At 30.3% G+C, this 71,152-nt stretch overlaps 10 protein-coding genes across 13 annotated transcripts in view; 6 read left to right on the top strand and 4 right to left on the bottom strand.

The window, feature by feature from the left end:
* The first annotated feature begins 4,696 nt into the window (after positions 1–4,696).
* On the top strand, positions 4,697–14,446 carry ppk12 (pickpocket 12). Its single transcript, XM_065513930.1, has 8 exons — positions 4,697–4,839; positions 6,240–6,440; positions 6,529–6,652; positions 6,950–7,098; positions 7,236–7,351; positions 7,427–8,104; positions 12,966–13,129; positions 14,441–14,446. The coding sequence occupies exons 1-8, from the start codon at positions 4,697–4,699 to the stop codon at positions 14,444–14,446; spliced, it is 1,581 nt and encodes a 526-aa protein (XP_065370002.1).
* qkr58E-2 (quaking related 58E-2) lies at positions 13,334–17,711 on the bottom strand. The gene is made up of 5 exons (XM_065512246.1): positions 17,144–17,711; positions 16,965–17,083; positions 16,389–16,888; positions 16,217–16,320; positions 13,334–15,266 (listed from the first exon to the last, which is right to left on the bottom strand). Exons 1-5 carry the CDS (start codon positions 17,379–17,381, stop codon positions 15,043–15,045), a joined length of 1,185 nt encoding a protein of 394 aa, XP_065368318.1. The 5' UTR covers positions 17,382–17,711; the 3' UTR covers positions 13,334–15,042.
* A 1,732-nt stretch (positions 17,712–19,443) lies between these two features.
* qkr58E-1 (quaking related 58E-1) lies at positions 19,444–22,324 on the top strand. Its single transcript, XM_065510870.1, has 5 exons — positions 19,444–19,790; positions 19,930–20,434; positions 20,505–20,621; positions 20,689–20,873; positions 21,887–22,324. Exons 1-5 carry the CDS (start codon positions 19,541–19,543, stop codon positions 22,030–22,032), a joined length of 1,203 nt encoding a protein of 400 aa, XP_065366942.1. The 5' UTR covers positions 19,444–19,540; the 3' UTR covers positions 22,033–22,324.
* Positions 22,325–23,913: 1,589 nt separating this feature from the next.
* PolE4 (DNA polymerase epsilon subunit 4) lies at positions 23,914–24,624 on the bottom strand. The gene is made up of 3 exons (XM_065510871.1): positions 24,383–24,624; positions 24,029–24,312; positions 23,914–23,996 (listed from the first exon to the last, which is right to left on the bottom strand). The coding sequence occupies exons 1-2, from the start codon at positions 24,549–24,551 to the stop codon at positions 24,032–24,034; spliced, it is 450 nt and encodes a 149-aa protein (XP_065366943.1). The 5' UTR covers positions 24,552–24,624; the 3' UTR covers positions 23,914–23,996; positions 24,029–24,031.
* Positions 24,625–25,520: 896 nt separating this feature from the next.
* qkr54B (quaking related 54B) lies at positions 25,521–27,928 on the top strand. Of its 2 annotated transcripts, none has more exons than XM_065512432.1 (6): positions 25,521–25,648; positions 26,121–26,470; positions 26,535–26,659; positions 26,712–27,352; positions 27,457–27,713; positions 27,789–27,928. In XM_065512432.1, the coding sequence occupies exons 2-6, from the start codon at positions 26,200–26,202 to the stop codon at positions 27,863–27,865; spliced, it is 1,371 nt and encodes a 456-aa protein (XP_065368504.1). In that variant the 5' UTR covers positions 25,521–25,648; positions 26,121–26,199; the 3' UTR covers positions 27,866–27,928. The 2 variants fall into 2 exon arrangements, with proteins under 2 accessions (XP_065368504.1, XP_065368505.1); XM_065512433.1 differs by having other exon boundaries at positions 26,712–27,346.
* LOC135960998 (dual specificity protein kinase shkD-like) lies at positions 27,871–29,679 on the top strand. The gene is made up of 3 exons (XM_065512435.1): positions 27,871–28,527; positions 28,913–28,947; positions 29,019–29,679. Exons 1-3 carry the CDS (start codon positions 28,100–28,102, stop codon positions 29,147–29,149), a joined length of 594 nt encoding a protein of 197 aa, XP_065368507.1. The 5' UTR covers positions 27,871–28,099; the 3' UTR covers positions 29,150–29,679.
* Positions 29,680–34,141: 4,462 nt separating this feature from the next.
* Tes (Testin) lies at positions 34,142–37,921 on the top strand. Its single transcript, XM_065511979.1, has 3 exons — positions 34,142–34,498; positions 34,580–35,223; positions 35,294–37,921. Exons 1-3 carry the CDS (start codon positions 34,207–34,209, stop codon positions 36,878–36,880), a joined length of 2,523 nt encoding a protein of 840 aa, XP_065368051.1. The 5' UTR covers positions 34,142–34,206; the 3' UTR covers positions 36,881–37,921.
* Positions 37,922–40,493: 2,572 nt separating this feature from the next.
* LOC135959609 (uncharacterized) lies at positions 40,494–46,919 on the bottom strand. Its single transcript, XM_065510589.1, has 2 exons — positions 46,373–46,919; positions 40,494–45,080 (listed from the first exon to the last, which is right to left on the bottom strand). Exon 2 carries the CDS (start codon positions 44,075–44,077, stop codon positions 42,605–42,607), a length of 1,473 nt encoding a protein of 490 aa, XP_065366661.1. The 5' UTR covers positions 44,078–45,080; positions 46,373–46,919; the 3' UTR covers positions 40,494–42,604.
* Positions 46,920–49,974: 3,055 nt separating this feature from the next.
* Positions 49,975–50,876, bottom strand: robl (roadblock). 2 transcript variants are annotated; one of them, XM_065511584.1, is made up of 4 exons: positions 50,759–50,873; positions 50,658–50,686; positions 50,516–50,594; positions 49,975–50,340 (listed from the first exon to the last, which is right to left on the bottom strand). In XM_065511584.1, the coding sequence occupies exons 2-4, from the start codon at positions 50,658–50,660 to the stop codon at positions 50,129–50,131; spliced, it is 294 nt and encodes a 97-aa protein (XP_065367656.1). In that variant the 5' UTR covers positions 50,661–50,686; positions 50,759–50,873; the 3' UTR covers positions 49,975–50,128. The 2 variants fall into 2 exon arrangements, with proteins under 2 accessions (XP_065367656.1, XP_065367655.1); XM_065511583.1 differs by having other exon boundaries at positions 50,658–50,876.
* Positions 50,877–51,508: 632 nt separating this feature from the next.
* Positions 51,509–71,152, top strand: part of Dyb (Dystrobrevin) — a 28,773-nt gene continuing 9,129 nt past the window's right edge. For both annotated transcript variants that reach the window (XM_065511190.1, XM_065511191.1), the window contains exons 1-5: positions 51,509–51,873; positions 69,137–69,491; positions 69,554–69,639; positions 69,710–70,536; positions 70,597–71,152. The exon at positions 70,597–71,152 is cut by the window's right edge and continues 60 nt beyond it. In XM_065511190.1, the coding sequence (XP_065367262.1) occupies positions 69,154–69,491; positions 69,554–69,639; positions 69,710–70,536; positions 70,597–71,152 (1,807 nt within the window). In that variant the 5' untranslated portion in view covers positions 51,509–51,873; positions 69,137–69,153. The remainder of the gene's footprint in view (positions 51,874–69,136; positions 69,492–69,553; positions 69,640–69,709; positions 70,537–70,596) is intronic.

Here is a 71,152-nt window from a genome sequence, read left to right on the forward strand (position 1 = left end):
TATTTGTATTTATCTAAACTTATACGCCCGTACAAACAAAATGTCATTATAACTCTTATAGGTTATTTCAAAATAAAAACACCTTCAATTTAATTACCTAAACAAAAAAAAAAAACAAAAAACCTAATGACATTTAACGTTTTAATTTACAAAAACATCAAAAGTACTTACACCATAATAAATACACTTAAACTTGGATGTCAGCTAAATCACAAACAACGTTATTTTCAATTAATTAGAATCACACATTTTTATTCAAATTATACAGCAAAAATAACTTACGACTATTATGTACGAGTATAATTAGGCACACTTTACTTTTAATTTACACTGATCGAAACGTTTACATGGTTATACACTAACTACATAATTTATTTTAAGGAATGCGAACGAAAATACATATAAGCTTATTGGCCAAGTTATTAACAAATTTAGATATTTTGAATTTTTATATAAAAAATCGAATTTTGGTCAGAAATATCAGTGATCACAGATCGAGCTTCTTTTCTTGATTCAACGCTTATTGGCCAAGTTATTAGCGAATTTAGATATTTTGAGTTTTTATATAAAAAATCAATCTCCTTTTATTGATTAAACGCTTATTGGCCTAGTTATTAGCAAATTTAGATATTTTGAGTTTTTATATAAAAAATCGAATTTTGGTCAGAAATATGAGTGATCACAGATCGAGCTCCTTTTCTTGATTAAACGCTCCTTTTCGAGCTCCTTTTCTTGATTAAACGCTTATTGGCCGAGTTATTAGCGAATTTAGATATTTTGAGTTTTTATATAAAAAATCGATTTTTGGCTAGAAATATGAGTGATCACAGATCGAGCTCCTTTTCTTGATTAAACGCTTATTGACCAAGTTATTAGAGAATTTAGATATTTTGAGTTTTTATATAAAAAATCGATTTTTGTTAAGAAATATGAGTGATCACAGATCGAGCTCCTTTTCTTGATTAAACGTTTATTGGCCAAGTTATTAGCGAATTTAGATATTTTGAGTTTTTATATAAAAAATCGATTTTTGGTCAGAATCGAGCTCCTTTTCTTGATTAAACGCTTATTGGCGAAGTTATTAGCGAATTTAGATATTTTGAGTTTTTATATAAAAAATCGTTTTTTGGTCAGAAATATGAGTGATCACAGATCGAGCTCCTTTTCTTGATTAAATGCTTATTGCCCAAGTAATTAGCGAATTTAGATATTTTGAGTTTTTATATAAAAAATCGATTTTTCGTCAGATATATGAGTGATCACAGATCGAGCTCTTTTTCTTGATTAAACGCTTATTGCCCAAGTAATTAGCGAATTTAGATATTTTGAGTTTTTATATAAAAAATCGATTTTTGGCTAGAAATATGAGTGATCACAGATCGAGCTCCTTTTCTTGATTAAACGCTTATTGGCCAAGTTATTATCGATTTAAGCTTTTGTGAGTTTTTATATAAGTAATCGAATTTTGGTCTGAAATATGATTGTATTTTGCAGATGTATTTAATAAGTGGGCATACGTGGACGATTTTAGATAAATCGAAAAAAGTGGTCGTAGTCAATTTTTCATTCCGTAAAAACCTAAGTTGGGCTATGACCAACATTTAAAAAATAATTTGTCTAAATCGGTCCGGCCGTTCTCTACTGATGCAATTAAAAACGAACGACATTTGATTTTTATTTATAGAGAAGATATATCCATATTTACTTGTGTATGACTTTTTGTCTTCGTTAACCTATTCGCAGGTATGGCCAAACAAAATAATTTTTTTAACAGCTGTTTCGAATCTCCATTTTCAAATTTTTAAAAATTTTGTTAAACAAATTTCAGAATATTTTGAACATCACATTGGGATTTATTGAGATCATAATAGGGAATAAAAATATGAAAAAATTATGTCAATACCTCTTACAGTTTTTCCGTACATGCGATTTAAATTTGAGATTTTCAAGAAAAACTAATTTTTTGTGCATATTTTGGCGTATGAGCCCAATTTCCTTACTGTTATGATTTCTAAGTAAAAACTATTCAGAATATTAACGGTCTGGCGAATTTGTAATAACTTTAACATTTTTTAACCAAATTTTGTCATTTATATCTCATTACAACGATAATTACGATTCTTTTGCAAAAGTATTTATTTAGTAGTAAAATTTTTACAAAAACTTAAAAAACAATGCAGAAAGTTAACGAGTTTCACCTATTTATTTTATACAAATAGTAAAATTTTGCATATATCTGAACTTTGACCTCGATGCGCGTCCAGAAATCGTTGCCCGATTTCGCTCAAATTTTCAGCACTTAACTTTTAGGCCTAGTGTCACAATATTCCACCCGGCACTCTTCAAAATTTTAAACAAAAATTTGTTTCCATACAACTGATTGTCACTCTAATATGTATGTATATTGAAATATTTGTTAATCAGTCGTGGAGTGGATTCCATATCAAAATCTAGGTGGACAAAATTATAAAAATCGGTATCTTCAGAATTTGGAAAAACTATGTTTTTTCGGAAGCTGACAATCTGCTCTCATCCAATACAAATGGCGTTTTCAATTGGACATTTCGTTTTCTCGACAGAAGCGCCAGAAGTTCAAAAATTTTGAATCATATTTTCTTAAATTTTTTTTTAATATTTTACTGCTTTACAAAATTACATATATCTCAATTGTTTTACCATATAGAAATTCATGCTTCAAAACATAGATAAACATTGATATATGCTTTTATTAGGTGTATATCTTATATTTATGGGCCTCTCGATTTTCCTGTTATAGTCCTTTAAACTTGGGTCTCAAATATACTGATTTTTATACCCTTCAGCTTCGTGAGAAGGGTATATATAAGTTTGTCATTCCGTTTGTAATTTCTACATTTTTCATTTCCGACCCTATAAAGTATATATATTCTGGATCCTTATAGATAGCGGAGTCGATTAAGCCATGTCCGTCTGTCTGTCTGTCTGTCTGTCTGTCTGTCTGTCTGTCTGTCTGTCTGTCTGTCTGTCTGTCTGTCTGTCTGTCTGTCTGTCTGTCTGTCTGTCTGTCTGTCTGTCTGTCTGTCTGTCTGTCTGTCTGTCTGTCTGTCTGTCTGTCTGTCTGTCTGTCTGTCTGTCTGTCTGTCTGTCTGTCTGTCTGTCTGTCTGTCCGTCTGTCTGTCTGTCTGTCTGTTGAAATCAGTTTTCTGAAGACCCCAGATATCTTCGGGATCCAAATCTTCAATAATTCGGTCAGACATGCTTTCGAGAATTTTGCTATTTAAAATCAGCAAAATCGGTCCACAAATGGCTGAGATATGAGGAAAAAACCAAGACAACCTCTATTTTTGACCTATTTTTTACCTATATCTGGATTACTAAGACATTAATATAGACATATGGATATCTAATGATAGATATTTCAAAGACATTTGCAACGACGTATATAAGACCATAGTAAGTTGGACCTACAATGGGTCAAAATCGGGAAAAAAAATTTTGAACCCGAATTTTTAAAAAAAAAAAAAAAATTGAAAAAACAAAAAAAAATTTTAAAATTTAAAAAAAAAAAAAATTTTAAAATTAAAAAAAAAAAAATTTTAAAATTTAAAAAAAAAAATTTAAAATTTAAAAAAAAAAATAATTAAATTTAAAATAACAATCGAAAATTTTTTTTTTTCAAAAAATTCAAAAAACAACTGGAAAAAAATTAAATTTTGTTACCTAAAAATATTTAAAATTTTGAAGTATAATTTGGTGAAGGGTATATAAGATTCGGCACAGCCGAATATAGCACTCTTACTTGTTTTTTCTAAGAATATTATATAGCTTGCCAAAAAAAAAAAAACCGTCGAAGCCCGTCCAATGACTATATACATCATTTAAAGAAACTTCTGGGGAATGTCTCTGTAAAAAAATTGTAGCCGCCAGCACCCGCCGAAATACTTTTTTTTTAATTTTTACGGAATGGAATTTTTAGAAATATTTTTTTTTATTATTGATTTTTATATATCTTTAACTTGAAATACAATAAATACAGATTTTTTTAAAAATTTAGTTTCAGAAACACATGAAAACGTTTTTTTAATAATGATTTTTATATATCTAGACCCTACTGTACCTTGAAAAAATGTTTATATTGATCTTTTAAAATTTTTTTTTTGGAATCGGAGACACCAATTCTATATAAAAAGAGTGCCAAATAATTTTGTCCTCCTAGATTTTGATTTGGAACCACAGTGCAATCGGAGAAAACATTTTTTACACGAGTTTATTTTTGAATCAAACCATAGATAAATACACATAGACCGCAAACTCTACTATCAAAGACCTAACTCAATTGTCAAAAACCTGGAAAACGTGTAGAGAATAGAATGTATTAGTGAAACAAACTATATGATAACAAAAACAACAACGTATGTGTGATTATTTTTAGTAATTTTTTTGTTTGATTTTTTTAGTTTCTGCTCTATGTGTATTTCTCTATGAATCAAACCAAAGGTTCATTGCTAGCACATGCTTTTTCTACAGTGTAAAATTACTTTGAGGCTTCATATAAGAAAGTATTTAATTGTGGAAATAAATGATACTTATTTCACTTCGTTAATGTAAAAGGTTTACTAAACTATAAAACCAGTTTATTTTACTTTGTCGTTCGCTTTGATAATTTTAAGTTACATTTTCATCCAAGAACAAGTTAAAGGCTACTAAAACCGCAATTATGGTAAATCAAATCCTTAGAAAACAAAAGAAAAGTGAAATTGTACAAATATATTGTACGGATAATATAAAGAAATATTTGCAAGAAACTACATTACATGGACTGAAATATTTGGCTGATAACTCTCTAACAATATGGGAAAAGTAAGTTGTAAATGTCGGAAGTCGATTGCTAAAACTAAATTTTAATTAATTTATTACGGCTTAACAAAATGTTTCAAATAAATTAAAGCCCCTGTTGTAATACATAAAATACTTCGTTGCAACTTAAATATATGTACGTAAATATTGTCAATAATTTCATTAATAATAACTTAAAACTTTACACATCATAACTAACAATTCTGTTTAACAAGAGATAATGATGTCAAACAACATCAGCGTAAAATGAATGATGATGAATCGTTTGACATGATTATCCCATATAGAAAAATATTATCAGCTACAAGGTGTCAATATCTGAATGTAATATACAGTAGCCCAATAAAGTCTACATACAGGAATTCAAATTAAATTTCTTTCGTTGAAAGCTGTATTTGTAAGTTAAACGTAGTGAAATATATTTGTTAAAAAAATAAATTCACACTAAAAAAAATTAAAACAACATCACTTAAGTCGGGTTTAGCAACATTTCCTATCACTTCCAAAATTTCACCGTTATTAAATTTCTTGATTCTGAGTCAAATAACGAAATTTTTTTTGGGTTTTTTTGGCTTTAATGTTCAAAATATTATGAAACTTAATAGTCCCGCCCACCCAAAAGTAGGCGTGACCGAGAATAAATTTTTCGTTATTTTACTCAGAATCAATAACTCTAATAATGGTGAACTTTTGGGCGTTATTTGAATTTTTTTTGCTAAAATCGACATAAGACATTTATTATTATATATCTCATAAAAAAAAACTAAAAAAACTGCTTTAGATTAAAGTAACATAATAATTTTTCCTGTATGTAGACTTTCTTGGGCTACTGTACATGTCGCACACCCAGTTCAAAAGTGACACAACTCATAGTTTGAATTTTTCAGAAATCACAAAAAATTATATACCAATTGAAACATAATGAAAGACATACATATATAACTATTTTTTCAGCAACAGTTAACAACAACGAAATTCACTTATACTTGTTTTTTTATAGATAAACAAGTGTATTGTGCATAGTTTAAGCATATAAACCCTAAAAATGAATTTTGAGTTGTGTGACTTTTGAACTGGGTGTGCGATATGTATTATACATTAAGAACTGTCCTTGAAAAATAGATTTGCTTTAGGTGGGTCTTATTTTATTCTCAAACTAAAACTAACTGATGATTAATTTGAGGAAAATACGATAACAAGACCCCTTGTCGGAAGTCGATTGAAAGTTGTAAAATTCGGTAAACGGTGGTAACCTTTTTGTGGATATGGGCAGCTCTAATGCAAAGCATACTCATACATACATAAAAATAGTATGATTTTGAATAGTGATTTTGAACGCAAATTATGTTTTACCATAATAATATTCCACCCAAAAATATATGTATTTTGTTCTTCTTTTTTAGATTATTTTTCTTTGCTTCATTTGTAGCTGCTCTCGTAATTGTTGCAAATTTAATATCGAATGTGTACTCAAAGTGGGATAGTACTCCGGTAATTATTGGTATAAGTCCACATCCGACATCTATACTTAAGGTGCCATTTCCAGCCATGACTTTGTGCAACATGAATCAAGTGCTTAATTCAAAAGTGGCCAATTATTCTGAGTAAATTTTCAAAATTTCGAAATACAATTTATCCCATAATTACATATATATACATATATGGTGTGTCTGGTTTTCTTTATCATTTTAGAGATTCTTTAGAATTTGATATTCTTCGATTTCTATGTTTCACTGAAACGGAGTACGATGATCAGTTGGCCAACAAAGACAATTTTAAAAACAACAACTTGAGAATAACCGATTTTGTTATAAAGGTTTGTAAGAAATCATACTTTACAGCCAGCTTTAATAAAATTAAAAGAATACGTACATATAAAGTCCATAATTTATAAGAAAATTAAATAAAAAATTTAATTTTTTATTTAATTATTGAATTTGAAATATCAGCGATCAGAGAACGATTGATAGCTTCAAACTTACTAGAGTTGTGTCGGTTATGAAAGAACACGTTCATTTTAATAATTGATACAACGCATAGTGGGACAGAATCAAAATTAACATGGATTATAATTTTGTTATTCATATTTAAACTTACCCTGGTAATCATTTAGCATGCCCAACCTTGTGCTCGTATGTTGATTTACTGTCAAATAAGCTCTATTGCCTACAACTGTAGCGAATTATTTCGTGAAGTAATGACAGATGAAGGACTCTGCTGTGTTTTTAATACTTTGCATCCAGACTTTTTATATAAAGGAAAGTAAGTAATAGTATACAGACATATCGTAGTTGCACCAATAAAAAACCGCAGTTATTTCGACTTATTGTTGGAGTAGCGAAAATATGTACAATCACAAAAACAATGTTAAACATTTAATTCAAAATTAATGTTCTTAGGTATGATATTATAAAGGATTTAAAGGATGACAAAATAACGAAAGCAGTTAATTGGAATCCCGAAAGTGGATACCCATCAAAACTACCAGAAAAATTTTATCCGAGACCAGCCTCTGGTATGTTTGAGTTCTATTAATATCTTATGGGATTTTCTATATGGGCTAATGATATGACTATGTTTTTTACAATAGGTACTGGTGTTTCAATGGGGGTATCGGTAATTTTAAATGCAGAATTAGATGAATATTATTGCTCTTCAACAAACGGTCCGGGAATAAAAATTTCACTCCACAACCCCATTGAGACGCCTTCGGTTAAGGAGGCTGGGCTCACTGTGCCATTAGGCTATGAAACACGTTTTCGTATTGACGCTATACGTTCAGAAGCTGTAACCGCTATACGATCCATACACCGTAATCGTCGCCAATGTGTGTTTATGAACGAAGAGCGTTTACTGTACTACAAGTACTATACGCGACGCAATTGCGAAAGCGAATGCCAGGCGGCTTACTTGTATCAGCAATGCTCTTGTATACCATTTAATTATCCACTGATCTACAATAACGCAACTATATGTACAGTGAAAGAGAGTTTCTGCATTAACAAAGCAAATAAAGAATGGACCTTTGTATTGGCAGATAATTTGTGTTTAAAACGCTGTCTACCCGGCTGCTTTGATTTGACTTTTCTTCCAGATTCCTTTTCAGGTCCACTGGCCGAACGTAATTACACCATTCAAAATAGCCTACTGCGTAGCATGCCCAAAGATGAAATGAGAAAAAACATTGCCATTGTTCATTTTTATTATCGAGAATCAGTTTTTCATGGCGATTTAAAAAATGTCTATATCGGTTTGACAGAATTCTTATGTAAGTTACAAAAAATTTAATTAATTATATATATGTACATTATATATATGTACATTAGAGTGCTCCAAGATTGTATGGACGAAAAAAACTTTATAGGTACAGGCCGTCCCCCCCTCTAGAATTGTTCTATGTATTGTAGAAACACGTTGTGTAAAATATTAGGATGATAGGATAACGTTAACTGGTGGCGCAACGACGCTGAAGTTTTGAGGTGCATTTACAAGGGGAAAATATGCAATTTTTTCAGTTTTTGTAAAAATTTTGCCATTAAATAATGACTTTTACAATTTAATTTAAAAGAATCGAAATGTGTACGTAATTGTCGTTATAATAAGATATAAAAGACAAAAATTGGTGAAAAAATGTTAAAGTTATTAAAAAATCGCCAGGCCATTAACGTGTCTCAGGCCACTAGAACAAGAAATTTATGAACAAAATTTACATATTTTGAGAAATATTAAAATAAAAGCTGATTTTTACTTAAAATATATCCATATTTACTTGTATATGAGTTTTTGTCCTCGTAGAATACCGTTAACCTATTCGCAGGTATGACCAAAAAAATTAAATTTTTTTAACGGCAGTTTCAAAACTCCAATTTTAAATTTTTAAAAATTTTGTTAAACAAATTTAAGAATTTTTTGATCATCACATGGGGATTTATTGACAACATAATAGGGAATAAAAAGTTGAAAAAAGTATGTCAATACCTATTATAGTTTTTCCGTACCTGCGATATAAATTTTGCGATTTTCGAGAAAAACTAATTTTTTGGCCATATTTTGGGGAATGACCAGAATTTCCTTACTGTAATGATTTTTAAGTAAAAGCTATTCAGAATAATATAGTCCAGGTAATTTTAAATATAGTCTGGAAGTTTTACTAAAATCGGAAAACTTTAACCCTTAAATCGAGAAGGTCAACGGTCAATTTTTTCAATATTTGAAATTTCTCATGGAAAGATAGCGAAATATTATATATTTTTAGGCCGATTTTGATGAAACTTAAGAAAAATATAAAATGAAGTCTAGTATTCACAATAACAGTACAAAAATGGAAATTAACCCTTAATAGCACTTGGGGACCAAATGACCCTCAACTTTTAAAATCACGAAAAACACATTCATTTTGACCCCAAGTACTCTTAAAGGTTAATTTCCAGTTTTGTACTGTTATTGTGAATACTAGACTTCATTTCATATTTTTTTTAAGTTTCATCAAAATCGGCCCAAAAATATATAATATTTCGCTATCTTTCCATGAGAAATTCCAAATATTGAAAAAATTGACCTTTGACCTTCACGATTTAAGGGTTAAAGTTTTCCGATTTTAGTAAAACTTTCAGACTATATTTAAAATTACCTGGACTATATTATTCTGAATAGCTTTTACTGAAAAATCATTACAGTAAGAAAATTCTGGTCATTCCCCAAAATATGGCCAAAAAATTAGTTTTTCTCGAAAATCGCAAAATTTATATCGCAGGTACGGAAAAACTATAGGAGGTATTGACATACTTTTTTCACCTTATTATTCCCTATTATGTTGTCAGTAAATCCCCATGTGATGATCAAAAAATTCTTAAATTTGTTTAACAAAATTTTTAAAAATTTGAAATTGGAGTTTTGAAACTGCCGTTAAAAAATTTAATTTTGTTGGTCATACCTGCGAATAGGTTAACGGTATCCTACGAGGACAAAAACTCATATACAAGTAAATATGGATATATTTTAAGTAAAAATAAGCTTTTATTTGAATATTTCTCAAAATATGTTAATTTTGTTCATAAATTCCTTGTTCTAGTGGCCTGAGACACGTTAATGGCCTGGCGATTTTTTAATAACTTTAACATTTTTTCACCAATTTTTGTCTTTTATATCTTATTATAACGACAATTACGTACACATTTCGATTCTTTTAAATTAAATTGTAAAAGTCATTATTTAATGGCAAAATTTTTACAAAAACTGAAAAAATTGCATATTTTACCCTTGTAAATGCACCTCAAAACTTCAGCGTCGTTGCGCCACCAGTTAACGTTATCCTATCATCCTAATATTTTACACAATGTGTTTCTACAATACATAGAACAATTCTAGATGGGGGGACGGTCAAAATTCGCAATTTTATTTTTTTGGAGCACTCTAATGTACATACATAATATATAATTATATGTACATATATTCAGCACAATTATGAATAAAAAATTCCTCGGGAGTTTTTTTCCCATTGAATTTGAATAGGAAAAATGAGAAAAGGGGAAAAACTCCCTGGGAATTTTTATTCATAATTGGGCTGATTATTTCTCTCTCTCTTTTACTCAAATTTTTCGAACAAAAAATAGTTAATTTTGTATCTTTTTTATAATAATCTACATATCGCTCATTTGCTGCAACAACGGCTTTGAATGAACATTTTACTAATTCTTCAATAAATTTTCAACAAATACATATACGAGAAAACATGAATTTTCATTTTGACGTTTACAACGAAAAAAACTGATAAAACTATATGAAAGACTAAAGAACGGCGCACATTTTGTATTACTCAGTTCAAAACACCCGGATTTTGAGTTATGACGTTGTTGCAGCAAATGAGCGATATGTATGTAAGTCATATCATTAGTAAGTAACCAAGTTCTGCCAAAAAAGTAATCGAACATTTTAGTTCTTTTTTTTTTTTGTCGTCCTTAACATTTGAACGATTGTGCGATTTCTATTGTTATTCATTAAATAGTTTAGCTGTAATCCATAGGGTAACATAGAGACGAGACGGAATTGTCAAAAACCTAAGTCTGTTGTCAAAAACCTATATCTTGCAACAACAAAATACATGCTAGACAATAGTTGTGTTCGCGTACTTGATAATTTGTAATAATTCCGTTCGTTTTCTTTTAAAAACTTGTAACGAGAGAGCAAGAGAGTGTTAAAAGTGACAGTTCGTAGATAGAGAACATGATATTTTTTACTGGACATTTTTTGTCCAGTAAAAAATATCAACATAAAAAAACGTTTAAAACATATGGTTGCAAAGTTTAGCAAAGAAAAGAAGTAAAATAGTACAAAACAAACGTTTTAAATTGATTTATAATAAAATACAACTCATTTTTACAAATTGTTGTTCGCGTACTTTTTTTTTTGTTACTTTTCAGATTGAGAGTAATTTATTTTTACTCTCTAAAATAAAGTTACTGGATATTTTTTACTGGAAAGTACGCGAACACACCTAATGTATTTTGTTGTTGTATCAGAAATATTATTTGTTGTGTTTTAGTTTGACAATTCGGAGTGTCTCGTCTCTATGTATAATTCTCTATGCTGTAATCATTGACACGGAGTTTACATTTTTTACATTTTGACTTAAGACGAACTTTTTCATGCCATTGCCTATGGAATTGAAACAATCGGGAATATCATAGAATCCAATCATTATCGGAATCGATTTTGAAAACGACAGAAATAGTACATTGGTATCGCGAAATCGTATGTTATCTGTTTTATATTCGATTTAGAATTAAATTCTTTATCGATTAAACAAAAAATTGCGTTGGATTTCATAAGTCAAATGTACTATTTTTGTCGTTTTCAAAACCGATTCCGATAATGATTGGATTCTATGACATTCCCGATTGTTTCAATTCCATAGGCAATGGCATGAAAAAGTTAAATACTTCCAAAATATTGTCCATCAATTAGATATTAAGCGGTTACATGGTTGTGCAACATTTTATGATTTCACCCACAAAGACAATATATCGTTAGATGAAACGCAAAACCACGTCACGTAACTAACATTTTATATGTTATATATTAAAAATTTATATTGATTATAAAATGTCTAATTTATATTATACTAGATGAGCGCCCCAGCTTCGCCCGGTAGCTATTTACTAATGTTAGTTCTTCAGTTTCTCCAAAAAATGTTTCTTATTAAGAAAAGTGAGAAGTGAAAAGAAGGCAATATATTAAAAATTAAAATTTTCGAATTTTTATCATTACAAACCATCTCCTGAAAATTTCGAAACGAATAAAAAAAAATCAGACAAATCGCTCCAGCTGTTCTTACGTGATGCCATTACATACATGGACCATTTCATTTTTATATACATACATACTAGTTGATCGCCCCGGCTTCGCATGGTAGCATTTACTAATGTTAGTTCTTCAAGTTTCTCCAACCCACTCACAGCCTGTTCTTATTTATTTGCAAATAAAATATCTAAATTTGTACTGCATACTTTAGGGAGCTTTTTTATTATAGTTGACTGTACTCACAAAAAGAGAATTTCCGAGTTTTACCCGGAATTTTTGAATTTTGTTTCTTTACAAACCATATCCTGAAAATTTCGAATATCGCTCCAGCCGTTCTCACGTGATGACATTACATACATGGACCATTTCATTTTTATATATATATAGATAGATATAGATGAGAGTAAAAATAGGAAAGGACATGGATGTTGCTGATATGCATCATAACCAATAACAAAAAAAAAAACAATTTCGGATTTGCATTTCTATGTATTGTACTCACCATTAATTACGAGATTGATATTTCTTTACATGTTATATCAATGAATCGAAATTTACATACATTTTCAATGTTATTATTACATACTAATTTTTTGTTGTAGTAAAATAATTAAAGATACTTTTTCTAGTAGTTAAAAAGTTTGAATTTCTAATACCTATAATCTCTAAAATATTTTATATCACTCTTATCAGTGTAAAAATTTTTATTAGTTTATCGGTTTAGATATCCAAACTTGGTTTTCACAAAAAGTCATTTCAATACGTTTACCTAATGAACTTATTTAACACATATACCTACATACATAATTGATTTATTTTGTTTTCTTCAGCTAATATCGGAGGTATCATGGGCCTATTTATGGGATTTAGTTTCATATCGGTGGCAGAAATTGTTTACTTTTCTATTTTAAGGCCAGTTTTTAAATTTGTGTTGCCGCGTAAATTCCAGAATGTATCATTGAAAAAAAATGTACAGACAAATCCTGAAACTAAGGTAAAACCAGTCGTTTATCTAAAACTAAAAATATTTTTGTTTTTAAATACACATATGTATGTATGTATGCATGTATATTTCAGGCCAATCCGAACTGGTTATCCGAGGAAATTTGCAAACATTAAATTATTAAAACAAACAACATACTTATCCAGCAGTTATTCCCTTCCCTTGCTCTCTCAGAATAATGTAAACACATAGAAGTATTGTTGATTCATAACTATTTTTTTGTTTTTTTGTTTTTTGTTTTTAACCATTAACTTTTAAATTATTAAAATTATTTATATTTTTCTTGGTTTTGTAAAATAATTAAAGAAATGGGAAAACACTTAAATAACAAACCATAAAATAAAAAAAAAAAAAAAATATGTAGGTAATAATAATAATAATCATAATCATATTTATGCATGTATATATGTATTATGTATTACATATAATGGTTTAATCATTAATCGATCAATTAATTAATGAAATAAAAATGTATAATAAAAAAACTACATTAAATGTTGTTTTTAAAAAAAATATATATATTTATGTATGTATGTATGGATGTATTTATGTATATGTATGTGTATGCATATATACATAGTATGTATACATATGTACACTATGTGTTTATGTATGCATCTTTGATAGTGTGTAAGAATTTATATGTATAGTTATATAAATATATTTTAAAGTGGCCCATTAAAGTATAAAAAAAACAAAATAAATTCATTGTACAAGTCAATGTAGCTAATATTATGGAAAGGAATCTTATTCATAGCATTTTGGCTAATGATCTTAAAGAAAGATATTGAAATATTCACTCTAAAATTTTAGGCCTGTTTCACGATGTCGAAAGAAAAATGATTCGAACAAATTTGTATGAAAACTATTCGAAAGAATTTTAAAAATTAGAAAGAAAAATAAAAATTTTCACACAAATTTTATCGATTCATTTTACTTTCGACATCGTGAAACAGGCAGTTTGATTGTATTTATACGTATGATGATAGCTTGACTGAAATAAAAATACATGTTAAAACATGTTCTTAAAAAAAGTTACATAAATGATTAAATCGGCGTAACGCTTTGAAAAATCAATTTAATCGAAATTTATAGGATAATATTATCGACATTGATTGGCAAAATATTCGAAACCATTTATAATATAACATTTGTTTTATAAACCTTTGATATATGTATTTGAAAATTGCTTAAGAATAAGGCCCTACGGATATAATAGTTTTAGAGTCTGACCGAAACTAACACATTGTCCTAAATCACCAACATTATCCTAATTCTATCTTGTTTCTTCATCTTGAACAGACTTAAATGGAATACTTTTTATGGACTTTTTGTATGGAAAATTTTTTTTGTATGGAAAATTTATGATTTATCTCTTAAAAGTTTTCAGTACTTTTAAATAAAATGTTACAAAAATATGAAAATCCGTACAAAATTAAGGTTTTCAAAAATATTAACTTTTAGACCGTGTCAGAATGCCATTTACATAGGTTTTTTGTTTTAAAAATTACTAAAACTTGGCTAAAAAGTAGAGATGAGGCCTAATTGCTTTTATACTTATTATGTACAATAATACAGTTATAAGTGCAGCGCCGTGTTGCAATAATCGTAGGTTCCTTCCAAAATTGTATATACGTTGACATGCATGTAGAACATCAAAAGTATTTATTTTTAGACCACTCTTATGTATATAGTAAGTGTATTATTTTTATGACATCGTATTTAAGTGTGTTTTGATAGATATATTTAAAAATATATAAAACACACTTTTTAGTTTTAAAAAAAATGTAAAATATGAAATATAAACATAAAAAAATAATGAAATAAACTAAATAAAATAAAATTAAACATCAACATAGAACTGAATAAACACAATCTTGAGCTGTTCTACAGCAATTCAATAATTATTTCTTAGCGAATTGATATGGCGGCAGTTGGGATGGTCGATATCGTATATTTGGATTTATACCCCCAACTACAGCAGCGGCAGCAGGACTGTTCGGTATTATACCTGGACCACGCCCACTGTAATTGGCTGCACTAACAACTGGCATTCCTGTCGGTGAAGCTCCTACAATAGTAGCTTGTGGTGGTATAGCTGAGTGCATGGGATTTGCACGTTGATTACCTGCAAGCATACCAGATATATGAAGGACTTAGTTGAAAGACTTGAATTCGTTGATTTCAAAAAAAAAATGGACTTCAAAACAATTCATAAAATATATGAATTTTATGAATGTTTGCTTAATATTTTTACGCCTAATTATAATAAATTAGATACCGAAGGTAAAAAGTAATAAAATTTTCACAAAAATTACTTTTCGAATCCGTTAATCTTATCAAGTTCTTACACTAAGCCCTTCACATATGACTTGTATTATATTTGTACTTATTAAAGTTAAATACCGATGAGTACGATTTTAAAATTTATAAACATACTACAACATATATACATAATATCGCCACTGAGACTAAATAACTACGACAGTCTTTCTATCCGACGTACAGTGATTCGTTGCTTAGACAAAAATATAAAGGAAATGAAATTAAAAAATGGATATTTTTCTGAAAGTTTACAAAATTTCTTGTTTAAAAAAAACACAATCTACCAAAATTATTTCAAAAAATATATTAAGCTATAAAAATTATAAGGCGTTTTTATGGATATACGACAGCTACAAGCTTCCTTGCTTCAATTAATGAACAAACTGCATGCCTAATAAATTACAATCATATACCAAGTTTCTAAATTTCATAGCCCTACATAACGCCTTAAATTTTTATTTAGTCGTTGTATGAGAACGAATCACTGTGCGATGTTGCCTTTTTCTTTAGTTTATAAGAATATTACATATATACTACGATATCGTTTTAATCTAATGTTCACTTGTTGATTTCCAAACAAAAAAATTTAAAAAAACTGAAAAAATAATTTGTTAAGAACGTTTTTTTTTCAGTAACAGGCACAACTTCAGATTCTGGTGCATGCAAACTGCACATTTTTAGAGTAGTTGTGTGTTTTTCATTTAACAAGATTACACGAATACTCTCAATGTTTTATAATTTCAAAAGTATTACCTGGCACGTAAGGTTTTGGTTGGTGGTACGAATTGTTATGGGATCGATAGTATACAGTCTCATCATTATGATGATAGTGTTGAGATTGTGGTTGGTATTTATTTCTAAAATATGGGAGAATCAAATGATTAATACAACAATAAAGTGTGCCCGTTTGGAATGTCTAGATTACCTATAATTCGATGAACTATTGGAACGATGATTATTGTTATTATTGCTGCCACCACCAGTAGTAGCATTATTGATGTTGTTGTTACCAACGCCAACACTTCCGGCACCTTGACCAACACCAGTTTGTTGATGTTGGTGCTGCTGCTGTTGTTGTTGACGCATTGTTATCTTTTTGGCTGCTTCCGGATCCTCCATTAATTCTCTAAATTGTTCCTGTCGTATATCATCATGTTTGTCTGGTATCAAGTAACGTCTTAATTCAGCCAGAGCATACGCTATGCGGGCATAAGCCTCTGCCGGCGGAGCTATGGTAGAAACTTCGACATGTAGTGGCAGATTTAGGTGGGCATATTTTATATCAGCCGAATTACGCAATTCTTCCTCGCGGGCACGATCCTTCATTGAAAAGCGGCCCAATATAACAATTTTACATTGCGTCTCTTCCTGTAGGCGACGCAAAGAGTTACCTTTCGGACCTAATAGTTTGCCTACATAGTTAAACTATCGCACACACACAAGGATGAAAGAGAAATAATAAATATTTATGAACTTGTATTCGTTTGAACCCACAGTATACCTTTTTATCCTTTATAGGCACATGAACTTTTTGGGATAGTTTTATAGTCCTTTGCTGATAAACGTCAGCGTACTGCTCTCTGGCAGGTATACGACCATTCAATTGGACACGTTCTAATGCTATATAGATTAAAAAGTTATAAATAAACAATTATTTGGAGCTCATTTCTAATACAACACCTTCATCAATTAGCTTCACTGCTAAAGGGAAATTATTTTCCAACTTTGCCCGTTCAACTAACAGCTCTTGCATATACTTCTGGGACGCCTCACTTAGACGTGTGGTTGAAGATTTCTCAGTGACATGTTCAAGATCATGATGGTGACCATTACTTACGTTTGCTCCTCCCCCACCACCACTACCACCGCCACCATCATTCGACTGGTCCATTCCCACACGCATTCCGTTTTCCGCCATAAGAGAGAATATGTGAGACAAAATCAAACCCCGGAAAAGCTCTATTAAATACAATTAATTTAAAGTGCTGAATGCTACTAAAATCGCTCAAAATCGTTAACTCTTTTCTTATTCTCAATATCGGTGCAAAAATGTATATAATATGTATATTTTTCCAACAACTTTAAATGAAATTAACAATATTCTGCTTGTGTAATGTCAATAATTAATAGGAAGAAAAAATACATAAAATTCACCAAGGATAATGCTTCTTCTATTTTAAATGTGTTATTCACTTTAAATCAATTATATTAGCGATGTCATTTCTCAACAGCAAAAAACGGCGAACAAACTGTCAGAATGCTCTCTTTTGCATTCAAGAATACGAAGCAACCAAGCATGTCAGATTTTGCTTCTACAATATGTCCATTTTGGCTTTAAAAGCGACGATTTTTTATATTTCTAAAAAATCTAAAGTTCATAAATTCTGGTTTCTGCAAATTGTTTGGAAAAACATGACCTCAAGGCGTGTTTTGGGTCAAATCCCAATAATTCGCCGGTGTCTAACTGCGTAAATCTATATCAAGGCGAATCTATAGAAGGTGACGACAGAAGAACAGCTGATTATTTTTTTTATTCAGTTGTTTAGACAAGTGAACTGTCAATTCACTTGTGTTTGTTGTGGCGAAAAATACAACAAACCCAAAAGCAAAAACAACCACAGGCAACTTTGACAGTTCACTTATCTTTTTACAAAAACAAAGTACCTTTTGTTTTTGTATATGTTGTATTTGTTGTAGTTCTGTCGTCACCTTCTATAAATTCGCCTTGATCTATATCATCACATTTTTTGACATACAACATACAAATATTTATCATAACAATTAATGACGTTTGTTGTCAAGAAAAAGTTGTCTGAGCAAAAGCACTAACAATTTTTCCATAGTGTGCTTTTACACAGGGCAAGTTTTCTTGCCACAGGTCTGAGTTTATAGGAGAAAGGGGCAAGAAGAAAGAAGAGGGGTACACACTTGTTTTCACATTTTCATTATGGCTTCTATTAGATTTTGACATACAAAATTGCACACAGACTTGCTGTGTGAAAATAGACATAACGAAGCAATAATACTAATAAATGGAGACTCTACCAGATAATTTTTTATCTTGACAATAATTTTGACGTTTGTCATGATACAAATTTATCAGGTATAGACAGAGGCTTATAAATTAATATTTATTCAAATATATTAATGGCGTTTGAATACATAATTGCATAGCGGCTCGGTGCAGCATGTAGTTCGAGTTGACTTCGAAGTTGTCATGAGTGCTCATTGCAGTTGCCAGATCTAACAATTTATTGTTCTTATGACGATTTTTAGGGTAAAAAATACTCCATTGCAACTCTACCCAACTCATCCACATATAAAAAGTGCACTTTTTCAGTACTATTGTCAATTGACTATCATAAAGAAAACATAGAATATGGATTATAATAAGACCCCTTTCATACTAGGCAATTTAGTTGCGCAAGTCTCTTGCTCAACAACAAAACAGCATGCAAAATTTTCTTCTACTTAAAGCTGGCAACATACGGAATGATTTGTTCGCCTGATTTGTGATTGGAAATTATCAATTACTTGTGCAACTAAATTGGCTAGTGTGAAAGGGGTCTAACATTTACAATTTAGTCAAAATGTTGTACAATATATATATATATATATATCTATTTGACGATTTTACACCAAAATAATCTGGCAGCTATTGTTCTTATATGTATAATCATTGATGGTAACTTTTTTCTTCGAAACCGTTCGTTATTGAAAACCCATAAAAAGTTTTAGCGATAAATCACTAAATATAAATAAAGGCATTTTACATAGTATCACAATTTCTGAAATGGTTGAAATCATATTCTTTTTGTAACCAATTTAAAGATTTAATACGAAATTTTTGAAATCAATAGATTATTGCATTTGGGGCAAAAATCGCTAGATTTCTTATTAATAGCTAAACTGAATTACTTTTTTCTTCACTAAACTCGTTTCAAAATCGCTATATTTGACAATAAAATAGCTAAATAGCCATCACTGCTTGTTATACACATTTTACTTCTGTAAAAAGTGAAAAGAGGAAAATTCTTTGTTAAATTAAAAAAAAAATATTTAGAAAATATCTGAAAAATGCCGCGTGATTATGACCGTGATTACACAAGTGAAGATACTTCGGATTATAAACGTAAAAGGCGTAATGATGAGGAAAATATTAAAAACGAGCCAGGAGTTGATGTTGATGAAGCCCAGCAAACTGCTGTACAACACGATGCCCCACCGCTGAATGAGAAAACTGCAGCATATTTGGAGGAGTGTGTACAAGAAAAAAGCTTGCTGGACTCCAATAAATACAACGTATGCAAAAGACTCTTGGACGACGGTAAGTTCCTAATGATTTTGTCTAATACTTAATTTTGAACTAAGCCACCATTTTGGATTTGTATATATTAATGTGATATATGTATGTATGTATACGTGTGTTTTTTCTTTTAAATTTACTTTGGGGCGTGGATGGTTAGAAATTGAACGCATCCTAATTAGTGGCCGGATACCGAAACCGGAAGTGTATGCCAATGTTTATAATGAAAAACCGATACGTGTAGCTCAGAAAGTTCTGTTCCCCATAAAGGAATATCCAAAATTTAACTTTGTTGGCAAAATAATGGGACCGAAAGGAAATACATTGAGACAATTACAAGAAGAAACTTTTTGTAAGATGACAGTATTGGGGCGAAATTCCATGCGAGACCATGCCAAAGAAGAAGAACTCCGTAACTCGGGCAACCCAAAGTATGCACATTTGAGCAGAGATCTACATGTAGAGATATCTACTGTAGCTCCTCCATCCGAAGCGTACCACCGGTTGGCATATGCTTTGGCAGAGATACGCAAATTCATGATTCCTGATGCGAACGACAACATACGGATTGAACAAATGCGCGAATTGGACGGTAAAGACCGCATGTATAAAAAGTCTCATTACGCGAAAGCGTATGGAGACCACACAGCTGCATACGGCAGCAGGTAAATATTACAAAATTATAATTATAATCATTTTTCAATTAACAATATCATCGAAATTTTGTTCATTAAGAACTCCACCACCGCCACCATCATTTGACAAGTCAGCTAAACCAAAAGTGTATTCCATATTGGAGAAGGCCCGATATGTTATGGAGGATCCAAGTTACACTATGATAAAGTCCCATAGGTACGTATAGAGTGCAGGATATGTAGTCGTCTATGGTTAAAAATACCATCAATGAATAAAATTGCAGGTCTCGAGATCATGATATATATGATCATCCAAGTGAGTATGATCGCTACGGAACACCACCTCCGCCATCATCTTCGAAGCACTCAAGTACGCATCATGCCCCCTATGAGAGTTCATCATATGAGCGTGATTACCGTCGGGATTACCATCCTCACTCATCCTCGTATGCAGCAGCTGCTTATGCAGGTAAGTTCAATTTCAAAATTTCAAAAAATGTTTTATGTTACAGCTGAAATACTACGAAAATAAACGCAACATTTAAACGTGTCGAACAATTTTTTAAAATTATTTCCAAATAAACAAATTGAATTGAACGAAAATAACGTCCGAATGAAACAGAATAATAAAATTATGTAAAAAAAGGAACAAAGAATGTTTTTAATGCAAACCAATTAATAACGAATTTAAATAGATTTCTAAAAACCTTAACCGACATACTAAAAATAAATTCTCGTTTATTTCTAAATATTTTAAAACAATAACTAAAAATACAAAAACAAAACGTGTAACAAAAAAATATTAAAAATGTAAAAAATTAAAACTTACAAAATACACATCAAAAGCACTCTACCAAAAATATATAAAATATTTAAATTCGTTAAATTGTGGCCACAATCGTTCTTACTTCTCGTTCAAATTAACTTTAAAAAAATTTATACACATAAAAATATAAACGCACAAGGAATATGTAATTTTAATGCTATTTCAAAATACAACATACACTTATAAGCATATTTCTTTTCAATAAAGGAACATATGCGGTTGAAAACCAACCATGCTGCTTCTTATAATTCTACACATTCGTGTCTAAAATATAACTTAATTTATGAATTACTATTGTGCTTCTTATTCTTTGAAATCCTCTCTCTCAACACTATTGATTAAAGTGTGCATACATGTTTTACATGTATAAAAAAGAACCTTTGTTTATAACAATCAGAACTTCTGTGTGAATATTGATTGATACATTAGTTCTAAACTTCTTCAGGATCTTTAAAATTCACAAAAATCTGAATTTTTCTTTTTCCTTCCCCTAATAGTTTTTTATATCAATTCAATTGTAACTTAAAAATATGAATACCTAATACTACAAATAAAAATAACAAAAGCCAACAATTAATTAAATAAAAACAAACAAAAATAAACAAAATCCAATAAAAATAAATCCAAACCAACAACTCACTCTTCTCCTAAATTAGCTAAAACAAGTAATGGCCGTTCTTCGTCGTCTGCATATCGGCCAACAACATCAACATCACATTCTTCATCACACTATGAGACAAGTGGATCACGTTCCCGTGAAAGTGTGCGTTATCGTTCAGCTCCCTACCCAAAAATACGTTAACATCAAAAAATGAAAATTGTACAACCTAAAACAAAATGAATTAAAAACAAAACCAATTCTGTTTAAAAAAAGAAGCTGCAACCACATACATACATGCAATATATTGATGGATGTCGTCAAATCTTAACAAAAATAATTACTATAATAACTATAGTTACATATAATTATTACAAACTAAAATACATATAAAGAAAACAAGTTTTAATAAAAAGACAAAAGAAGAACAACAAAATTATTTTAAATTTATCAATATTACAAAACAAAATATAAAATAATGTTAAAGTAAATAAAATGTAATTTTTTTTCCTATAATCCTGACATTAAGTTACTTGCATTCGCACCGGAAACTATCTGATTTCCCTAAAACTCCAATATCAAATAAAAAAAAACTCATACTATGTATTTATCACTTTTTTTTAATATACATACAAATATGTTACATATCGTTAGCTTAAATGGAATATTACGTAACTAGAAACAAATATTTGCAGTTTTAACTTTTTGTGGCACTTTTATCAAAGGAAAAGTTTTAGAATTTTGTTATTGAAGCACTTTATTCGTGCAGCATGCGTTAATTAAAAATGTTTTTGCTTCTCCGGTAAAACTGCAGTTACGTGATTTTGCATTTATGCCAACGATATATTAAATTAACTGTGATCATTCAGTAATGGTTAGTATATAATACATCTTTATTCATTTGGGTTTTAAAATTCTATCAGCCCAATTATGAATAAAAATTCCGCGGGAGTTTTTTCCCTTTTCTCATTTTTCCTATTCAAATTCAATGGGAAAAAACTCCCGGGGAACAAACTCCCGCGGAATTTTTTATTCATAATTCATATTAAAAAATATTCACATGTTATATATAATCCATTTTAAGCGGAATTTAAATCACTTAATGCCTACTAAAACATTCTATGACTTCATGTGATCACACGTTAATTGCAACGCATTTTTGGGGTTTCAAAAGATCTCGAAAATATCCAATGGACGGATTGTATGTATGCAACTAACTAATGTCGCTCTAATTAAATATCGAAACAAAAATAGATGTAAAAAACTAAAAAGCAACGTATATCTAATTTTAAAATTTAAAAAAAAAACATAATAAATGAAATGAAAACTCAATAAAAATTAAATCCTCCAAAAAATTATATCTCCACACAAAATACAACATTAAAAATCTAAAAAATAAATAAAACATGAAATAAAAATGCAAATTATTTAAGTAGTTAAAAAACAAAACACAATAATAAAACAATATATTATGCGTACATATTTAATATATTGTATAAATTACATCAACAACACACTAATGAGCTGTTCCCAAGGGAAGTGCACAGCGACATTAGCAGTTACTGCTTGCTGCTGTTGTAGTAATCGGCGTTATTTTTGTGTGGAAAAGTGTAAGTATAAAAGCTTTAAACGTTTGTATATTGTACAAATACATAAAGTTCTATACAAAGCATCCACATTTTTTATTTAATAAAATAATAAAAATTTAAAAGAAAACACAACAAAAATTTGTTTTATTTTTTACTGTCTTGAAGAATACCAAAAAATAACTTCTTTGGTGTTAATTCAAAATTTGGGTAATTTGAACAAAGTATTCACTACAACACATTACCAGTGCGTACATATACATATATTTTTACCAGGGTTGGCTGTTTCCCCAAAAAATCACTTTCAGCTAAACATCCGTTACCGTTAAAATGCCGTTACAGAAATAATACAAATTAGCGGTACCGTTACATTCAATCTTTTCGAATCAGTTTTTTTAAATGCAATATTAAAATGTATGTTACTTTCGGAGTGAGAGATTTGTTGCATTAACTTTAACATTTTACGAATATGTTTTTTTGTAAAAATCAAACATATCTCTGGCATATATAAAATTAGGCTTTATTTTTCCAACCAAAAGATTTGGATCATAGTTATTTACAAAATAATAAAATCACTTCAGACTCTTCATTTTACAGGAAAACATGTTTTTGTTCAATTAAAATGTCATCGCACCATCCAAAAACATAAGACTATCAACAGCGTCTACTGCTAAATCAACATCTCGTTTCTGTATGGTTTTCTTTTTTGCTTCAACTGTAAAGTTGTAGGACTCCTGTGCAAGTGATTCAATGAATAATTCTGTTGCACGCGTTACTAAAAATACCGCTTCATTGGATGCTATATGCAAGTCTGGATCCAACTTCATAATATTGCGAATGCGTGTTAGAGGTAATTGAAATAGCTTCTGGTCGTTTGTAGCTGAATTCGTCTTGTGAACTAAAGAAGCCAATAAAAAGTAAGACTTATAAAATTATGTACATATGTATGTGCTTAATATGACAATTACCATCTTTATTTGTTTCAACCTCGGTACTGTTGGACTCTGGCCCATTATGTTCAGCTTCCTCATTTATTTCTTCTCTTTCTGTGCTAAGAGATTCGGTTACATACTCTTGTTCCAACTCTGTAATAATTTCTTCGGAAAAATCTTCTTCAAATAGGTTTTCACTGGACATTTTATTTAACTTTCTTTGATGGCGGTTTATGCGAATAAAAATAAATAATTGGAGGTAAATATTGTAACAAAGCGAATTAATGTAAGGTGGTGGCAGTTCCACAAAAACAACAATTGGTCTTAGCAAATGTCAGAAAACAGAATTGAAAGCTTAAATAAATATGTATTAAAACCTATAATAGCTGGTGGTGGTTTAAGTTATTTCCATAAAAACTAAGTATTTTGATCAAATCGGGCGATATTGAAATGGCAAAAATGGTTTTTGACAACCACTAGAACCAAAAATGTGAGAAAAGTAATCAGCTGTTTGGTTGACTCAACCTTATATGAATTCGCCTTGAAATTTAACAAAACAAATTTCATCCGTGCTACCAGATTTTCTAAATAGAAAAATCGCCAATTTTTTTTATATATTTTGGCGAATGGGTTTGTACCAAATCACGGATTACGTTCATGTTTCCTTCCCTTAACTCTAAATTGCATCTAAATTGATAAAAAGTTATGATCATAGAGCTGAAACTAGAAAGAAACTCAAACAAATCGAAATGTATGGAAATGCCTTAGTGTTAACACATGGAACAGTTATTTTTTTAAATGTTAGCAAAGGAGAATGATCACAAAAATAAGAAAATTATTGCGAATTTTATAAATAAACCTTTGTATATTATAATATACAAACATTTCTTGCGAAAATGTTTGCGTTAACAATTTAAAATAACTTTTTTATTGTAATATGTTGGTTGTGAACCAGCTACTTAAATAATAAACGTAATTAGAGTTTGTGAACGCAAAAGATTCACAAATAAATTATATAAACACATGTAAAACACGGTATCTGATCGCCATATAACTCAATATTTGATTGTGTCGAAATTAAAAAAAAAAGAACTTAAAACATGTCTAAAAGCTCTAAGTTGACAACGCTGACATTTTATACCCTCTAAATTGTTTTCAAGATCGCTAGTTTTGACGGGAAAATCGCTGTGTTACCATCACTTTTCATCCTGTTTTTTTTTATTTGAATTAGGAAAAAAATCGAAGCCGACGCGAAAGTGAATGAAGCTGAAAGGAAATAATTGCAATATTTTTTGAGCGGAGGTATTTTTGTTTAATTTTTTATTAGGAAATATTGCCAAATTGTATAAATAAAATTATTGTAAGTTATTTTCTGAAAATACTTTGCAATTTTGTTCAATGGTTTCCGAAAATTTGCGTGAATTGAAACAAAAGTCTCACAGAGAACTGGTATTTGAAGGAAAAGTGAAAGTGCATTTCCAATTAAAGTATATATTAGACGAGGAAAATACTTAATTTAAATGAAGTACATACATTTAAAAATTTATAAGTGGTCAGTCATTCAGCATTTGTATTTAAAATGCAGACAATAGAAAAAGTTTACGTTGGTGTCGTCGGTTTTTCCATAATTTTTGTTTGTTTGGTTTGGTAGGGTGGAGCAGGGAGGTATTAAAGTAACTAATACCAAAGTACTATATACTTACATATATCCTGAGAGAAAATCAAGTTTAATTTTTTTTTGTAACAAAATGTGAAATATTGCATTTTATTACAGATTATTTCCATGCAATTACTAAAACAATAAGTCAAATTAAAAGAGTAGTGATTTATACAATCCTTGGAGCAAGACAAAAATGGCCAATGCCTACGAAGGTAATGGTGAGTATTCAAATTACGCCGATGATGAGAGCGAATATGGAAAGCAGCGTAAAATGGCAGCAACTGGGCCGCACAATGGCGACAATAATCACGGAGAACTTCATCATCATGGCACTAATACAAATATGACTCCTGGTGAAAATAATTACCTCAATGAGAAGGCAAACGATTATATAAGGGATTGTTTAAACGAAAAGTCTCGCATGGACCGCAAATTTCCAATTTCCGAAAAGCTTTTGGATACTGGTAAGTTAGCATTAAAGATTATCATGTTGGTTTTGCATGTTATCTATCTTAACATGTCTTTTAGAAATTGAAAAAGTTCAGACAACAGGACGTCTGCCATCTAGGGAACAGAAATATGCCGATATATATCGTGAAAAACCTTTGAGGGTCTCCCAAAAAGTTCTAGTTCCCATTAGAGAACATCCAAAGGTATAATTCGTTTGTATAATTAGCTTTAAATATTAAAATTAAATAATTTCAGTTCAATTTTGTGGGAAAACTGTTGGGGCCAAAAGGTAATTCTTTGCGGCGACTGCAAGAGGAAACTATGTGTAAAATGACAGTCTTAGGACGTAATTCGATGAGAGATCGTGTTAAAGAAGAGGAACTTCGTAATTCTAAAGATCCAAAGTACTCTCATCTGAACAGTGATCTTCATGTGGAAATATCTACAGTGGCACCACCAGCTGAAGCTTATGCTCGTGTCGCATATGCTATGGCCGAATTGCGTAAATATCTTATACCGGATAGTAACGATGTAATAAGACAAGAACAATTACGTGAACTTATGGATAGCACACACATTTCTGAGGAGCAGAAATCATTGAACTTCAATAAAAAAGTTTCTCCATATCAAGTAGGTGCAGCTGGTGGTGGTGGTGGAGGTGGTGTAGGTATATTAACAGGAGGGCCCAGCGCAGTTGTTGCCTCATTAGGACCATCTTGTTCAAATCCTTTGGCAAATCAAACAAAGAGTGTAACACCATATAGGTCTTCTAGCCAAAATGCTCTTGGTCCATCATCATCCACAGTAACATCATACAACAAAACCAATATAGCTCCCAAACAGAAAGTAATGTCAATATTGGAAAAGGCTCGTTCTGCAATGGAGGAAACGTATGGGTAATTTTTTTTACTTTATTGTTATTGAGACAATTTTTTACATTTCTATATGATCGTATGATCGTACATACATTAATATCTTATTATATTTTTAATATTAAAAGTCGCGGTTACGATGATAATCCACCATATGAACATCATCAAGCACCTCATTCATACGATGCATATGCTACATATACGGGACACACGACACAACCTCCAGCTGGACATAATCCTCACGGGCCTCAAACGCCGGGTATTGGCATTAGTACATTGAATTCTGCAAGAGCTCCTTACGAAAATGTTGAATATGAGACAAGCGATTACAACAGACGAGATTATTATCAGAATCCATCTGCGGCCGCCACACCAAATTACGGAGGTAACTACAAAAGCCCAACTCAACCCAACCCAAACAATTTGGAGGAAAATTGTGTTTAATTGTTTTTAATTTTAGCATCTGGTATTCAACCACCCAATAATGGTGGCATAAATCCGAATCAAAATCAAAATCGTAGTCATGTTAACAGGTGAAATATATTTCCAACGGAAAAACAACAACTGCAGCAACAGCAGCAGCAAATACTTGCAAATAATAATAATTCAATTTCGAGATTACGTTGCCCTTCGATATCATCCTTCTCAACTTCTTCCACGGCTTTAAAACCAGGAAACTTATCTCATTTATCCGCCTCAATTGACGTAAAGTCTGGCTATACAAATTCGACTAACAACTTGATCAATTCTACTCTTAGCAGTTCCATTTTTATGGCTACAAAATCTGGAAGCTCATCTTACCAGGCATTACAAACACAAACACAATCATCATCATCCACAACCGTAACATCTGTTGCAGCAACAGAAACAGCACTAACAAACAATTCGCATATTAGCCCCACTTTACGTACAATGACAATACCAACACAAAACTTCCCACCGTCTCTTGTCCAAAATCAACCAATATCTACTACAAACAATGAAACTCATAGTACTAACTCAATAAATTTTACAAATCAAACGAATTCATGTTTCAAAAATACTACTACTTCGGAGGCGTCGTTACTTGAAGCAACAATAACTCCCTTCAATAATCACCATCATACTTTCAATAGCAACAAAACATTATTGACTTCAGCTACTTCGGCTTCTATTTCCAATCAACGTTCATCCACAACTGCTAGTTTACTTTTTGTAAGGTATTAAACTTGAAAAACAAAAAATACATTTCAATACTATCCTGGTCAAATTCTCATATAATTTATATATCGAGGGAATACTGTATTCAAAACCCTCTATCTTAGAAAACACAGTTTTCAGGAGAGCATACAAATTGTTTATTGCGCTTATTAAGGAGGAATATTGAATTCTTCCTTCTACAATATATTTTTAAGGCCGCTAATAAATTATACATATAATTTATTTTTTTTATAGTGTTTTGCATTCAGAACTATATTTTATTTTTAATATAGAATATTTTACCATCAATAACTAATTTTCATGAAAATCTAAGATAGAGGGTATTGAATATTTATTTTCGATAATAATTTTGATTTCGTATAATTTACAATATTACTATTACAGTCCTGCAAATCATACTAGTAGTACTCTTCATGTCGGTAAGTTACCATTTCTACCAGTACAATACATTTGAATTGGCCCTAATATAATCACCCTATAACCCCACCAGTACAATACAACAGTACAGAAAAATTAACAACAACAGCAACAACAAAATCAACTACTATAACAATAACATCACAACATATTCATCATATTAACAGCATCAACATTTCGTATACATATACAATCAAATGTTAATTGTACCAGTATATACATACATACATGCATATATATACATAAATATATATATTTCTTTCTCCATATGAATATTTTTTTATTGTAATTTCGACGGTTTTGCATATCGACTCGTGAAATTGATAAATAAATGAAATATTTACGGGACCTACATTCCCCTATTCCTCCTCCTCACATAGTGTAAAATTATCATTTTCAGATTTTTATTATTGATTCTTAATTGATGCACTTAATATTAAAACATTATCATTTAGTTTAAAACACGGATTGAATTAATGCTAAAATAAAAAGGCTTTAAGTCTTATAAAAATACAATAATAGACGAAAAACAAGAAAACTATAATTATAAATAAACATTTAAAAGAGATTTAATAAATTAAGTTAAAACTCTAAAAACCCCTTAATTGAGGGACCCTTTAAATACATGATAAACTACTTACATATATTTATAAAAAAAAATTAAATTTACTATATATTTACAATTGAATATTGACAAAAAGATTTATATTAAATAAACATTAAATCTAAAACTATTCAATTTTACATGCATATGTATGTACACTATAGTTATACATTTTAAACTACCAGTTCCAGTGTTAGGACAACAGTTTCTTTAGGTGTTTGTGAATTTCTCATTGAAAGAAATCATAATATTTTGGTATATATATAAATCAGATGAAACAGAATTTCGTAGACTGAAATATATATTTACCGCTTTTTAAAATTTGTTCCACACTATTTCAGAAGTTTCTAATTGTATTTCAGAAGTATCTAAATATATATCAGAAATTTCTAGTTGTATTTCAGAAATATAATTGAAAATTTCTGAAATATAATTGAAAATTTTCGAAATTCTATTAGAAACTTCTGAAATAAAATTTGAAATTGCTTAGTTCGAAATTTACCAAATTTTTTCACATAAATTTCATCACATTTCTGTATAATTTACTTATTGCTAATAACATAACTAATATTCATGTTAAAATGCGTGCATTTCCATAAAGCTTTCTAACGATATATTAACAAATGTAAAACATGTATAATTATTTCCTTACATAACAAGAAACAAATTATCAAAATAGTAGTTGCTTGAAAAATATGGGAGTCAAAATAAAGTGTTTGCATTGGTTTTGCAATTTGATAACAATAAAATAAAATGTAAAACGAATCTGACAATAAATTATACTCTTTTAAATAATTCTAGAATATTTGTATAAAAACACTTACTATTTTAATATTATAGTGTGATTTCCATACAAATTTACCAGCCCAATTTTTTTTTCGTTTTATAAAAACATGCGGTGTTTTTAATTTTTTAAAGTGAAATAATAAATAATTAAAATAAAATGTTTATAAGTCACATGAATTTCTTTATTTTTTTTATTTGTAAAATGGTTGGACTTGGTGGGAACATTGTTTCAACCTATTCAATACGTTTTTACCATATGTGGTTGTTTGCAACAAAATTTTGAAAATTTTCTTAAAATCAAATTTAAATTTCAGTTTTATACATACTACTATGTACATCGATACATACATACATATGTATGCATAATTGAAAATAAAAAAACGTTTAAAATTTAAAACATTAACAACCAACTAGATCTAAGTTGAATTATTAAATTAAATATATAATACATACCGCTAATAAATACACTTTATGAATAAAAACCAAGTATTGTAATAATAAAATAAATATTTAAAATATAAAAAAAACTCTTAAATCATAAGAGAAAATTAAATAAAATAAAATTTAAAAGGAAAACAAAACGTACAATATTATCAAATAAGGGGCACATTATGAAATGTTATTGATAAATGTACTCTGTGAATTTTCAATTCAAAATTTCTAATATTTTCTAATTACATAATACAAATATAAAAGAAAAAACTCGCTAAGACAAGTGAATGGATTAAAAAAAATGAGACAAGTAAATTAATGCTACAATAACGAATCGAAATCCCACAAATAAAATTACTTTACAACAAAATAAACATTTCTTTACAAATAATAATAATAATAATAAATACATATACATACATAAAAAGAAAATTATATAAATACATATATATTTATATTAATATACATAAATAATGCAAAAATATAAAAATAAAATGCAATAAATATACATACATATATCTAAATGTTATATAAAAAATATTTGTCCAATAAAAGTCAATATTCGCCTAAACACTTCTTATTTTAAATTTTGTTTTCCTTTAGTAAATAATTTTCAAATACAACATTTCGCAAATTTTGTAAAATACACAATCCTACCTTTTGTATTTTATAAAATAATAATGCAACTCATGCAATCGAATCTTTTACATTATAGGTAGTAACAACTTTTCTGCAAAACCATATAAAATATTGGTTATTGCCAACTTAAATATTGTTCACTTCTAGTACTTGAAATTACGATATGGCAAAACTGAGTGTAAGTAATGATACGTTTTTACCTTTTAAAACCATTTATTTATTTACTCTAAATAAACCGTATTTTTTTAACTGCAAATAAAAGTGATCAGTAGTTTAAAAATTGAAACTGAAATTGTAATTGAAATTAACACAACAATTTAAATATTCACTCTCTTTTTAATACACACACTTTAAAAACACTGGTAATTCAGTTGATGTCAAGTATAATAGCGTCTAGGATATACTGTCTCTCTTACAACTCGCTGTTACTATTTATATATACATATACAGTTCCATCTTCTAGTAGTTTCATGAATTATCAAACTGAAATGTTCTATTTCTAGAGCTTTAATAAATATTTCCATATTTTATCTATTTTCATCGGGAACAATTTGTTATATTTTACATCAAGTGGCAGTAAAAGGCAGAGAAGTGTACTTTTTTGGAAGTAAATAAACCTATTATTGATAAGATGTACAAAGTAGAACATAATCTTTTTTTCTAAAAAAATATATATGGATCTTCATCAATCAGATGTAATTTGCAAATTTTGACCTTTTGGAATTTTGATTTGAGCATAAATTCAAATGAATATGTATATTATGAAATATGTACTCAAAATTAATAATTTCATAAAAAAAAACATCAGATTATTTTTTTAAAAAGATAGTTCTTCTTAACTGTTTCATCAACCAACTGTCAAGCCCTGATGATTATGGTGTTTTCCAAAACCCTTCAAATTCCAGACTTTCTAAAGTGAAAAAAGGGCCCAATGTTTTTAAATTAAAACTAATTTGAGAGTTTTTGGACCTTTTTAAATAGAAGATTTTTTGTAGATTATTTAAAATAAAAAGCGAGAAAAATAAGACCATAAAACTCAAATATGAGCTCAGAAAAGTGCAAAAATCGCTATTTCCAACACCTGTATACATACATATAAATTTCTGAATTTTTATTTATTTCTTACATTAAATTAATACAATGGGCTATTTTATAAAGGTTTTATATATAATGTATTTGCTTTAACGTTGGAAATGAATATAGCGTTTTCTGTTTTGTTTCAATTTTATTCCGCATACGTTAATATTCATGTTCAAATGATGTTCGAAATGTTCTTAACAAATTACATCCTTTAATATCCTTTAACTTTTTCCATAACTTGTTCTATATTTTAAAGACATTTTAATGGAGTACTAGATTCCTTATTTTTTAGTTTTTATAAAACTTTAAAAAATCGCCCAGCAAATAAATTAATAAATTTGTTCTCCATTAGATACATAATTACAAATGTTTATTTGCACTAAAATTATGTAATTTGGAATGTGAAACTCCACATGGGCGTTAATAACATGTTTATTTTTTAAACAAATTATTACGTTGTTGATTAACGTTTTTATGGATATTTTTGAATTTTTTTATTTTGATAAATTAAAACAAATTTTTTCTATAGAGATATCAAGATAATCCTCTTCCATTTGACTTCCATATCGTCATTTACACTTGACCTAGTGTAAATTAAAGAAGAAATTCAAATTTCAGTTTATTTGAAAATTTAAAATTCTTTTAAAGATCACGAGATAAAAAAAACTTTTTTTGTGTGGGGTTTTTAGCTTAATCCGAATTCGATTATTTGTTCCGAATCTAGTATTTTTGTAATTTACAATAACGGTATTTCCGTTCGTAGAGTTAAAGGCTATTTTAGGAGTAACCATAATTTTTAGAGGGTTACATTTGTTACATTTTTCTAGTTTTGCACAAGCTATTTAATTAAACTAGGAACGCCTTGTGGCCGAAACTCGACCACTTTTTTATGGAAAGAATTTTTAAATATTTTTTTATATTGTGCACATCTATAGAAAAAAACCTTTTAACCCATACATATATGTTTCATCGATATTGATGGACAATAACATACTTAAAAGTGTACCACAAAAAAACGTGTGGCGTATTTACTATATACTAGTATCGCCCGGTGGCCGAAATTCGACCACTTTTAAACGCTTTTAAAAAAAAATTATGTTCTGCAAATCTAGAGAAAATAACCTTTAAAACCATATATGTTTCATCAATATTGGTGGACAATAACATACTTAAAAGTGTACCACAAAAAAACGTGTGGCCTATTTGTATATAAGATAAGATTAACGGTATTTTTAGAGTAATAGTTGGCAGCACACAATTCTCTCCGAACAGAAAGACAAAAGGCAATAAAAAATAAGTTCTGATGAATTTTGTTTGATAATTATTTACATAAAAATTAAAAAAAAAAATTATTTAAGGGTGGGTGTGTAGTAATAGCAGACCGCAGAAAAATAAATGGGCGAAACAAAGAAATCAACCATTTTTTAAGTTGGCAACTCTGTCAAGTTAAAGAAATCTGGTTTGGAACATAGATTAATACACATAGATCGGAAACTCTCTTGTGAAAGACCTAATTCAGTTGTCAAAAAAAATGTGGTGAGAATGTATTAGTAAAACAAACTGTTTGAAAATGAAAGCAACACTCGTATGTGTAACTTTTTTGATTGAGTTTTTTCTTAAGATTCCGCTCTATGTATATTTTCTATATGATTTGGAAAACAGTCAGTACAATAGTAACAATAGCGAGTGATCAGTGATGTGAAAAAAGTGTTAAAGAAAGATGAGCAGCAATAGCAATAATTCATGTGTGGAAACTCCAGCTGCTCCCGATTGGTTGTCAAAGCTGGAGGACCGCCGGGAAAAATTGAAAAGGTCAAAGTTGGGACATGAAGCCGGAGCCGGTGCACCTTGCAACGAGTGTGGCGTTAAGTGTCCCGGCTTGGATTTGCATTTTTGGCGTAAGGTTTGCCGCAATTGCAAGTGTCGCAAAGATCAGCATATGTGCCAGGATGACGAAGTAACTGGCTGGGCCCAGTTTGAGATACTGGGACAAATACGTTCTAAACCAGCTTGTAAGTAAACATTATTTATTTCTTGTAACATGGTTGCATTAAGTTGTCCATACGCATAATACTGTTTTCCTATTTTGTCAGTCATCAAAATTAAGACGTTGGCAAATCAACCGGTTAAAGTCGAGTGGGTTCCGCCCAATATCGCGCCTGATCTTGCCGCTGATTATATGGAAAAGTTGGGCACAGCAAATGTACCTGTTGCCGGCAGTGATGCAGCAGCTAGGCGTAAGCAACAGCTAGAATTTCAGGTGCCTCCGCATGACTTGGATGCAGGGTTCTGCGATAATCTTACTGAGTCTGAAGCAGATCAATTGCAGCAATATGTCCAGAAGATACGTGACAATTGTGTTGGCCAGGGCAATGTAGTTCGAGTGGGAAACTATGCGAATGCTACGTTGGGTACTATAAATACTATCAACAAAGGCGAAAGCAAATATGCCGATGTAATGCTGGCATTGCAAGATACACCTGTTGTCGATGCCACCCTTTCGACGATTTTATCTAATGAGAAACTTGCAAAAGCTATCGCAGACAACTTGCCGTGTGAATATCCTAAAATTTTTGTAGTATTTTCGGAGGCAATTTCTGATGGACCTCTTAGTGCTAATGTTGAATCGAAACTAACGCCCGCAATAAAGCAAAAACTTCGAGGACTTAATGAAGCGGCTGTACAAAGCTTAATACTTAATGGGCCCGTATACGACAAAATATTTGGCGTGTTGAAAGTAAGTACATACATACGTATATATTTTTAGTTTGCCTTTGTAAAAGTTGAGATCAATTTCTTTAATGTAGAAACAAAATTTTGACATTTCCCGAGATCCTCGTTTGGGACCACTATCCGACCTTCGCAAGGAATATTTGTCTAACCCTTTTGCTAAAAAAGAAATAGACAACGCATTCAGTACGCAAATGCCTCCTAATCAATCATCTTACGGTTCACCCCTGAAGACTCCATCGAAATTTGTGAACGATTTGTCGTTTAATTCTCCTCTGCCCTTAAAAGCGGCATCAAATCTAAGGTCAGGATCACAAATGTTACAAGATACTCCAATACGAAAAGTTCAATTTGGAAATGCGTCGACTATTGTATACGATTGTAATTTACCACCTAATGTGGATTATGAACGTGATCCAATTTTCGCAAAAATCATTCGTTCGGAACCACTGAAACATGCTGTACAAACTGCCAAGAGTACGAAGAAACCCCAATCGATTTTAATGTCTACATCAATAGCCGGCTCGTCCCGCGGTATCGCTGACATTGATTTAAGTCAGGAAGTTAAGGAAAAACTTCAAAATCTTGGCATAGAATCGAATGATATGTTACAAAGTGCAGTTTTGAATGCCCCCTTTTATGAGAGACTTTTTTCAGATCTTCAAGACAAGAATATTAATTATGACCAGTGTAAGTTGCTAAAACCATTTGAGCTGTTGGGTCACGAATTGCGTACCAATCGCCCTTTGTATGAGGAGGTGCGTGAGTATGTCACCTCATTGCCCAACAGTTTAGATGTAGCTTATACGCCGGTAAATATGGGCTTACAGCAATCGCTGAGTGTTTCAAAAAGTTCTGATTCCGGATTTGATTCAAAACCTTCGACCCCTATTCAAGGAACAATTCCGCAGGGATATACTGAAGAAGTTAACGCATTAAGCGGCAAACTTGTTTCTATACCTGGAATTCAAGAGATGAATATGTATCCAACAGTTGAGGTGTCGAAAGGAATGAAAAGTTTGTCGCTTACCGATCAACATCCTCCGCGGCAAAATAAACAATTTAACGTAGAACCAATGACTATGTTAAAATGTCGTGATTGTTCTAAAACTATTAACTTTGGTGAAGTTGCCGTCAAAGCGGAACGCGCAGGAAAAGAAATAGCTTGGCATCCGGAATGCTTCAAATGTTATACATGTCGCGAGTTGTTGGCAGATTTGGTTTATTTCTTTCATGGAGGTCAAGTATTTTGTGGTCGTGATCTGGCTCTAAAATTGAAAATTCCCCGTTGCAAGGCTTGCGACGAATTAATATTTACTAAAGAATACACAGCCGCCGAAGGTGCAACATTCCACATAAAGCACTTCTGTTGCTATCACTGTGATTTGCCGCTGGCCGGTCAACAATACATACCGGATGAAAAATCAAATATGCCTTTGTGTCTAAAATGTTATGATCAATACTTTGCCATTGCCTGTCAGCGTTGCTCACAACCAATCGGACCATCCGATCAGGGTGTTGCATGGGTGGATATACATTGGCATGATTCATGCTTTATATGTGCTGGAAAAGATTGTGGTAAATCACTTATTGGTGGACGTTTCTGTGTGAAACACAATATGCCATTTTGCAGCCCAGCCTGTGTTCATAGCATCGTCAAATAGAAATCCCCTTTACCCTAACTGTAATGGCAATAGTAATAGCCAGCTTACACTGTAAGATTTTTCGACACACTCTTGGAACAGTAACATACCCCTATTTGCTGTCAATATATACACAATCAGCTCTCCCTAATGCCTTATAAATCTGCGTAAAAGCTGAAAGAAAAACTCTTTTATGTGCTACTGTCGTAAAATCGTACCTTGTAAAGTGACTTTAGTTAGGCTTCGTTTCAAAATTTTGATTTTATGATATCATACCTTTTTAGAAGATCTTTCCATCAAATACAATATTGTATTTGATTTTTAACAAAAATGCCAGCTCCTGCTGCATATCTGCAACTGAAACCACTGATTTTGAGCGACATTTCCAACAGAGTAAAAACAGCTGAATACATATATTTAAAATCTGTCTTACCATACAGGGAAAATAAGCTATAATTGGCACTCTTAGAATGCATTAGAGAAAGTGAACAAATTCAAATTTTTTTTAACACTCACAATGCAAATGTGTTATAATTTTTGATTTACTGTGATCCGTTTAAAAGTTATAAAGTTAAACGAGGTAATTTGTGGATTAATTTTTTCAAAGCAAAGGTTTTTTTATCGACACCTCCGAATTTCATAAAACTCGGCACGATTAATGTACCTTACCTTATAGAACGTATATTTTTGGGATCTTAAAAGTTCATAGTTTTATAAATATGTATGCAATTTTAAAGTTGGTAATGGATAACTAAGACATCATGACATCTTAAAGGTTAGTGATTTATTAAATATTTGTATACCATTTTTCCAAGTAAATATCATATTTTATAGTGTGTAGAAAAACATATATTTTTGAAAAAAAAAATGCATTTTGCAATCTTAACGTTTTCTGATGCATTATAAAATTTCGAAATCGGTCGAGTTTACAAAGATTAAAAAAACCGGTTGACCGGTTTTGGTTTTGGATACTCTAAGTTGGATGCAAAAATCTTCTATAATTGTATGATATCACAAAATTAGAATACAATATTTTTTTTTAAATTAAGCCTATTCAATATATTTGCCCAATTCACAACTGGTGTTGTAGCGTTGTATCGTTGTATGTCGTAATTTTTTTTATTAATGTTTTGTTTTTGTTTCGAAAAATTTGTTTGAAAAATATTTACGACATACAACGATACAACGCTACAACACCAGTTGTGAATTGGGCAATTATACAAAAAACTAAGTATTAGCATTTACCATTTTATAATATTCATTTCATTTTAACTTCTATTATTAGCATACATACTGTTATGTTATAAACAAAAATGTTCACCTACACAAACAATTTTTAACATTTTTCAATATTTCGTAATACGAGTAGTTTTTAAACCTACATATCGTCATCTAAAATGCAAAAGAACATGACATCACTTTTCATAAGTTTACATGTGAAACAAAAAAATAAAATGAAAATTACTTGAGATAATTCAAACAAAAACTATTTATTAATTAATTACTCAAATTGTATACGTTATTATATGTATTTATTATTTTTTAATTTTTATTATAACATGTTTATTTTTGATATTAGATGTTTAACATTGTGTACACATCTCATGTAGTGAATAGTAATCAATAAAAAAAAAAATCAATTTCGATTTTGACGATGACGATATGTTTTACTACTATTTTTAACATTTTTAATTCTATACACAAATTTATTTCATATAGTACATACATAATAATATTCATATAAATACACACAATTTAAATAAAAGTATATTTTTTACCCCACCAACAACAATGTTAACATTTTATTTTAAGTGCAGTTTCTGTTAATAAGAAGTAAGTAGGACCAAATGTTGAAAGATTTTTGAAATTTCAAATAATTTATCATAGAGTGTGTCACATAGAGACAAGATACTTTTCAATGAAAATGCTTTTATTTACACATTAAGGAGCTACTATAACAAAATAATAGAGTTATTCACGTCATATTTTCTACCCCTGCAAAAATGCCACCTTTGGCACGATGACAACAACCACACACAAGATACGTATGATTGTTGTGGTTGTGCAAAATTTAGCATTTTTGCAAGCGTAAAATATGATAAAGTCAATTACTCTAGTAATTGTGCGGAAGGTAAACATGAATTATCTTAATAAGTAATTCACGTCATCGAAAACCCTTGCGAAAACCATACGTATTATGTATGTTTTTTGTGTTTGGGCAAAAATTCGCATTTTCGCAAGGGTAAAAAACGGTAACGTGAATTACCACAATATTTTATTTACAGACTAATTCTTACTATTTAAGCTTAGATTTTTACTTAATAAATACTATACTCTCTGTGCTTACAAATTTGTAATATGAATAGAAATTTTAAGGAGAATGATATGAAAAATTTAAATTAGGAACAGAAAAAAATTGTCTTCTGAAGATAAGGTCATATACATATATATATTTTTAAAACGGTGTTTTATTTAATATAAATAAACCTTATTTATTAATTGTAAAAAAGTGCTCTATAAAAGATGCGTAGTTAGAGAAATGATCAAATTTGATTGTAGATAAACAAATTTGAACCACTATTATCGTTATTATTTTCTCTAAATATGAATAATACTTATTGAATATCCCTAAAAGTTGTAATGTTAGGTATCTTAATTATTTCTTTATTATATATACTATATAATTCGGTTATTTCAACAGTAATATGTACTTCATTGACTATCTGTTGCTAGAACCGAAAAAAATCTATGGATATTATAAAATAATTCAATTAGCAACAAATTTGGCCATCGAAACGTATCTGAATATTCAGCCTATTTAAATTGTAGTGTAAATTTAAATAAATAGTTGTTACAATTTTTAAACTACTGAACTAGGGTTCCTACACGGGAAAAATTTGTTAATTTTCGAGAAATGTTTGTCGGAAATTTTTGGGAATTTCTTTATAAGTTTTCTTCTAAAAGATACAATCATCCTTATCATGTAAGGCGTAGTCGTTTTACGACAACGACAATTTCGTACTAGATTAAAGAAATTATTCAACCTGTTTCATTAATCTAGAACGAAACTGTCGTCGTAAAACGCCTACGCCTTACATATTTATACCTAAAGCAGGCGTGCCTAACTTACTCACAATTAGCTGTTACTATTTACTATATACACAGCGCCATCTGCTAGAAGTCTCATGAATAATCTAACGGATATAACTAGAACTGTATAACGTTACAGACCATTAAATTCAAATTGATTATTTATTCAATATGAATGAGAACGAAGCGAAATAAAATATACAAAACATGTCTCACTTAGTTAAATAAACCAGATATTATTTCTGTGTCGTGAAGTGCAGTTTTTTAATAATAGATAATTAAAACATGTAAACATGTCAATTCAACAATAAAATATTCCCTGAAGAATTTTGAAGTAAGCAAACGAAACGTTGGGTAAAAAATAAAAATGATCTGATATTTATTCAAATTTGGTAACAAATGATTGACCATAAATGGCCCGTAATATATTAAAATTTAATGAATAACACAAACTAATATTTTAGAAATTGTATATGTATAGTTTTGTTGAAAACTAATTTAGTTTTTTAGCTGCATTGTTGTTCAACCCTAAAAAGAAACACAATTTTCATTATTTTTGATTACGTATTTCAGGGTGCTTTAATTCATCGCAATTTATTTGATTTTTATTTGTTTTTGAAATCGTTAAATTCTCTCTCTCTCATTATTTCTTAAACAAACATAATCACATTTTACCAAAACTTAAAATAATTGTATCTATGCCTTAAAAAATAGTAGTAGTATTTAGTATTTTGGAGAAAGTTATCAGATATTAATTAGTATAATTTCTTGTATGTATTTGAAGTATTCTTCTTAATTTATATCTCTCAATATACTATACTGTATAATATATGTTTGTTTGTATGTATGTATATATATCTATTGGTTATTTATGTATTTAATTTAATTATTTCTTTCTTTTTTTAACCTGATATTGCTAGTAATTATAGTTGTAGACTTATTTCGTTTGTCAAGGAGATGAACAAACACACAGTTTAGTTTAATTAAAAGATTTTGGATGTTGCAATTGTTTGGTTTATAGGTTTTGTATGTTGTTCGTTCGTTCGTCCGTTCGTTCTAAACGAATTAATGTTGTTGAATGGTATTTTATTTTATTTAGTTTAATTTTAAGTTGATGGTTGTTGTAGTTTTGCTGTATTGTTGTGTGTACATATTGTAGTAAATTCAGTATAATAAAAGCATCAGTTTTTATATGTTTTAATAATAATTATTAAATTTTTATTATTTTCTCTAGCTCATTGTTTTCATACCCTACACAAATTCTTTTTGTTTAATATTTTTAGTTATAATTGTTTGTTTGTTTGTATGTTTTTTTAATACTTTAGTTACTTCAATTTTTATTATTTATATAGAATTAATAATTTTGTTCGTTTAGTAGTAGTAATAGTAGTAATTGTTGTTGTAGTGCAACCAAAAACAATAAACAATTTTAAAACAAAAATAAGTTATACAATTTTTTAAATAATATGTAGTAATAATATTAATAATAATAAAAAAATAATGATAAAATCATTGAAACGGAAAACAAGCTACAATATTTGGAAAAGGGTGGTTTCCTACTTAAATGATAAACTAGAAATTAAACTATTAAAATACTAATTTATGTTATAATTCATTTGAAATTAGTAGGGAAATGAAGAGTGGATTTAAGGAAGGAAGTAAGTAAGGTTACAAATTATACAAATTATACAAAGGTGACAATTTTGACATTTCAAAAAAGCTAAAATCAGTTCCTGGGGCAGCACTCATGGAAAGAGAATGTATAATAATTTTTGGTAACTAATTTGTTGTGTGTTAAAGTAAATCACTTTATTTTACATGCTGCAAAAATATAAACAAAAGGCAGTTCCGAAAGAATGAGAGAAGTACAAAACTTGATTATCTTCTGTTTCGTGACACCTCTGTATATTTTGTGGTAAAGTGGTTGAAGAAGAGAAAATGGAATATAAATAAGAAGGATGTAATAAAATTACAAAGAAATTTCAACAAATTTTATTGAAAAATAGTTGTTTAGTTCAGTTTTTTTTTTACAACATCAATTAAGGGTTCTTTTTTATTCATACCTAATTGAATCATTCATTGTTGGTACCACAAAATTGAAATGTATCTTTTTTGTTGCACATCTTAAAGCTATTATTTATTCATTCGGAAAGTATGATTAAGATTAAGTTTAAGATGATTAGTATGATGTAAATATGTTGTGTTGTGTTTGAATGCAAAGGAGTTTGAGATGATCAAAATATGTAGTGTGTATGTGTGTGTGTGGGGGTGTATGTGTCATATACACCCATCACAAGCGAGTCGAAGCGCGCATTTCGCTACGAAAGATCAAACGGTATTTTCATTTGTCCGTTTATCATCATTTCAACAGCGAAATATACTTATATTGCTATTTTACTATTACTTATGGATTAATTATGGATTTGTTAGTTTTATTTTAAATATATTGAAATATTTTTCATATGGCCCGCCCTCATTCATGTGTTTTTTCTTCTTTATTGTTAGTTTTTAATTTCATGCATTTGTTTGTTTGTTTTTTTTTTAAATATTTACAAGAACATATTTTTGTTTAAAAAAAGCCAGCATACTGCATAGGATGACGATGACGACGATGATAGTGATGATCTCGATAAACCTTTTAACCACCAGCGGCTGTCAACAGTTTGTGTATGAGCCGCGGGTATAGTAGAGTTGTGTCATTCGTTCTGGCAGCGTTGTATACAAGTTACTTATCAATTCCATTGGCAGCCGAGACCACGCTTCGCGTATACGAAATATCAAATCGTCTTTACGCGAAAACTTCCGACCGCCATCGAACACCTCTCGTATAAGCCAGCCCCATATGCCCTCCATTATATTCAGATCGTGCGCTACTGTTGGCCATTTTTGAGTTTTAATGCCCTCGGCATTAAGCCACTCTTGGACAGAGGGCAGTGCGTTTGTTGTCCAATTGTGATCTTGGAGGAAAAAGTCGGCGTTACCACCTAATTTGGCTACAATATTAGCTCGTTCCCTTAGAATAGTCTCCACACACGTTTCTGTTTTTAGTTTTGCAGTCGTGACTTCTAAATGAATGGGGCCACCAGCCGTTATCACTAGATATATGTACACAGAGTTGCCGCGGGGTCTTTGGGACAGCGTCCGTTCATAGTTGCGCAAATCGTGAAAATAATAGGAAAAGCCATCAGGCCCGTCCAAGTTGAATTTTCTCTCGTCCTGGAAGACAACACGTCTCCAGTGATCCTCAGTCCAACTCACCTGGGCATTGGCGAATGACAGGCGTTCTGTTTGATGAAATTGTGACAAAACAGGCTCTGTTTTTAATTTCTTTGCTCCGCTAACGGCGCTGGCTCGACCATTGGTTCCGCCACTGCTGTTAACTGATGCGCCTGAGCTGCTGGATCCACTGGCGGGCGTAGTGCGGGCGCTAGCTGTAGTTCCAGGCGGGGATAGGCTGGAACCAGTCGTATTGGACTGCTGAGTGGGAGCGTGACTAGATGCTGTCCCTCCTCCAGTGCTGCTGCTGGCTGCTGAGAAGTTTGAGTTCTGGTTGAGAGCGTGCACGGGCACTGAGTGGCTGTAGCTATGGCTGTGGGCAGTGCTGTGTGAACTGTGGCCGTGAGTGGCATGAGTTGTCGTATGTGCGGGAGTTGACGATGTATGCTGCTGATAGTATGGGTGATGGAAGCTGGCCGCATGTTGATGGTGCTGATGTATTGTTGGCTGTTTCAACTGCAACTGCTTTAGTTGTGTCTGTGACTGAGCTAATAAATGGTGGTGGGCGTGCGCGTGTGCTTGGGCATTAACACCGTTGCTGTTGTTGCTACTGCTGACAACAACAACTCCTGCTTGTTGAGGAGTGACGACACTGTGGCTTGTCGTTACCGCCGTCGGATAAGTAGGCTGTTGATGCTGAGTAGATGATCGCTGTACTTGAACCTGTGATGTTGGAATTGCCGCTGATGATGGAGCTGAGCTTGTGTAATTACCGGGATGCTTGAGATAGTACTGTAACGCCATCAAACTGGCGTCCTCCGTGCTGGAGGTGCCCAAATTCGCCACTTTTGGATCGTATATAAGTTTCCTAAAGTTTTGAATATCGTCCGAACTTAGAAGTAGTGTTTTCATTTGGAATTTTGCTAACGCGAGGTAAAATGTTTAACTATCTTTTCTTATATGTTTCCCGTATTCCCTGTTCTCTCTGGGAAAGCTTGTAACTGTTTGGAATACTATGGTTCAATAAGCGTTCTATAAATGTTCTTATATCAATAGTCTAATGGTACTAATTGCTGTTTAAACTTTAATTTGTTTGGCACAATTTATGCACAGTTGCGTTTCTCTATAAGTTACTTTAGTTATTCTTTATAAAATTTGATTCAGTTACTGTACGACTTATCATCCAAAATCAAAAATGAGAGAGACTACTACAGCTGGCAAGAGAAAACAGTGAAAACGGTTTCTTATTCGCTTGAGAGCCGAAAGAAATACAAATTGTACATTCAATTCGAGTAGGTTCGCTATGATTTCTCTTCGTCAAAGGAACATACACTTCGAGATATGTAACTCATTAAAGCTTCTGTTTTCGCCACATTTTTACTGCTTGTAGATGTTCAGCATAAACTTTTTTGTACGAGAGTGTACAAACCGTGAACAAAGCTAAACTTTGCGTTTGATGGGTATTAACGTTTATTACTACTTTCGTTGTCGGCTCAATTACGTTTCATAAGTGTTGTTTTTATTTCTCTTGAAATGTTTGCATTTTCCTATAGCGCAAACATGAAATACATACAGCAAGGAGAAAGAACAGCAAATATCGCAATATGAGTATACTCTGCTGAGCTGCTTGACATGAAAATGCGATGGATAGGTGGTGACAGGTTGGCTAAATGTTTTAGTAGTTTTTTTTTGTTTACGCAGTTTTACGTATTTAATATTCTGCCGTTTATGTATCCACTAAAGCAGATGTTTGTAATCCGATGTGAGCGATTTCTTTGTTTTTGTCGTCGTCACATTCGTCGTCTTTCAAGCGGTAATCATCAGTGTATCTGCAAATGTTCGATGAGTTCTATAAAGACGATAGAACTAACAAAAGTCTGCTGCTGATCCTTTTCCAATTAATGATTGTTGATAACTAAAATGAGTTTGAAATTTAAAGAAAATCTAAATTAATGTCTTATTTTTTAAAATGTTTACATGCTTAAAGTTTTTGAAGAAAAATTAGGATGAGGTAATCACTAAATGTCCTAATCGAATTATAAATAAATTTTAATGTATAAGATTGCACTACCACAAATCAAAATCATGATCTTCGTGGTAATTCCTAATAGAATGGAAAGAAGTTTTTGCAAACGTAGTTTCTACATAATATTTCATATTATCGTATGTATGATTGTTGTATGCACACACGTACATATTATGAAGATAGATATTTTTGTAAATAAACACATATTCATACAATGTAATATACACTCATGTTCGTATGTATGAGATATGTATAAAAGTATGTACATAAAGTTGCTTTGTTTGAATTTTGGTCTTCTCATCAAACAGATGTTTATTTCTTATATCAAAATCGATAGTAGAGGGTTTGAAATTTTTCACAACTTTGAAGAGTTATTTAGTAATTTTTTAAAGAATTTGGATAATTATACTTTTTTATACCTACAGATATGTACATACATTTGGAATTATAAATCAATTTCTTCTTTATGTAGGTATCTTTAGATTAGTTATTTTTTTTTTCAATAGTTGTCGATTTCTTACAAAAGGATATTAAATGAAGCATTGTAGATATTACATATCTGTATGTTGTACAATATATGGAATCGATATATGCATTAAAAATATAAATAAAATAAAAGCTATCACACTTTAAGTTTGTAAAATTCCAATTGACTATAGTAGAAAGGAAATTTTGTAATGATTTTAAAAAAGGATATGCACTTAAATTTGATATTGAGAGAGTATGTTTTATAAACACATACATATTTACATGAACATTTGTATGTACATATGTTTTTTTTTTTTGTAAAACACTTCGTATATGAAGTATATACACATCGTAGGTATATTGTCCATTGTAGACACATACACATATGTATATTATATACCTGAAAGTATGAGTATGTGATTACTATATACATACATACATATAATGCACACATTTTAAATGCATTTTATGGAATATCAATTTTTGTCTGCACTTTAAAGTTGAAATGTATGTATCTACCTACATATGTATGTATGTACATAGAAATTAATATTCATTACATACTTACAAATTATCAGTAATATTTTTGTTGTGAATAAATCGAAATATTTTATTCACTAAGAGGACCAACAAAAAAATTCCACTGTATTTAAATTAAAAATAAAGAAATTTCAATTGTGATTCAACACTTTACAGATATATTTTTTACTCACAATATTAAAAGCTGCCCCACTGTATATTATTTTTACACACACTTATACGCCAACCTTATGAAGCCAGCCGTCGATAAATGAAAGAAAAAAGTGATCACTCATAAATACATATTTTTTATTTTCTTGAGGCTCACTCAGACTTATTAGAAATAAATTTTGTTGAAATTGTTATAGGAGATTTTCAAGTGGATCTAATAGATATTTATTTATTTGACTCTATCACTTTATTATTTTTGCAGAAAATTCGTTATTGACTTTTTGTGAAATTTAATCTTTTGTTCAAACGATTTGTTACAGCGATTACGCCATTTTGAGTTGCAAGTTGTGTTCGTGAAACGTGTTTTTTAATTTTTACTTTATTTGTTCCGTTCAATTTCAGTGTACTAATGCCGAGAATGATTTCTATATTACTTTTGTTAATAATTCAATTTATTTTAAAACGCATATATTTATTTAATATTTCTGAAGAAAATTTAATTAAAAAAACTTCACACGAACGACAAGGAAAAAACAGGGCGAGCCAACAAAACTTTTCGTTTGTGCAGCCTCTTTTCAAAATGAACACTCACAGGGGTATGATAACACAGTCAAAAAACAGAGTTTCATTCTTGAATGCCTTGTCATTGTAACAGGGATCCAAAATATTTTTTTTTATTAATAATTTTTTTTCATATTACTATTATTTATTTTTTTTAATCGTTCTTATTTTATAATATTCTAGTTTTTTATTTAATTGTTAATTTTAAACGTAATTTAATTTTCCTTTTTTGAAAAGTTTAAAAAATTCTTTTATTTTTTACTCCTGTGTCAGTCAATCAAGTTTTACGGCGGCAACTGGCGGTGTGTAATTTTTATTGCGAAGATCGATTTGGCTGCCTGTGCAGCAAACTAATAAATATACTTTTATATAAAATATATTTATTTATTTATATTAAGAAAGACCTTATAAAATTTAAACATAGGATGACACATAATCATTAATTTTTTTTCTAATTCAACAACCAACGTTTAAATAGGAGTAACAAAAGCCATTGCCTACTTTTAGGATGACAATTGCAATGACCTTGAAAAATTTGACATAACGGTATTTGTGGTGAATTTCATAAATTCACCACGATTTTTTATTCACCACTATTTTTTATTTATTTATTTATTTATTTAATTTCACGTAACATATGAAGCCTCTGTAGGCCAATAAAATATATATTAATTACAAAGAATAATAGTGTTTAATTATAATATTTACTTAAATTTATATAAAAAATCAAAAACTTGTACAAATTCCAGCCTGCTAATAAAAGATTAATTTAAAAAAAATACCAAACAATATGGGGGATGATTTATTTTTCTTTCCCCACCCGTCCGTCCATCGTCGTTCTCCGTCGTCCGTCCGTTGCGCTGCGTCGGTCGTCGTCTCCTTGCGCGCTGCTGCCGCCGCCAGCCACATTTTTTTTTCCTAGGAAGAAAGAAGACGACGGGTCCGCTATTTTTTATGCGAACTTTAAAAAAAAATAATATGGGAATCACTAAAAAGTGCTGCCAAATTTTAAAAAATTTCGTTCGTTTTGTCATCACTAAAAAAGTGCTGCAAAATTTAACTGGCACAAGCAGAATTGTTTTTTTCGTATTTACTAAAAATTATTATTAAAATTTTAGTACTCTTTTCATGCTGAGAATGTCAAATAAAAGCAAGACAAAATAAACAAAATAAAAACAAATTCCCCAAAAAGTGTTTTTCTGAAACGGTGAAATTTTTGCATATTCTAAAAGATGTGGATGGAATAAAAAAATATGTATGTTTCTTTCTACATACTACTCAGAAATCCTGAAATCGTCCTTTTATCTTGGGAAAATATAAAAATAATCTCCCAATATAACATTTTTCTTGGGACATAAAATCCCAATCAGTGGTTGGTGTTCTTGTTGATTCGAAATTAGAAAATGAATAATAAAAAAACATCTGAATTTATTAAATTTAGATGAATACAAGATGTAATTGGGATATACTCTTGTAACCACAAAGCGTTGTTGCAGCCTGAGCATATCATCTTGTTTGTAGTTTTGAACTGGGATCTGGTCCAATAAAAAAAAAAAATATTTGGACCCTTGATATAAAAAAACTGGATTAGGGTGGGTTGAAAATTTAATTTTCAATCCTAATATCTCCTATGCTATAAGAGATATTGATAGCTACGATAGTGCTTGGTGATGAGATTCTTTATATGTATTTTTTTTTAAATCGCAACCCAAAAGAAGAAATACCTATATAATCGTTTTAAAATTTAACATACCCGAGGTGTCCTACTTCGGGATCCCCTGGCCGCGCCTCTGGTGGGTCCATGAGATCAAAACTCAAACCCAGAACTCGACATGAATTCCTCTTTGCGCATGTCAAATCGGACTAAGCGTTTAGAAGTTACAGATTTATTTCCCTCCATTTTTTTTCTATACCACTGTGCGGGCGTCCTCAAACTTTTAAAATTTAAACAATCGAAGGAACTGGAAGAAGACCTTCAACGAAGATCTGATGGAAATATTTTTGGTCATAAATTGAGATAATGACAACATAGCGTGTATATAGGTATATAATTTATTAATTTTGTTGCATTTGTAAAAAAATTTGCAAACTATCTGTTAAGGAGTTATTACCTGTGACTTTAATTAATATTACTGTATATAAGAGTAATTTTCTCCCATCAATATCATTGAACAGTGGTGCTTCAAAATACTTTTCATACCTATAATATTAATTGGTGCTATTTATTAACAATAGCGGTATTCACATTGTAAAGTACTTAGCCTAGTAAAAAAGCAATATTTATTGACAAACATTTCAATTTACTACATTACCAGGACTAGTACTCTACATTGTGAATACCGATATTGTGATTTAAAAACTACATTTTGAATCTATGAGTTTTGGAAAATCTTGATATATCTACCTATAGGTCTGTCACTGAATTCCATTCCGATAGAAAGTGGAATTAATTCCGCATTTCGCCTCTTCAGAAAAAGTAAATTTCGTTCGGATGAAACCACTTTCAATTTTCAAAGTGGAACTGATATTTCTTTGTAATTGTTTTTCTAAAATTTTTAATCCATTCCTGTACCAAAAACTTCACTTTTATTTTAATACAAAAAACACTGTCAAATTAAAATCAGAAATAATCAGCCCAATTATGAATAAAAATTCCCCGGGAGTTTTTTCCCATTTTTCCTACTAAAATTCAATGGGAAAAATACCCCGGGTAAATTTTTATTCATAATTGGGCTGAATATTTTTGGAATTAATTACACAGAATCTGAAGAACCAACCAACGAAATCGATCGGAATTAAAACAACTTAATTGAAACCATTCCGAAGAAAATCTGTGACAGACAGGCCTGATAAATTTCCAGAGTAGAAAGAAAATTTCTGTCCCGTTCTACATAAATTTGTTCATGTGAAATGCAAATTTTGTATAAGCTTAATTATTAAATTGTGTATATTATACATATGAACATTTATCAAATTTTATAAGTATTCCAAATTTCAAATTTACAGGCGTCGGGGAGTTTCAGAAAGCACTATAAGATAATATAAAAAAAAAATCTGACAAATATTTCTTTTTTTCAGTATTTTTATTCATTGATACAGATTTTAATAAATTACGGGAAGGTTCAACGTATTTTTTGTTATCAAAAGGAAATTGATAGTTCCCGCAAAATAAGTTTGTTATATTAACTAAAATACAATAAAATGATGAAACAAACTGCTTAGTCAGTTGGATTCTGAATGACAATTAAAATAAAGTCCTTATCAGGAGCAACCATTATTTCATGCTTCTTTGAACGAACTCTTAAAAATGTTAAATCATTTGATGGATCCAGGTCCCGTACAACACTTCGTGCTTTATCAGCCAGTTGGCTCATTAAACCGGCATATTGCACTGTTGTAGTGTTATCAAGGGTTGATTTAACTGGAATGCCTAGAAGAAAAAAACTCTTTATTACAAATTGCAAATGAAAACTAAACTAGGGTAATTAATGTTCATTCAGACTTGTAAATTATATTGTTGGATTTTCTTTATTTGTAATAAATACATTCCCCAAACGTTCTCAAAAAATTCCAATTTTAAAGAAACAACAAAATTATACACTTACCTTCGTTGTTGACCACTATAGTGCCGACAACACCTTTATGTGATTGGATGCGTTTTAGAATTTCTTCAACTTCTTGAGACTAAAATGAAATAGTTAGAATTAAGATTTTGTAAGCAATATTAAATAATTAATATTTTCCCACCATTATTTTGGATATTGATTTTAATTTTTCTGAAATTGAGAGAAACAAAAAAAACTTATTTATTACTAATAAATATGAGGAGTGTCAGCTGGATTTTTTACATTTGCTTTGTTGTTAGTCGTCGTCATAGGGTAAAGACATCGACAGAGATGAAACTCGATTGTCAAAACACTACACCTGCTGTCAAAAAGCCTAGTTTGCGAGACAAGATTAGTTTCAAAAAACTAATAAATATGACTTGTATGTGCGAAAAGACAGTATTTTTCAACTTAACTAAATTAACTTTCCTTTCTCTAACTCTCTATGGTTGTCTTTCGTCATCGACCAAATAAACACAATTGCAAAAATAGTATCATTGTATATACCACAATACTAATCCACATAAATACAACTTGAAAAGATAATGCTGTTTAAGTACAAGAATATACAGCTCTGTGAATGGCAATGCAGGATATAGGTAATGCCGTGTACTTTCCCGAGTAACGGTAAATGAATGCTATGAATAAAATTGTATTTTCTATTTCACCACTTTAAGAAATAAATGATTAAATGATAATAAATAGAATACACAATAATGCACCATGTAAAAAACACCGCGTTTTTTGTTTTTCCAAAGTTTCGCGAACCAATCAAAATTTGCAATTTTTTCTACGAACACAAAAAATAGTGCTGCGAAACGAATCGATTTAAAATAAACCACTTTCTAACACTTTTTTGGATAATAGACCAGGTACAATGGAATTATTTTCTACCAGAAAAGTACGAATTGGAAATTACTGTCCTACTCTTGGCAACCCTGTTCTGATTTTATATATTTATGTTTTTCTCTTTCTTAGTGAGTGAGCAATTCGAGAAGAAAGAAGACGGTATTGAAAAGTGCACGCGAAATTTTTTTCAAGTAAAAAATTAGCAAAAAAATATATATCTTTTCATAAAATAAATATATAAATTACAAAATATAATTTGCAGAAAGAAAAGGCAATAATGTTTCCATCAATTTGAGCAAAATTATGTTAATAATAAGTAAAATAAGAAAAAAAATAAAGTTAATAAGTGAAAAATATCAAGTGTGAGAGTGTGTGGTTGGTTATTTAGTGTGTTTGTTGTTTGTGTAGTGAAAAAAAAAAAATAAAAAGTTGGTTGTTGTTTTACTGGTGCTGCGCTGCAACTGCGACATTGTCTGTTAAGAAAAAATAGTCCGTTTTTTTATAAACAGGTAAAATAAATAACAATAAAACAAAAAATACACACGACTTATTTCTGTTGTGGCAGATATACTGAAATAAAACTGATAACAGGTTAATTAAAATGTATCCATCCATCCATATGTGCAAACTGTAATAATAAGCGTAGAAAAGGAAGAAAGAAAAATACTATTTTTTTTATCTTCAATATTTAAAAGAAATTAATTGTTAGAACTGCATATTTTTTTCAATCAAAAAGCAGTCCACTCCCCACTAATAGGTACTCTCTGATTCGGCGAAGTAATACGTGCGCACTCCTTTCGAACTTCGACCTAAAAGAAACATTAGTTTAGGGTTGCCAGATACAGTTCTCAGTGGAAGGTTAAAACTCTAGTTTATGGGAGCCACTCCTGATCATCACAAAATTTTACACCACAAATTCCCCCAGATGAATTATAATAAATGAACTTAATTAAGCCTAATTAAAAATTTTACATTTAAAAATTGTGTGCCAATAAGGTGAACTTCCGAAAATCACTTTAACGGGCATAAATCTCGGAACAAATAAAGATCGATCCTAGTAACAGTTTATACCTATTTTCATATTTTTTTTCTGTTAATTCATATCTTGTATATAGCCGGCCTATGGCCGTGCGAAGGTACTTATAACTCTGGGTTGTATCGAACATCGGCTTCGCTAAAATCACTTTCTCTTATCAGAATTTTCTGAAGTACTGTCATATAAATTCAAAAAGGAATTTTTGGTTCTCAATGATAATAAACTGAACCATATTATTTATCATATAAAAGCTATTTTGAATCACTATTCAATGATATCAATAATGATCAGATCATTTTCTAAATATATGAGTAATTAAGTTTCTACATATAGCTCTAAATTTTAGAGTCTAAAACTAAGAGAGAGCAGCCAAAAGCGTGGTTTTCAAAATTTATTTAAAAACTAGACGACCCGGTAGCTATTTACTAATGTTAGTTATTCAAGTTTATCCGAAAAATGTCTCTTATTAAGAAAAGTGAGAAGTGAAAAAAAGGAAATACCTATATTAAAAACCAAAATTTCCGAATTTTTGATTTTTTTCTTTTCAAATGAAAATTTCGAATCGAATAAAAAAAAATGAGCCAAATCGCTCCAGAAGTTCTCACGTGATGCAATTACATACATGGACCATTTCATATTTGTATATATAGAAGATGTCACCTGCATTTGACTACTTCTTTTCCAATGTGTCCCTTATTCTCGAAGATATCGGTATATATGAGGTATTCTAGGTTTCTTAATTTTAGTTTAGATATAAAATTGTAATCAATACTATGTTTTGATTTTGATTTACTTTAGTCTTAAATATTATTAATAATAACAGATATTGTTATTATTGTTCTATATGAGTAAAGAAAGTTATAAAAATTTGGATACCCTAATACATAGTTTATATGTTGGTTTTGTTTACAGTTTAAAAAGCTTTCAAAGCCTTAAATTTACAATATTTTCACGCTACCATGATTTTTTATACTCACTGGTGCACAAATTTACAACATACTTATAAATACATACAGTGGTGGTCATATATTTAAAACATTCAATGTATCAGTAAACAACCAATTTTATTTTCCAATTTAATAAAGGAAAGATATTTTTTTTATTTTATAAATCCAAAGGTAAGAACAATAATTTATATACAACTACTAGTTGAAAGCCCCGGCTCCGCCCGGTAGCATTTACAATTGTTAGTTCTACAAGTTTCCCCAACTCACATACACCTGCCTGTTCTTATTTGTTTGCAAATATCTAAATTTGAACAGCATACTGAATTTTTGAAATTTTTTTCTTTACAAACCATCTCCTGAAAATTTCGAATCGAATAAAAAAATTAGCCAAATCGCTTCAACCGTTCTCACGTGATGCCATTACATACATGGATCATTTCATTTTTATATATGTATATAGAACATACATATATAAAGAATATCACTGAATACCAAAATTTTAGACAATTGGCAAATTGGAATGCCAAGGTCTATTGTAAATATCATCTATTTAACTTACTATTATTAGGAATTAGAATATGGGGAAGCCAAATTCATATTTTTATTATTTGTAAATTAGACAATAAAGATTGTTGATGGTTGTTGAATATAATTTTAATATGTAATAAAAAATGATGTGATTGATCTATAAAATTTAGAATACTTTATGTTTATTACAATTAAATTAGAAAAATGTGTCACTGTATGATTTATATTTCCTAATTTAGCGATAACAAACGACCCCTAGGTTATTTGCAAACATTGTAACATGCTTCTTAAACATTCTTTAGGAAAATATCCTGAAAATTTGTTGCACTTGTTTTGACAGGCTGCTTTAATATATGGAAAAAATACTATTTTTCAATCCCCAAAAAAGTATTCTAGCAAATAACTAGCCATATTGTATTTCTCGCGTAATATATTTCTAATGAATTACGATTATATGCAATTAATATTTGTTTAATTTCAAACTGAATAGAATTAACAGATTTGTTTAACTACCTTCACAGATGGCAACTATTTACTCGAATCCACAATTTTAGCACAAATCTGTTTGGCATTGTTTACTCTTACAAGTATTTCATGAGATTAAACAGTATAAATTAAAATAAAACTAAGTACCAACGAAAATTTGTATAGTGTACGACTTACAAATATTTCCCCTTTGAGGTGGTCGTACCTTGACAGTTAAAATAATAGAAGTTTTTGGACAGAATGCATATTGAGCTAAGTGAACAAAATATATAGATATACAATCATTTGATAATCATGGGATAATTATTACTATTCTTTCTTATAAGACACACGAAAAAATGCATTTTAAAATAGGGAGTTCAATCCTGACATTATTTATATTCGCATACAATACATATTGAAATATGTAACAAACAGCCTATTATAAATATGTATTTACATAACAACTATTGAAATGATAGTTACATATCTATCTATCTATTATCCATTCATCCACCTTGTTTCTCCATTTAATTGTTGTTGTTATTGTTGTGCTGCTGTGCTGATATCGATCGCTTGTCGTTCAGCTTTAGCTTTAAATAGTCTCATTTTATTTAATTCTAAAATTGGCGTTTACTATAAATGATGTCACCGTCTATTTTGATTTGTTTTCCTTCTGTTTAGTCAAAAAATTAAAAACAAAATGTTTCAAGTGTGATGATGTTTGTATATTTGCATATTATTATTATTATTTTTTTATATTTATAATAAATAAATATAAAACGCATACATATTCGTACATAGAAATGTACATACATATAAAAAAATAATAATACGATAATTGTTTTCATTAAGTATTAAACTAAAATATACTTCTACTAAAATACATATTGTACCTCATTTAGTATTATAATGGTTGAGTGGAGCAATAAGTTGTATTTGAGAATGATAATACGCATTCCTAAAGAATTTTAATTAAAATCCAGAGTGTAAAAAGGTGAACATTAACAAAAATATCACAATAACAACCAACAAACAAAAAGTGAATTTGTTTATTTTTAAATTTATTTCTCAACATTATCTTTACCATAATGTGAATTCGAAATAAAATTCCCTAAATTAGAGGCGTAAAAAAGAGTACATACGTATATTGTTTTAAAATATGTATGTACATTAGGCTGGGTCGATTTTTTTCATAAAAAATCGTATATCAGAAACGCATTCTACGGAAAATTCTAAGAAATTTTCCCCAAGAAACCATAGGTCTAAAATCAAATCCTATCTTGCGTATTTCGACTTCGATAAGTATTGAATTTTAAATCGAAAAATATTTAAAAAAAATTGTAATAGTATTAGCATCAAAGGTCAAAATAATAGCATCACGACATCATCATCGATTCAAAGAATACATATTTTGGAAAAATACTAATTTTGAAAAATCCGGGGTTTCTTGGTATGACCCATAGAACAAAATTGGCAATGCGCCTTTGTCTCAAAAAATTTGATTAAGTTAGAAAGAAATTGATCGATTAAAATAAAAAAAAATTAACAAGGATAAATTTGAATTTAGTTACAATTGTTATGGCTTGTAATTTTTGGAATACCCACAAAGATTCCAAAATGTTAAATTTATTTATAAAAATCGTATGCTACATACATATTGTTACGTTTTAACCTTTTCAAAACGCTAGTTTATTTCCTTTAAATAAACCGGATACTTTTGATTGCAAATAAAAGCCGTTTAGTAGTTTACAAATTGTAACAACTCTTTATTTATTTAAAATGTACAACAACCATAGAATTAAATAGCCACTAAATGTTTTTTATACAGGTTTATAAATTCTCAGAATTACAGACACAATTTATAATGTACACGAATTTACTTGAAAAACACAACACACTTTAAGGCACTCAGATGATGTTTATTCGAAAAGCGTCTCTGATCAACTCACTAACGACTGCAACCTCTGCTACAATTTTAACACTGCCATCTGCACTCTAGATTTCTCTTTAACTGTCTAGAGGTTTCTAATACATACTGTGGTGTACTATCTACAATGTTCTTTAACTGAATATTCGAAATCGAATACAGCGTTACCAACTTACGATCAAATCAACTGAAAGCTTTTATTTAATAATGCCCACAGATATGTTACAGTTTTACAGCACTGTTATTTGAAAGCATATAATGTTAAAATCGTTATATTTGAATTCAAGTACAATTTCGTAACAATATATAATTTCATTCCTCATTCCTTAAATTTTTTGTTTTCTTTCACTATCTTTGTAACATTTAGCCATCTATATTTAATAAAATTCAGTCACGACATTGACCTTTTAGTTTGAAAATCATATTTATATCAATTTATCAATCCGTAGATAATTTCTAAGGTCATAATTTCTTTTATTTATATCTGAGCATTGAATGTTATAGAAGGAAATCCACGATCAACCCATAATTTTATATCTGTGTTTTATTCATCATATCGTTTATTTTTGGTGGCTCTTGGATGGCTACTTTGGAAATTTTACCTTTGATAGAGGATATTTTATTGTTATTGGTTATTGGCTTTTCTAGAATTTAAATAATTAAAATTTAGTTTTCGTAATTGCTTTAAGGTTCTACGGTGCTATTATTTTGACCGGCTCTGAATGTAAATTAAGGTGGTCCATAAAAAATATATTTGCTTAGGATGAATATTATTTTGTTCTTTAACTAAGTCAATCGTATAACGAAAACCGCTGCCAGGAATCGACTAAAATTTGCAAAATTTGGTATACAATTGTACTTTCTTTGATTTCTTTTAAAACGTTGCCTTCTAACGTGAAAATAAAACTTATTTTCTTGAGAAAATGTTTTTACTAAAACAGTTAATAATTATCCTTACGTACAAAAAAATTGGACAAAATGTCATACAATAATTGCCTATGATCAATAAGAATATAAACAAGTCAGAGAGCTATATTCGGTTGTGCCGAATCTTATATACCCTTCACCAAATTATACTTAAAAATATTTTTATTTAAACAAAATCAAAATTTTTATTTTAACAAAATTTTTTTAAAAAAATTTTTTTTCCAAATTGTTTTTTAATTTTTTTTAAAAAAAGTTTTTTCAAAATTTTTTTTTTAATTTCTTTAATTAAGAAAAAGAATTGATGACAAAAAAAAATGTTTGATGAAAAAAGAATTTTGACCCATTGTATGTCCAAATTACTATGGTCTTATATACGTCGTTGCAAAGGTCTTTGAAATATCAATCATTAGATATCCATATTGTCTATATTAATGACTTAGTTATCCAGATATAGGTCAAAAATCGAGGTTGTCCTAGTTTTTTTCCTTATATCTCAGCCATTTGTGGACCGATTTTCTCGATTTTAAATAGCGATATTGATGTATGAATCGTGTATGTAAGTTATTTGGGGGCTTCGGAAAGTTGATTTCAACACACAGACGGACAGACGGACATGGTTATATCGATTCCGCTATCTATAACGTTCCAGAATATATATACTTTATGGGGTCGCAAATGAAAAATGTGGAAATTACAAACGGAATGACAAACTTATATATACCCTTGTCACTCATGGTGAAGGTTATAAAAACAGCAGATGTGAACAATTGGATGCCATTTTGAGCAAAATCAGTGCTGTTGGAAGTCGTTGCATTTTTTATGCTCGCAACTGTGTGTATAACCTTCTCCATAATACGTAAAAAAAACGTATTAGTTGAAAATAAAAATATTTTTTCCCGAAATTGGCCCATTGTGGATCCCAATTTTTAGGCCGTTCTTTTTATAACAATTGTCAAACGTACTTTCCCGAGAAAAACGGTTGATTCTTTCAGATGTCGCTGGACCGACAGTAATTGGCCAAGTGAGATTCGGGCGTTTCGGAGCATAGATTCAATTATCGTGAGAACGAATATTTCAGCTTCCGAAAATCACTTTAACTAGGATTTATCATTTAAAAAAGTTAGTATCCACATAAAATTCAACAGAAATAAATCACACTACCTAATTTCAAGGCAATCGGTCCATAATTAGTATAGCTCCTATTAAGGCCAACTTCCGAAAATCATTCACTAAAATAAATGATTAAAATTAAAATAATGATTTTGCTCATTTTCTCAGTGTACATTCTTATACTTTTTAAATTTTATTTAGTAATCCAGACATACATATGTAAATAAATCGAGCTTTTTTTGCTTATATCTCAGCTATTTGTGAGACATTTTTTTTTTCTTTTTTTAAGCAAAAGCCTGTGAAGTGAAACATGCCTAAAATAATAGTTTTTGTTTAACATATGGTCTGAAAAAATGCGTATAACTTAGTTATTTTTTATTCGACAATCATATAACCGCATTCGACTCTAGGAGAGATGAATTATTTCAAACGTTTAAAAAAGTATTCGTGGGATTCTCGTGTGTCTCTACAAATTTTGAATATTTGGGTCAAGAATTTATAAAAGGAATTGGAATTCTTATACGTACTTATACCAAGTTTTCATATTCATTAAAGCCGACATCAACGTTGTTATTTGTTATTTTTGTTTGTTCGTTTTTTTTTTCAACTGAATTTTATTTTGTAATAGATTTACAAACACATGTATTTATGTATGTAGATGTATATTCGACATTTCAGTAGTATGTTTTCTTCTCTGAACGCGTTGAATTATTTACCCGATGAAGAATATTTATTTTTTTTTAAAGAAACATCCCAAAGAAGCCTTATAATATGATTTGCGGCCTTTACATGGTATTCAAAGTGGTTCATAAGTATCGACTTTCGAACTAAGAAAGCATCATGCAGAAATAAATATGGGCGTGTGAACAGTCTGTGAAGTCTGCTAATATTTATAGGTACATATTTAGTTATATAAAATTATTTTCAATGATGAACTATTTACGTGCTACTTACGTGCAGTGTAAACATGTATGAAATAACATAAAACATGTACATATACAAGGTGGCGCAAAAGTAAACTTCCGATGTTTTTTGGCTGTAATTAAAAAAAAATGGAAAACTTTTATTCTTCTTGTGGATTATTTTTATTTGGTCTTTTAAATTTTTTTACATCAAGTCGATAATATGATGTCATGTAAATGGCCGCCGCCACAGGTGATTGTCATTTGAGCTTCCGGCGATAGGTCCTCACATTCTTGACGGATATTGTCTTTAAGAACTGCAAGAGTCTGAGGCTTGTTGACATAAACCCGCGACTTCAAAAAGCCCAACAAAAAGAAGTCTGGAGCGGCCAGTGCAAATCGCCAAAACGGGCGATTAGGCGCCCGGGAAATGCATCCTTCAGCATATCGGTTGTGGCACGTGCAGTGTGTGCCGTTGCACCGTCCTGTTGGAACCACATGTTTTCCAATCCCAATTCATCAAGTTGCGGCAAAAAGAACTCGTTGATCATTGCTCTGTATGGCTCACCATTCACAGTAACCGTTTGGCCCGCGACGTCTTCGAAGAAAAAAGGTCCGATGACTCCTCCAGCGAAAACAGCACACCATACAGTGACTTTGAGCGGGTGTAATGGCTCTTCGTGGGTTACACGCGGATTTTCAGTGCCCAGAAGCGTAAATTTTGCTTATTTACGTACCCGCTAAGATGGAAATGGGCCTGATCACTCATGATGACGAAATTCACGTTGTGCCAAAGTCACCGACCGATTATTGGTTAAATAAATAGTCAGCAATATTCCGCGTTCTGGAGCAGTGTAGCGTAACATTGTTTATTAACGTGTATTTCGCATGTGTTTACTACACAAATGTCAAAACAGAACTGACATTAGGGGCCAATCGCAAAATTTATAGCATTTTCTGATAGGAGGATTACTTTTGCGCCACCTTGTAAATACATTATGTATTTCGAAAATTACCAACGATTTATATGAAAATTTAGAACTAACCTAAACTAATTTGGATCTCCACAAATCACATTTTCTTCAATTTTATATTTATTAACTTTTAAAGTGACGGAATTTGTCAAGGTTTTTTTTTCACTTCGAAACACTAAGGAAATACAAACAAATTAATATCAATTCAATTTCATCGATTCTCAAAATTGTTGGAGTTTCCCCATCTACATATAAACATTAGGATTGACCCGCTTTAACCAGGTCTGTGCAGACCTATATGGGATTTGTATGGAAATACATAGTCAGGTCTCCTAAAAGTATGTGTAAATTTTTTTGTTTGGCATTCAAGGCACGAATACCTGACATGTGAATTCTGTAAACAAACCGGCTTTTTGCAATACATGCAATGCTACTTATGCAAATGCATTATTAATTTGTGAATCCCCTTACATTATACACAGAAAAGACCTACCATATGTATAGTTTCCTTTTTTAATTTTTCTTAACGTTCAAATTATTCATAGGTCTTCACAGACCTGGTTATGTCGTTTGAATCAAAATATTTGAAAATCTGAATCCGGATCATTGTGTCCGGAGAATGTTGCTTGCTCCAGGAAGTCATGAAAGGATTTGTATCTAACACGAAAAATAAATTTTTGCCTATAATGCTGCAACAAAAATTGTTTAGCAAACTAAACATTTGTTTTTGGCTGAGAAAATCTAAATTTTTGGTGACAATCCTAATGTACATACATATGTACATATTAACATACTTATTTATGCATGTGTTTATGACCAAGAAATAGTTCTACTCAAATATAGTAAAATACTTATATTAATTTTTCTCAAAACATAAATATAATTGGATTACAAACATTTTTATTCATACGTGTTTCTAATACGAGAATAGAAGTGGTAATATTTCTCATATTAAGTGCATTAAGAAAACCAAAACAGCTTAAACTGAAAAATACAATATTTTTGTGTTTTTAATGGAATTAGATGTGAGATTTTATATTGGATAATGGTTTATTATTAAATTTAAATATTTAGATAATAAATATGTAATATTTTCTTTTAAATGTTTGTTTCCTAATATCGAATACACATACATACATATTATTTAAAAGAAATTCAAATGAATTTAGGCATAACTGATACAGAATATAATTGGGAGTGTAAATAGAATTTGAAATACATGAACCAAAACAACAAAAAAAAAAAAACAAAAAATCAACAATTGCATATTATAAGTTCAATTTTAAACAAAATAAAAATGTATGTGGGTTTTTTTTTATTTAAAACTAGTCACATATGTAGACTTACCTTCAATCAACCATAAGAAATCAATAATATTATTTAGTATATATTCACCAAATTTTTATTTTTTTTTTACTTTGGTTCGAAAGAATTTATTCTTAAAATTATATACATATATTCTCAAAACAATTCCATTAGAGCATTCAGCACGAATTGCTTTGGTTAAAAGTTTTAAAGAAAAACGTGTGTTAAGGTTTTTTCCATCTCACTCCTTAGTACATACCAAACCAAATACATTAAAGTAGCACATCCATAATATGATGGTTTCCAGCCATTTTATGATTCCACCCAAATCAAAATATGATCATGTAAAATATGGTAGCCGATATATGATCATAATATGTTGTAAAACAATCATTTTATGATTCCAGCTCAATTATAATATAATTATTTTTAAACCTATTAGATAACATGACCATGTTATGATTGCAACCACATGATCATATTATGGAGTATTTGTGATCATGTCATTATTATAAATATAACAATATGTTTTCATTGTTATCATCATTTAGTTGTAAAAATCAAGCACAAAGTATTGTGGTTACAAATATGATTTTCTTTTTTTAATAAAGTTGTTATTTTTAAAAATAGAAAGCTAAATATCAGTGAAGACGTGTACCAATATCCATTAAATATATTCACCAATACCGCGGTTTGCATCGTTTCGAAGCTGAGTCTTTTTAAAATTTCTGTGATTTCGAAGTTGCGTCACATGGCTTCGACGTTGCGTCGCTAGTGCTTCGATTTGTGTCGTTTTTGTTTCAGTTTGTGTCGCATGTCTTCGAAGTTGGGTCTTTAGTGCTTCGATTTGCGTCATTAACATGGTATTTTTTATTGAAAAATCTATTATTAGTGTATTTTGTTAACGTATTTTAATGTATAAATTACTACGACGCAACAAATCCGAATACTAATTCATTTATCATCTACACAAATTTTATTTAATTCACAAAATGTCAAAATATTTTGAGGTGGGAGTAAATTAAATATATTCCATACAAAATACACATTTTCATATGTGTGTGGGACTTAAACCGTAAACTTAACTCGGGATAAAAATGTTTCTTACGAAATCAAATAAATTTATATAAATGTTCATCAAATGTTGTTATCTTATACGTGATATTTAAAGAAACAGATATGATCATATATTACATATTTATGTGCTTTGTTCAGACCACCTTATGGTCAAAAAATAATGGCGTTTTCTGGCTCAAAATATAGCATATAACATATTTTGTACCACTAATTAAAGTGTTACATTTTTAACGATCACATGCAATTTTCTTTTTTGTAGCTTCTAAATATGATAAAATAAATAAATAATTTTTGCTTCCATTTTAACACTTTTAATAAAAAAAAAAATACAAAAACTAATAAACTTCAAACAAATATTTGTTTTCAAAAACAAGATCAGCTGTTTAAACAGTGCTGCCTTCATAGAGAAATCTTATATATAAATAGGCCACACGTTTTTTTTTGTGGTACACTTTTAAGTATGTTATTGTCCACCAATATTGATGAAACATATATGATTTAAAAGTTTCCTTTTTCTATTTCAGTTATAGTGAGCTAGAAATTTTAAATGTTTTAAGTCATGTACTTTGAAATTTTATAAATGGATTAAATTATCTGAAAGAGTTAGAGAAATGTTTTTTTTTGTGTACTACTCAGCAGTGATGGGATTTAATAGTGCCAAAACTACTTTTCACAAAATAAACCTAATATGTATCACTTTTTAACACAATTTGTTAAAAAGTAATGGTAATTCAATCGAAACATACTACGTCATTTGCTATTAGCCGCTTTGAATTCGTATTTGCAAATGACATAAGGTGTTTATGATGGCCTCAGGCTGGGTTATGACTAGAAGATTTAAGATTAAATTAAGTTTAATCTGCGGATGTTTTGGGTTGTCGATTATTTTATTAATCAAGATAAAAATTATAATTTTGATCAAAATGTATCTGGTCGGATTGATAAATTTTCGGAGCCTTTCATTTAATTTGTTTAAGTTAACTTTAGCAAATTTTACTATGAAGAAATTAAGAAACGTGTGGTGAAAAATGTCCCCAAAAGAAATCTAAATTCGATACCACCACCACAGACAAGTTAAAGTATACTTCTGTCATTGTAGCCGACTCTAAATATAAAACTTTAACTCAGTTAACAACAGCTGTTCAGCTGTTCTTCACCAAGTAAAAAAGTCAGTCGTAAAGTAGGTCTGGGTTGATTAACAACTCGCGCGTCATTGCAATTATTTTTTAAGTGCAATCAGGCCCGTTTTAGTTTTTTTGCCTTCGACAATTTTGCGTCTCACTCTGGCACGTGTGTGATGTAAGGCTTCGTATAACGGTTCCTGTTTTACGTCGTTTGCACCAACCGCGTGTCTTTTAATTTGATGAACCCTGGTGGAGACCATTAAAACTCTTCGTTACTGGAGTACCAATTAAAACTCATATCGTGAAGTCTTTTAAGCTTTCCAGCTTCCTATATGAAGATATAGGTCGACTAGGGACTTACTTAAATCGTGTGGGATACCCTGGCGTTTTGGTTACGTACCCTTGCCATCAATTTGGAGAATTCAAAAAAAAAAAAAATAAATAAAAAAAGTAAAAAAGTTCGGCAAAAAGTAAAAATGTTTATGTTAAAAGATATTGGGAAAGATTTTGTAATTATTTAACAGTTATCAATAAAATTAGAACCAAAATATCCTAAATATGATATTAATCTTATCTTTTCCATTTTTCCACCACAAACTGTGCCAAAATAGTATCGAGTGTTCCATTGTGCTACTCAAAACGTAATAGTGCCAAATCCCATCACAGCTACTCAGTTGAAAATATTTGCAATTATTTAGTTATGAAGGTGTCTTGTCGTAAATGAGCTTTACGTTAATATGTATTTATAAATGTACAATATAAATAATTGACATACATGTGTAAAATAGATGAAATGTAAATAATAGTATAAATAAATAAATAATAATAGTTGTGTAAATTTATTAAAAAAAAAAAACTTAATTTAAACGATGATTTTTTAGCACAAAAGCAACAAATTCTAGTTATGAGTTATCAATATACATATATATTTTAGCATTTAAAATCGAATCCACTTATTTGATGCTGTGCCATTTTTATTATAGGACACTGTACTTACAAAAATGTATATGTATGTGTGTATAAAGAATTATTCAGTTTAATTTTTGTGTTTATTAGAAATTCTTCGCTTTATCTTGTTTCACTGATTTATCAGAGCTGTGTTCTATTAATAGTTGTACGAGTTTTTATCTTGGAGCAACTAAATGTCAACTTAAGCACACAATTACTTCACAATGATGGGAAGGCAAAATAAAACTTTTACTCGAGATAAAAAAAAGTTCAGTTAAAACACAATGGCAAACTATGAATGTATTATATATAAAGTATATACATATATATATATCTACACATACATAAATAATATGTATTTGCCATTACAGGAAAAGTTTCTTCCATTGTTGTAATGAAGACGTCTGATGAGACAAAAGCAACCTAAATTTTAAAATTAATGTGAAACTACTATCTACTTACATATATATATATTTGTAGTATACATACTATATATATGGATGTGTTCATGGAAAATTTATGAATGGATGTGCCAATGTATTTGGACATGCATATTTATATACAATAATTGTAGATCTATGTACAGATATGTATTCGTACAGGTATAATTATGTGTACAGTGACTCACACTGAAAATTGTCATCTTTTGCAGCGAGAAATGAAACAGATTTTTATTTCTTTTTATATCGACCTTTTCGTAATTATTTTTATTGACTGTTCTAATCATCTAAGTTACTGGCTTGGGTGGAATTAGGTGAGAAAATTCTAATATTTCAGCCATTTGTGGAACGATTTTCTCGATTTTAACGAAATTTATTTGGTGGATTGTTTAAAGTTGATTTCAACATACAGACGGACGTTGCAGAAATTGGCGTACACAGAAATTGCAGAAATTGACGTACACAGGGTATACACAAAATAATCGAGGTAGTGAAAGATATATAAAACGTTAAAAGTTTAGAAAAAAGCAACCTTAAAGAAAATTATCTGGAAGTCGTAATTTGAGTCCAAAGTAGGAATAAGTTTCTTGCCAAAAGTGTAGTGACTCAATATTTAATGCCTCATATTTATACGCTAACCAGCAAAAAAGTGAGGAAAATGAAGTAGAATATGCACCACAAATAGATGACCTGAATAGTTAAAATTTTAGTGAAAAACCAATGAATTTTACATTATACATATGTATTTTCATTTAATAGATGTTGATGTTGTTAATATTTGGAAACATTGTACTTCATATAAACCTATTTTCTGATAGTGTAAAATTTCGATATTTACATGTTATTTTTAAGTAGAAAAATTTCTATTATTCTTCTATTCAACAAGAAGTTATTAACAATAAAAAATATTAAAATTCAAAGTGTACTAAGGATTTTGATTTGAACAAATGAGCCTTTAAAGAATTTTTAAAAATCAATGTTAACATTATGATGTTAGTTATAATGTCATTTCATAAAAGCATGAAATGTGTATTCGAATTTGTCGACGTAATTAAAATATGAGTTCCATTATTTTTTACTGGGTATTCGAATGATTCGATTATATCCATAGATTTTTTCTATACAAGAAACCGAAAATCATTTGATTAACAATAAATTTGGTTACCACGACTAAAAAAATCTATGGATATAATCGAATCACTCGATTGGCAACAAATCACAGACAAATATTCTCAGGAATTCCCAAGAAACTTTTTCCCGAATAGGAACCCTAGATTGGATGAGTGAAAACAACTTTAAAGACATTTTTCATGCTATTGCAACGTTTAAGGATATTTAACATTTCTATATTGTAAAATGTGAAAAATAATCAATGGTTTTTGTGAGTGTAATTTAGCTCTCATTTTGAAATTTTACATGTGTTTTGGTATTGTAATAAAAACAAAATACATGTAAAAATTCCAAATTCAAAATACTCGCTTGTACTATAAAAACAGCAGATAAGGTCAATGACCCAATATCTAAATGAAAGTTAACTACTCTGTTTTTGTAACTGCCTTTTATTTGTTGTAGATTAAGGAAAGGACATCTATAATTAAATTGTATTATACATAAATACAAAAACTAACGAATTTTCTTTAACGAAAAGTTCCCATATTAGCATTTGTTTTAAATATTTCATTATAATTATAAATAATATGTAGCAGATTTTATTTTTTTAAACGCGCGATTTGTATAAAAGTCCTAGAAATGATTTTACTCAAAAACTAATTTTTAGAGTAGTTATAACTTTTTACAACTACTAATACATTTTGTTATCAAGTCATAAGGTCCATAATGTTGTTCTAAGGTATTTTGAGGTCAAAAAAATGTTCAACCCTAATTTAAATATAAATGTCCATATGTTTTAAGCTTTTATTTTAATTTTATTGAAAGATTTTCTTTTCAAAGTAAAAATATGGCCACCTCATTTATGAAAATTTCTTTGAAGAAGAATGTTTAATGTTTTAATGCGACATCATTTTGAAACTCGAGTGAGTCATTTAACTAAATAAAAAATAAAAATTCCTTGTGAAATACATACTACATACTACTTACAAAGTTTGAACATACATACGTACGAAGGACCCATTTATGTTTGTACAGAAAACGTACATAAAAGTATAGACATAAAGTCAATCTAATAATACATGAAAGTATTTGGCCTAGTTTATTGTACATGATATATACATATACATACATAGATATGTATGTATATAGAATACATATATGTACATATATAGGAATATGTATAAATATCTATTTCCGGCATAAACAAAAAAATTTTTATTGTTAAACAGTATATTAAAGAATGTCCCAGCTTTAATTCACTAATAATTTTCATCAAAAACTCATAATCGTATTTAATATGTACTTTAAATTTTGTCCACATATTTACATAGATGATGAATGGAACTGCATTTAAATGTACCCCGTGACTTATTAAGGATGTACTTCTTCTTAACATAAAACTTTGTATACGGATTGTCATAACTAATAGTTCTATAAACTACTCCTTTGTTATCGTTTAATCAAACAATTGCATCCAAGATGTGTTAATAACAGCAGGGAAATATAAGTAAAGGTTATTTTTTAAGCCCAATAGTTCTTGAAATTGTAAATAATAACACAGAAAAACTTAATTTTAATCAAAAAAATTGTTTTATTCGAAAGATCAATGCATGGCATTAACATTTGAAAATGATTTCGCGGTGTTATTCGTGAAGCGCATTCTGTACGTCAAATTTTGCTCCGCATTCTGGGCGTATGCCACGAATAACACGATGTAGGTCTCCAAGGCGTAAATTTTTGCTGGTTTATCAGCATAAAACAGTGACTTCACGTGGCCCTAAAGGAGATAATCTAGATTTATCAAGTCGCACGACCTTGGAGGCCAAGTAACAGGTTTATTTCTCGAAATCAAGTTATTTGTCAAATTTTGATTTCAATAAATCGATGGTTACGGATCAATGTATTCCATATTTCAAACAAAAAATCATTGATAATGGTGCGGTAACTGTTGTGTATTGGTCTCACTCCATATCCGGCAATTTTGTTTATTAACAAACCAAAAAATTAGCCTCATCGTTGAATACAATTTTGCGATAAAACAGTTGTCTTTAAGATGTGCGACTCGATGACTGGGTTTCAAAGTAAATTTGGTTCTTCAAGCGTCAATCTATTCATGATGATTTGCCAGAGTATACTGATCATAAATGTCAAAAAGTGAGCGTAATATGACAGTTCGTTGATTTAAGGACTAATTTTATGTTAAATACAACATTTAACTAATTGCATAGAAATTTTGGTTAAGTTTTCCGAACGTTAATCCAAATTGATCGAAATCTAAAAATTCTAAAGCTTATTTTTTTAATGAATTAATTTAGAATTTTCACTCTTGTTTTAGACAAGTTTAAGTTAAGAGGAAAGAATGATGCATAAAAGAGCACCGTTTTTAAAGTGATTATTGTGTTGGTATGTAGTTTCATGAAACGTTTTGATTACATATGCGTTGACCATATAAATATATTAAATTTTAAAAATATTACAACCTATTTATGTGCTGCAAATTATCTTTTGCAAAATATTAAAATTTGTTTTTTAATATCCATTATTTTTTTGGAATAAGTTGTAGGCATTTATTATATTCTGCCCGGTTAAAAATTAATGAACATATTACTGTATTCAAATACATATGTATTTATCTTTTAAAATTACTTTTATCGTTGGGAAAATACCATAAATGTTAAGCAATTTTTAGAATTTTGTTATTTTGGAGCCGATAAAAAACGTTAAACTACTTCTAAAGTTTATGCTTTTGTTAATCTTTAATATGAGCATAATTTCGTAAAATTACTTTTGTTGAAAATAGAATATTCTGAAAAATAAACAAACTTTTAGGTTTGCCCTTATTTTATTGCATTTTTTCTGCACAGTACTTTACATACATAAATGTTTACACTTTAAAATTTACCTACAACTCAAGTAAAATAATAATTTTTGAATGCATTTTATTTTTAGATTATTAATTGGTCATTATGATGGAACTTGAACCTCGAGTTGCCTTGTTGCAAGACTTACGTTTACAGACTTTCGATTCAATACGTTTTGCTTCGTATCGGACAGCTTCCAAACTGCGTTATATTCAAAAGTCGACAAATTTGCATTTAGTCGATATATGGAATGTTATTGAGGCGTTTCGTGAAAATGGTCTAAATACTTTGGAACCACAAAGCGATGTTAGTGTGGCTCGTTTAGAGACGCTTGTATCATCGCTGTATCATAATCTGAACAAGCGTTTGCCGACTGCTCAACAGGTTCCAGTTGACTCGAAGGCTGGATTGTTGCTGAATTGGTTGCTAGCTGCGTATACCAGGTAAATTAAATCGAACTGGAATTTTTGTGAATAAATAGTAATCGCAAGTGCTACAATTGCAGTGATAACTCTGGCAAAATACGTGTGTTCTCTATAAAAGTAGCTTTGGCTACGATGTGCTCCGGCAAGTTGGTGGACAAGTTAAGATGTGAGTAGAATGTTAGATGAGTGCAAAAAGAAGTGGGATTTATAGCAGCCGTTGCTTGTTGGTTCTTTAGATATATTTTCTCAGATCTCAGATGGTGCTGGTCAATTGGTTAGCTGGAAATTGGGTGAATTTTTAAGAGAGGTGCTTGCTTTGCCGGCTGCTGTATACGAATCACCTACTTTTCATTATAAAGAGGGATTGGAGGAGCAGATATTTTCTTCTGAAAATAAGGTCACTGTTAATGATTTCATGGCAATACTTATGTCTGAACCGGGCCCATCGTGTCTCGTATGGTTACCTTTGCTGCATCGATTGGCTACAGTTGAAACGATTGTACATCCGACAATCTGCTCTGTCTGTCACAAGGAAAACTTCACTGGCTTTCGTTACCGTTGTCAGCGGTGTCACGCCTACCAACTGTGCCAGGAATGCTTTTGGCATGGCAAGACATCACTGAACCATCAAAACGATCACGAAGTCAAGGAATACTCAAGTTACAAATCGCCCAGCAAACAGATCGGTCATTCGTTGCGCAAAAGTTTCCGATGTGTGCCCGAGAAGACGACTCAAGTGTTGCCACGATTTCCTGAACAGCCCGAGAAGACACTGAATTTGTCACATATTGTGCCACCCTCACCACTGCCTTCGCATAATGGTTTCGCTGATCCGACAATGCTCCATGGCTTAGGTGGTGCTGTACCAGGAGGTGGGGGCGGAGGCTTGCCCAGCGGTCTTATGTTTGATCGATCTAGCACCATCGATTCAAGAGCCACCGGACGAAGTATTGACAGTGCGAATGGTATCTCATCATCACGGGTAGCAGCTGCATCAGCAAATGATGAAGAGCACCGTTTAATAGCTCGGTATGCAGCCCGACTTGCCCAGGAAAATCGCGCAGTGAGTTACACCTTTTTGAATTGTCTATAATGCATATAATTTTTGTATTTTATCATGTAGCCCAGTACCAGCAGTGCAGCCAATGCCGACAATCAGCATCCGATAACTTCAGACAACTCGCGCGCACAGCGGGAGCTTATAACACAACTAGAGTCAAAAAATAAAGAAATTATGCGTGAAATAGCGAGGTTAAGGCGACAACAGGAAGCAGAACAGATGGCACCTGAAAATCCTGCTCTTATTAGTGAATTACGTGCATTGCGTCAGCGCAAAGGTGAACTCGAAGGCCATTTGGGTGCCTTGCAAGATTCACGGCGGCAGTTAATGGAACAACTGGAGGGTCTAATGCGAATGTTAAAGAGTCAACAAACTTCTTCACCAAGATCCACGCCGAATTCTAGCCCTCGTTCTGGTAAATCACCTCCTATGCCAGGCGGCGGTCATTCAGTGGTAGGCAGTGGTGGTAGCGGTGGTATAAACGCCCTGGGAACGTCTCCCATTGGATCGATGCATACCCAATCGTCTGTCCACTCATTGATGGGCACTGGGAATGTATTGCGCTTACAACAAACAGCCTCGATGAATCAAGGTTCGTTTAATCCAAATCAAATGGATC

Source organism: Calliphora vicina, chromosome 5, assembly GCF_958450345.1.
Source record: "Calliphora vicina chromosome 5, idCalVici1.1, whole genome shotgun sequence".
Taxonomy (NCBI): domain Eukaryota; kingdom Metazoa; phylum Arthropoda; class Insecta; order Diptera; family Calliphoridae; genus Calliphora; species Calliphora vicina.

What these genes read in the sequence shown, in the direction of transcription:
- LOC135959609 (XM_065510589.1), bottom strand. Translation starts at nt 44,077, where the DNA reads ATGAAAACACTACTTCTAAGTTCGGACGATATTCAAAACTTTAGGAAA.
- PolE4 (XM_065510871.1), bottom strand. Translation starts at nt 24,551, where the DNA reads ATGTCCAGTGAAAACCTATTTGAAGAAGATTTTTCCGAAGAAATTATT. An exon ending in GGTTGAAACAAATAAAGATG is followed by an intron (nt 24,313 to 24,382) that starts GTAATTGTCATA and finishes TGGCTTCTTTAG; the next exon opens with TTCACAAGACGAATTCAGCT.
- robl (XM_065511583.1), bottom strand. An exon ending in TATAGTGGTCAACAACGAAG is followed by an intron (nt 50,341 to 50,515) that starts GTAAGTGTATAA and finishes TTTTTCTTCTAG; the next exon opens with GCATTCCAGTTAAATCAACC.
- qkr58E-1 (XM_065510870.1), top strand. Translation starts at nt 19,541, where the DNA reads ATGCCGCGTGATTATGACCGTGATTACACAAGTGAAGATACTTCGGAT. An exon ending in CAAAAGACTCTTGGACGACG is followed by an intron (nt 19,791 to 19,929) that starts GTAAGTTCCTAA and finishes GTGGATGGTTAG; the next exon opens with AAATTGAACGCATCCTAATT. An exon ending in TGCAGCAGCTGCTTATGCAG is followed by an intron (nt 20,874 to 21,886) that starts GTAAGTTCAATT and finishes CTCCTAAATTAG; the next exon opens with CTAAAACAAGTAATGGCCGT.
- LOC135960998 (XM_065512435.1), top strand. Translation starts at nt 28,100, where the DNA reads ATGGCTACAAAATCTGGAAGCTCATCTTACCAGGCATTACAAACACAA. An exon ending in GCTAGTTTACTTTTTGTAAG is followed by an intron (nt 28,528 to 28,912) that starts GTATTAAACTTG and finishes TTACTATTACAG; the next exon opens with TCCTGCAAATCATACTAGTA. An exon ending in TAGTAGTACTCTTCATGTCG is followed by an intron (nt 28,948 to 29,018) that starts GTAAGTTACCAT and finishes TAACCCCACCAG; the next exon opens with TACAATACAACAGTACAGAA.
- Tes (XM_065511979.1), top strand. Translation starts at nt 34,207, where the DNA reads ATGAGCAGCAATAGCAATAATTCATGTGTGGAAACTCCAGCTGCTCCC. An exon ending in AATACGTTCTAAACCAGCTT is followed by an intron (nt 34,499 to 34,579) that starts GTAAGTAAACAT and finishes CTATTTTGTCAG; the next exon opens with TCATCAAAATTAAGACGTTG. An exon ending in AAATATTTGGCGTGTTGAAA is followed by an intron (nt 35,224 to 35,293) that starts GTAAGTACATAC and finishes TCTTTAATGTAG; the next exon opens with AAACAAAATTTTGACATTTC.
- ppk12 (XM_065513930.1), top strand. Translation starts at nt 4,697, where the DNA reads ATGGTAAATCAAATCCTTAGAAAACAAAAGAAAAGTGAAATTGTACAA. An exon ending in TTATCCGAGACCAGCCTCTG is followed by an intron (nt 7,352 to 7,426) that starts GTATGTTTGAGT and finishes TTTTTACAATAG; the next exon opens with GTACTGGTGTTTCAATGGGG. An exon ending in CGGTTTGACAGAATTCTTAT is followed by an intron (nt 8,105 to 12,965) that starts GTAAGTTACAAA and finishes TGTTTTCTTCAG; the next exon opens with CTAATATCGGAGGTATCATG.
- qkr58E-2 (XM_065512246.1), bottom strand. Translation starts at nt 17,381, where the DNA reads ATGGCGGAAAACGGAATGCGTGTGGGAATGGACCAGTCGAATGATGGT. An exon ending in TGCCTATAAAGGATAAAAAG is followed by an intron (nt 16,889 to 16,964) that starts GTATACTGTGGG and finishes TGTGTGCGATAG; the next exon opens with TTTAACTATGTAGGCAAACT. An exon ending in ACCAAAACCTTACGTGCCAG is followed by an intron (nt 15,267 to 16,216) that starts GTAATACTTTTG and finishes GTATGCTTGCAG; the next exon opens with GTAATCAACGTGCAAATCCC.
- qkr54B (XM_065512432.1), top strand. Translation starts at nt 26,200, where the DNA reads ATGGCCAATGCCTACGAAGGTAATGGTGAGTATTCAAATTACGCCGAT. An exon ending in CGAAAAGCTTTTGGATACTG is followed by an intron (nt 26,471 to 26,534) that starts GTAAGTTAGCAT and finishes CATGTCTTTTAG; the next exon opens with AAATTGAAAAAGTTCAGACA. An exon ending in CCATTAGAGAACATCCAAAG is followed by an intron (nt 26,660 to 26,711) that starts GTATAATTCGTT and finishes AAATAATTTCAG; the next exon opens with TTCAATTTTGTGGGAAAACT.